The 72,089-nt window shown below is 43.5% G+C and overlaps 3 protein-coding genes across 4 annotated transcripts in view; 2 read left to right on the top strand and 1 right to left on the bottom strand.

Moving 5' to 3' along the window:
- Positions 1 to 41,724: 41,724 nt before the first annotated feature.
- LOC140927271 (uncharacterized) lies at positions 41,725 to 43,661 on the bottom strand. Its single transcript, XM_073376901.1, has one exon. The coding sequence runs from the start codon at positions 43,659 to 43,661 to the stop codon at positions 41,736 to 41,738; it is 1,926 nt and encodes a 641-aa protein (XP_073233002.1). The 3' UTR covers positions 41,725 to 41,735.
- Positions 43,662 to 43,730: 69 nt separating this feature from the next.
- Positions 43,731 to 68,177, top strand: LOC140947626 (tyrosine-protein phosphatase non-receptor type 11-like). 2 transcript variants are annotated; one of them, XM_073396785.1, is made up of 17 exons: positions 43,731 to 43,825; positions 43,906 to 44,028; positions 47,478 to 47,672; positions 48,725 to 48,847; positions 51,485 to 51,647; positions 52,289 to 52,399; positions 53,432 to 53,528; positions 54,771 to 54,850; positions 55,344 to 55,487; positions 56,840 to 56,971; positions 58,829 to 58,980; positions 59,340 to 59,407; positions 59,937 to 60,013; positions 61,200 to 61,274; positions 62,841 to 62,947; positions 64,989 to 65,028; positions 65,556 to 68,177. In XM_073396785.1, the coding sequence occupies exons 1-17, from the start codon at positions 43,812 to 43,814 to the stop codon at positions 65,607 to 65,609; spliced, it is 1,755 nt and encodes a 584-aa protein (XP_073252886.1). In that variant the 5' UTR covers positions 43,731 to 43,811; the 3' UTR covers positions 65,610 to 68,177. The 2 variants fall into 2 exon arrangements, with proteins under 2 accessions (XP_073252886.1, XP_073252878.1); XM_073396777.1 differs by lacking the exons at positions 64,989 to 65,028; positions 65,556 to 68,177 and adding an exon at positions 63,351 to 63,456.
- Positions 68,178 to 69,145: 968 nt separating this feature from the next.
- LOC140936744 (uncharacterized protein C1orf50 homolog) overlaps positions 69,146 to 72,089 on the top strand; it is an 8,724-nt gene continuing 5,780 nt past the window's right edge. The window contains exon 1 of the mRNA XM_073386228.1: positions 69,146 to 69,270. Coding sequence (XP_073242329.1) covers positions 69,249 to 69,270 — 22 coding nt within the window. The 5' untranslated portion in view covers positions 69,146 to 69,248. The remainder of the gene's footprint in view (positions 69,271 to 72,089) is intronic.

Here is a 72,089-nt window from a genome sequence, read left to right as displayed (position 1 = left end):
CAGATCTCCAGATCCAGCGATCTAACAATCCAGCGATTTAACAATCCAGCGATCTATAGATCCAGCGATCTACAGCTCCAGCGATCTACCGATCCAGGGATCAACCGATCCAGCGATCTACAGATCCAGCGATCCATAGATGTAGCGATCTATAAGTCCAGCGATCTACAGATCCAGCGATCTACCGATCCAGCGATCTAACGATCCAGCGATCTATAGATCCAGCGATCTACAGCTCCAGCGATCTACTGATCCAGCGATATAAAGATCCAGGGATCTATAGATCCAGCGATCTACAGCTCCAGCGATGTACCGATCCAGAGATCTATCGATCCAACGATCTATAGATCCAGTGATCTACAGCTCAAGCGATCTACCGATTCAGCGATCTAGAGATCTACAGATCCAGCGATCTGACAATCCAGCGATCTATAGATCCAGCGATCTACAGCTTCAGCGATCTACCGATCTTGCGATCTACTGATCCAGCGATCTACAGATTCAGCGATCTATAGATCCAGCGATCTATAGATCCAGCGATCTATAGATCTAGCATTCTACAGATCCAGCAATCTACCCATCCAGCTATCTACAGATCCAGCGATCTATAGATCCAGCAATCTATAGATTCAGCGATGTACAGATCCAGCGATCTACCGATCCAGCGATCTATACGTCCAGCGATCTGCAGATCCGGCGATCTACCGATCCAGCGATCTACAGATCCAGAGATCTATCGATCCAGCGATCTATAGATCATGCAATCTACAGCTCCAGCGATCTACCGATCTAGCGATCTACAGATCTCCAGATCCAGCGACCTAACAATCCAGCGATCTATAGATCCAGCGATCTACAGCTCCAGCGATCTACTAATCCAGCGATCTATAGATCCAGCGATCTATAGATCCAGCGATCTATAGATGCAACGATCTATAGATCTAGGGATCTACAGATTTAGCAATCTACCGCTCCAGCGATCTATACATCCAGCGATCTATAGATTTAGCGATCTACAGATCCAGCGATCTACAAATCCAACGATCTACCGATCCAGCGTCCCTACCACCCTGCGATCTATAGATCCACCGATCTACAGCTCCAGCGATCTACCGATCCAGCGATCTAACGATCAAGCGATCTATACATCCAGCGATCTACAGCTCCAGCGATCTACCGATCCAGCGATGTACAGATCCAGCGATCTACCGATCCATCGATTTAACGATCCAGCGATCTACAGATCTAGCGATCTACCGATCCAGCGATCTTCCGATCCAGCGATCTAACGATCCAGCGATCTACAGCTCTAGCGATCTACAGCTGCAGCGATCTACCGATCCAGCGATCTACCGATGCAGCGATCTACAGATTCAACGATCTATAGATCCAGCGAGCTATACATCCAGCGATCTACTGGTCCGCCGATCTACCGATCCAGCGATCTGCCGATCCACTGATCTACAGATCAAGCGATCTGCCGAACCAGTGATCTACAGATCAAGCGATCTACCGATCCAGCGATCTACTGATCCAGCGATCTACAGATCCAGCTATCTACGGATCCAGCGATCTATAGATCCAGCGATCTACCGATCTACAGATCCAGCGATCTACAAATCCAGCGATCTACTGATCCAGCGATCTTACGATCCAGCGATTTACAGCTCCAGCGATCTACCGATCCAGCGATCAACAGATCCAGCGATCTACTGATCCACCGATCTACAGATCCAGCGATCTACCGATAAATTGATCAACAGATCCAGCGATCTACTGATCCAGCAATTTACAGATCCAGCGATGTAACGATCCAGCGATCTAAAAATCCAGCGATCTATAGATCCAGCGATCTACATCTCCAGTGATCTACCGATCCAGCGATCTACAGATCAAGCGATCTACCGATCCAGCGATCTACGAATCCAGCGACCTATAGATCCAACGATCTATAGATCTAGCGATCTACAGATCCAGGAATCTACCGATCCAGCTATCTACAGATCTAGCTATTTATAGATCGAGCGAACTACCGATCTACAGATCCAGCGATCTACAAATCCAGCGATGTACCGATCCAGCGCTCTTACGATCCAGCGATCTACAGCTCCAGCGATCTAACGATCCAACGATCTATAGATCCAGCGATCTACAGCTCCAGTGATCTACTGATCCAGCGATCTAGAGATCCAGCGAGGTAACGATCCAGCGATCTTCCGATCCATCGATCTAAAGATCCAGCGATCTATAGATCCAGTGATATACATCTCCAGCGATCTACCGATCCAGAGATCTACAGATCCAGTGATCTACCGATCCAGCGATCTACAAATCCAGCAATCTAACGATCCAGCGATCTACAGATCCAAAGATCTATCGATCCAGCGATCTATAGATCATGCAATGTACAGCTCCAGCGATCTACCGATCCAGCGATCTACAGATCTACAGATCCAGCGATCTAACAATACAGCGATCTATAGATCCAGCGATCTACAGCTCCAGCGATCTACCGATCCATCGATCTACCGATCCAGCCATCTACAGATCCATCGATCTATAAATCCAGCGATCTATAGATCTAGCAATCTACCGATCGAGCAATCTACCGATCCAGCGATCTACAGATCCAGCGATCTAACGATCCAGCGATCTACAGATCCAGAGATCTATCGATCCAGCGATCTATAGATCCAGCGATCTACAGCTCAAGCGATCTACCGATCCAGCGATCTTACGATTAAGCGATCTATACATCCAGCGATCTACAGCTCCAGCGATCTCCCGATCCAGCGATGTACAGATCCAGCGATCTACCGATCCAGCGATTTAACGATCCAGCGATCTACATATCTAGCGATCTACCGATCCAGCGATCTTCCAATCCAGCGATCTAACGATCCAGCGATCTACAGCTCTAGCGATCTACAGCTCCAGCGATGTACCGATCCAGCGATCTACCGATGCAGCATTCTACAGATCCAGCAATGTACCTTTCCAGCTATCTACAGATCCAGCGATCTATAGATCCAGCAATCTATATATTCACCGATCTACAGCTCCAGCGATCTACCGATCCAGCGATCTACAGATCCAGGGATCTACCGATCCAGCGATTTAACGATCCAGCGATCTACAGATCTAGCGATCTACCGATCCAGCGATCTTCCGATCCAGCGATCTAACGATCCAGCGATCTACAGCTCTAGCGATCAACAGATCCAGCGATCTACTGATCCAGCGATCTAGAGATACAGCGATGTAACGATCCAGCGATCTATAGATCCAGCGATCTACCGATCTACAGATCCAGCGATCTACAAATCCAGCGATCTACTGATCCAGCCATCTAGAGATCCAGCGATGTAACCATCCAGCGATCTACAGATCCAGCGATCTACCGATCCAGCGATCTACCGAACCAGCGATCTACCGATCCAGCGATCTATAGATCCAGCGATCTATAGCTCCAGCGATCTACCGATCCAGCGATCTACAAATCCAGCGATCTACCGATCCAGCGATCTATAGATCCAGCGATCTATAGATCCAGCGATCTACAGCTCCAGCGATCTACCGATTCAGCGATCAACAGATCCAGCGATCTATAGATCCAGCAATCTACCGATCCAGCGATCTTCCGAACCAGCGATCTACCGATCCAGCGATCTACAGAACCAGCGATCAACAGATCCAGTGATCTACTGATCCAGCGATCTAGAGATACAGCGATGTAACGATCCAGCGATCTATACATCCAGCGATCTACCGATCTACAGATCCAGCGATCTACAAATCCAGCGATCTACTGATCCAGCGATCTACCGATCCAGCGATCTTCCGAAGCAGCGATCTACCGAACCAGCGATCTACCGATCCAGCGATCTATAGATCCAGCGATCTATAGATCTAGCGATCTACAGATCCACCAATCTACCGATCCAGCGATCTACAGATCCAGCGATCTACCGATCCAGCGATCTACCGAACAAGCGATCTACCGATCCAGCGATCTATAAATCCAGCGATCTATAGATCTAGCGATCTACAGATCCAGCGATATATCGATCCAGCGATCTATAGATCCAGCGATCTATAGCTCCAGCGATCTACCGATCCAGCGATCTACAGATCCAGCGATCTAAGGATCCAGCAATCTATAGATCCATTGATCTACAGCTCCAGCGAACTACCGATTCAGCGATCTACAGATCCAGCGATCTATAGATCCAGCGATCTATAGATCAAGCGATCTACCGATCAAGCGATCTACCGAACCAGCGATCTACAGATTCAGCGATCTATAGATCCAGCGATCTATAGATCTAGCAATCTACAGATCCAGCAATCTACCGATCCAGCTATCTAAAGATCCAGCGATCTATAGATCCAGCGATCTACAACTCCTGCGATCTACCAATCCAGCGATCTTACGATCCAGCGATCTACAGCTCCAGCGATCTAACGATCCAACGATCTATTGATCCAGCGATCTACAGCTCCAGCGATCTACCGATCCAGCGATCAACAGATCCAGCGATCTACTGATCCACCGATCTACGGATCCAGCGATCTACCGATCCATTGATTAGCAGATCCAGCGATCTACTGATCCAGCGATTTACAGATCCAGCGATGTAACGATCCAGCGATCTACCGATCCAGCAATCTAAAGATCCAGCGATCTATAGATCCAGCGATCTACAGCTGCAGCGATCTACCGATCCAGCGATCTACAGATCCATAGATCTATCGATCCAGCAATCTATAGATCGAGCGATCTACAACTCAAGCGATCTACCGATCCAGCGATCTACAGATCTACAGATCCAGCGATCTGACAATCCAGCGATCTACAGCTTCAGCGATCTACCGATCTACCCATCTACCGATCCAGCGATCTACAGAGGCAGCGATGTAACAATCCAGCGATCTACAGATCCAGCGATTTACAGATACAGCGATCTATACATCCAGCGATCTACGAATCCACCAATCTACCGATCCAGCTATCTACGGATCCAGCTATCTATAGATAAAACGATCTACCGATCTACAGATCCAGCGATGTACAAATCCAGCGATCTACTGATCCAGGGATCTTACGATCCAGCGATCTACAGCTCTAGCGATCTAACGATCCAACGATCCATAGATCCAGCGATCTACAGCTCCAGCGATCTACCGATCCAGCGATCAACAGATCCAGCGATCTACTGATCTACCGATCTACAGATCCAGCGATCTACCGATAAATTGATCAACAGATCCAGCGAACTACTGATCCAGCAATTTACAGATCCAGCGATGTAACGATCCAGCGATCTAAAAATCCAGCGATCTATAGATCCAGCGATCTACATCTCCAGTGATCTACCGATCCAGCGATCTACAGATCAAGCGATCTACCGATCCAGCGATCTACGAATCCAGCGACCTATAGATCCAACGATCTATAGATCTAGCGATCTACAGATCCAGGAATCTACCGATCCAGCTATCTACAGATCTAGCGATTTATAGATCGAGCGAACTACCGATCTACAGATCCAGCGATCTACAAATCCAGCGATGTACCGATCCAGCGCTCTTACGATCCAGCGATCTACAGCTCCAGCGATCTAACGATCCAACGATCTATAGATCCAGCGATCTACAGCTCCAGCGATCTACTGATCCAGCGATCTAGAGATCCAGCGATGTAACGATCCAGCGATCTTCCAATCCATCGATCTAAAGATCCAGCGATCTATAGATCCAGTGATATACAGCTCCAGCGATCTACCGATCCAGAGATCTACAGATCCAGCGATCTACCGATCCAGCGATCTACAGATCCAGCAATCTAACGATCCAGCGATCTACAGATCCAAAGATCTATCGATCCAGCGATCTATAGATCATGCAATGTACAGCTCCAGCGATCTACCGATCCAGCGATCTACAGATCTACAGATCCAGCGATCTAACAATACAGCGATCTATAGATCCAGCGATCTACAGCTCCAGCGATCTACCGATCCATCGATCTACCGATCCAGCCATCTACAGATCCATCGATCTATAAATCCAGCGATCTATAGATCTAGCAATCTACAGATCCAGCAATCTACCGATCCAGCGATCTACAGATCCAGCGATCTATAGATCCAGCGATCTACAGCTCCAGCGATCTACCGATCCAGCGATCTACAGATCCATGGATCTATAAATCCAGCGATCTATAGATCTAGCAATCTACAGATCCAGCAATCTACCGATCCAGCTATCTACAGATCCAGCGATCTATACATCCAGCGATCTACAGATCCGGCGATCTACCGATCCAGCAATCTACCGATCCAGCGATCTACAGATCCAGCGATCTATAGATCCAGCGATCTACAGCTCCAGTAATCTACCGATCCAGCGATCTACAGATCCAGCAATCTACCGATCCAGCTATCTACAGATCTAGCGATTTATAGATCGAGCGATCTACCGATCTACAGATCCAGCGATGTACCGATCCAGCGCTCTTACGATCCAGCGATCTAAAGCTCCAGCGATCTAACGATCCAACAATCTATAGATCCAGCGATCTACAGCTCCAGCGAGCTACCAATCCAGCGATCAACAGATCCAGCGATCTACTGATCCACCGATCTACAGATCCAGCGATCTACCGATAAATTAATCAACAGATCCAGCGATCTTCTGATCCAGCAATTTACAGATCCAGCGATCTACAGATCAAGCGATCTACCGATCCAGCGATCTACTGATCCAGCGATCTAGAGATCCAGCGATGTAACGATCCAGCGATCTACAGATCCAGCGATCTACCGATCCAGCGATCTACAGATCCAGCGATCTACCGATCCAGCGATCTACTGATCCAGCGATTTACAGTTCAATCGATGTAACGATCCAGCGATCTAACGATCCAGCGATCTAAAGATCCTGGGATCTGTAGATCCAGCGATCTATAGCTCCAGCGATCTACCGATCAAGCGATCTACAGATCCAGCGATCTACCGATCCAGCGATCTACAGATCCATCGATCTAACGATCCAGCGATCTACAGAACCAGAGATCTATCGATCCAGCGATCTATAGATTAAACGATCTACAGCTCAAGCGATCTACCGATCCAGCGATCTAGAGATCTACAGATCCAGCGATCTGACAATCCAGCGATCTATAGATCCAGCGATCTACAGCTTCAGCGATCTACTGATCTAGCGATCTACTGATCCAGCGATCTACAGATCCAGCGATCTATAGATCCAGCGATCTATAGATCTAGCGATCTACAGATCCAGCGATCTACAAATCCAGCGATCTTACGACCCAGCGATCTATACATCCAGCGATCTATAGCTCCAGCGATCTACCGATCCAGCGATCTAACGATCAAGCGATCTGTAGATCCAGCGATCTACCGATCCAGCGATCTACCGATCGAGCGATTTAACGATCCAGCGATCTACAGATCCAGCGATCTACCGATCCAGCGATCTACCGATCCAGCGATCTAACGATCCAGCGATCTACAGCTCTACCGATCTACAGATCCAGCGATTTACAGATCCAGCGATCTAACGATCCCGCGATCTACAGATCCAGCGATCTACAGATCTACAGATCCAACGATCAAACAATCCAGCGATCTATAGATCCAACGATCTGCAGCTCCAGCGATCTAGCGATCGAGCGATCTACAAATCAAGCGATCTATAGTTCTAGCAATCTACATATCAAGCAATCTACCGATCGAGCAATCTACCGATCCAGCTATCTAAAATTCAAGCGATCTATAGATCCCGCGATCTACCGATCCAGCAATCTACCGATCCAGCGATCTATAGATCTAGCGATGTACACATCCAGCAATCTACCGATCCATCTATCTAGAGATCCAGCGATCTATAGATCCAGCAAACTACCGATCTACAGATCCAGCGATCTAGAAATCCAGCGATCTACAGATCCAGCGATATTACGATCCAGCGATCTACAGGTCCAGCGATCTACAGATCCAGCGATCTACCGATCCAGCGATCTACAGATCCAGCGATCTACAGATCCAGCGATCTACCGATCCAGCGATCTACTGATCCAGCGATTTACAGTTCCATCGATGTAACGATCCAGCGATCTACCGATCCAGCGATCTAGAGATCCTGGGATCTGTAGATCCAGCGATCTACAGCTCCAGCGATCTACCGATCCAGCGATCTACAGATCCAGCGATCTACCGATCCAGCGATCTACAGATCCATCGATCTAACGATCCAGCGATCTACAGAACCAGAGATCTATCGATCCAGCGATCTATAGATTAAACGATCTACAGCTCAAGCGATCTACCGATCCAGCGATCTAGAGATCTACAGATCCAGCGATCTGACAATCCAGCGATCTATAGATCCAGCGATCTACAGCTTCAGCGATCTACTGATCTAGCGATCTACTGATCCAGCGATCTACAGATCCAGCGATCTATAGATCCAGCGATCTACAAATCCAGCGATCTTACGACCCAGCGATCTATACATCCAGCGATCTACAGCTCCAGCGAACTACCGATCCAGCGATCTAACGATCAAGCGATCTGTAGATCCAGCGATCTACCGATCCAGCGATCTACCGATCGAGCGATCTATAGATCGAGCGATTTAACGATCCAGCGATCTACAGATGCAGCGATCTACCGATCCAGCGATCTACCGATCCAGCGATCTAACGATCCAGCGATCTACAGCTCTACCGATCTACAGATCCAGCGATTTACAGATCCAGCGATCTAACGATCCAGCGATCTACAGATCCAGCGATCTACAGATCTACAGATCCAATGATCAAACAATCCTGCGATCTATAGATCCAACGATCTGCAGCTCCAGCGATCTAGCGATCGAGCGATCTACAAATCCAGCGATCTATAGTTCTAGCAATCTACATATCAAGCAATCTACCGATCGAGCAATCTACCGATCCAGCTATCTACAATTCAAGCGATCTATAGATCCCGCGATCTACCGATCCAGCAATCTACCGTTCCAGCGATCTATAGATCTAGCGATGTACACATCCAGCAATCTACCGATCCATCTATCTAGAGATCCAGCGATCTACCGATCTACAGATCCAACGATCTAGAAATCCAGCGATCTACCGATCCAGCGATATTACGATCCAGCAATCTACAGATCCAGCGATCTACAGATCCAGCGATCTACCGATCCAGCGATCTACCGATCCAGCGATCTACCGATCCAGCGATCTACCGATCCAGCGATCAACAGATCCAGCGGTCTACTGATCCAGCGATCTACAGATCCAGCGATGTAACGATCCAGCCATCTACAGATTCAGCGATTTACAGATCCAGCGATCTATACATCCAGCGATCTACCGATCCAGCGATCTACGAATCCAGCAATCTATAGATCCAGCGATCTATAGATCTACCGATCTACATATCCACCAATCTACCGATCCAGCGATCTACAGATCCAGCGATCTACAGACCCAGCGATCTAGCAATCCAGCGATCTACAGATCCAGCGATCTACCGATCCAGCGATCTACCGATCCAGCGAGCAACAGATCCAGCGATCTACTGATCCAGCGATCTACAGACCCAGCGATGTAACGATCCAGCGATCTACAGATCCAGCGATTTACAGATCCAGCGATCTATACGTCCAGCGATCTACCGATCCAGCGATCTACTGATCCAGCGATCTAGAGATCCAGCGATCTAACGATCCAGCGATCTACAGATCTAGATATCTATCGATCCAGCGATCTATAGATCCAACGATCTACAGCTCAAGCGATCTACCGATTCAGCGATCTAGAGATCTACAGATCCAGCGATCTGACAATCCAGCGATCTATAGATCCAGCGATCTACAGCTTCAGCGATCCACCGATCTTGCGATCTACTGATCCAGCGATCTACAGATTCAGCGATCTATAGATCCAGCGATCTATAGATCTAGCATTCTACAGATCCAGCAATCTACCGATCCAGCTATCTACAGATCCAGTGATCTATAGATCCAGCAATCTATAGATTCAGCGATGTACAGATCCAGCGATCTACCGATCCAGCGATCTATACGTCCAGCGATCTACAGATCCGGCGATCTACCGATCCAGCGATCTACAGATCCAGAGATCTATCGATCCAGCGATCTATACGTCCAGCGATCTACAGATCCGCCGATCTACCGATCCAGCGATCTACAGATCCAGAGATCTATCTATCCAGCGATCTATAGATCTTGCAATCTACAGCTCCAGCGATCTACAGATCTCCAGATCCAGCGATCTAACAATCCAGCGATTTAACAATCCAGCGATCTATAGATCCAGCGATCTACAGCTCCAGCGATCTACCGATCCAGGGATCAACCGATCCAGCGATCTACAGATCCAGCGATCCATAGATGTAGCGATCTATAAGTCCAGCGATCTACAGATCCAGCGATCTACCGATCCAGCGATCTACAGATCAAGCGATCTAACGATCCAGCGATCTATAGATCCAGCGATCTACCGATCCAGCGATCTAAAGATCCAGGGATCTATAGATCCAGCGATCTACAGCTCCAGCGATGTACCGATCCAGAGATCTATCGATCCAGCGATCCATAGATCCAGTGATCTACAGCTCAAGCGATCTACCGATTCAGCGATCTAGAGATCTACAGATCCAGCGATCTGACAATCCAGCGATCTATAGATCCAGCGATCTACAGCTTCAGCGATCTACCGATCTTGCGATCTACTGATCCAGCGATCTACAGATTCAGCGATCTACAGATCCAGCGATCTATAGATCCAGCAATCTATATATTCACCGATCTACAGCTCCAGCGATCTACCGATCCAGCGATCTACAGATCCAGGGACCTACCGATCCAGCGATTTAACGATCCAGCGATCTACAGATCTAGCGATCTACCGATCCAGCGATCTTCCGATCCAGCGATCTAACGATCCAGCGATCTACAGCTCTAGCGATCAACAGATCCAGCGATCTACTGATCCAGCGATCTAGAGATACAGCGATGTAACGATCCAGCGATCTATAGATCCAGCGATCTACCGATCTACAGATCCAGCGATCTACAAATCCAGCGATCTACTGATCCAGCCATCTAGAGATCCAGCGATGTAACCATCCAGCGATCTACAGATCCAGCGATCTACCGATCCTGCGATCTACCGAACCAGCGATCTACCGATCCAGCGATCTATAGATCCAGCGATCTATAGCTCCAGCGATCTACCGATCCAGCGATCTACAAATCCAGCGATCTACCGATCCAGCGATCTATAGATCCAGCGATCTATAGATCCAGCGATCTACAGCTCCAGCGATCTACCGATTCAGCGATCAACAGATCCAGCGATCTATAGATCCAGCAATCTACCGATCCAGCGATCTTCCGAACCAGCGATCTACCGATCCAGCGATCTACAGAACCAGCGATCAACAGATCCAGTGATCTACTGATCCAGCGATCTAGAGATACAGCGATGTAACGATCCAGCGATCTATACATCCAGCGATCTACCGATCTACAGATCCAGCGATCTACAAATCCAGCGATCTACTGATCCAGCGATCTACCGATCCAGCGATCTTCCGAAGCAGCGATCTACCGAACCAGCGATCTACCGATCCAGCGATCTATAGATCCAGCGATCTATAGATCTAGCGATCTACAGATCCACCAATCTACCGATCCAGCGATCTACAGATCCAGCGATCTACCGATCCAGCGATCTACCGAACAAGCGATCTACCGATCCAGCGATCTATAAATCCAGCGATCTATAGATCTAGCGATCTACAGATCCAGCGATATATCGATCCAGCGATCTATAGCTCCAGCGATCTACCGATCCAGCGATCTACAGATCCAGCGATCTAAGGATCCAGATATCTATAGATCCATTGATCTACAGCTCCAGCGAACTACCGATTCAGCGATCTACAGATCCAGCGATCTATAGATCCAGCGATCTATAGATCAAGCGATCTACCGATCAAGCGATCTACCGAACCAGCGATCTACAGATTCAGCGATCTATAGATCCAGCGATCTATAGATCTAGCAATCTACAGATCCAGCAATCTACCGATCCAGCTATCTAAAGATCCAGCGATCTATAGATCCAGCGATCTATAGATCTAGCAATCTACAGATCCAGCAATCTACCGATCCAGCTATCTAAAGATCCAGCGATCTATAGATCCAGCGATCTACAACTCCTGCGATCTACCAATCCAGCGATCTTACGATCCAGCGATCTACAGCTCCAGCGATCTAACGATCCAACGATCTATTGATCCAGCGATCTACAGCTCCAGCGATCTACCGATCCAGCGATCAACAGATCCAGCGATCTACTGATCCACCGATCTACGGATCCAGCGATCTACCGATCCATTGATTAGCAGATCCAGCGATCTACTGATCCAGCGATTTACAGATCCAGCGATGTAACGATCCAGCGATCTACCGATCCAGCAATCTAAAGATCCAGCGATCTATAGATCCAGCGATCTACAGCTGCAGCGATCTACCGATCCAGCGATCTACAGATCCATAGATCTATCGATCCAGCAATCTATAGATCGAGCGATCTACAACTCAAGCGATCTACCGATCCAGCGATCTACAGATCTACAGATCCAGCGATCTGACAATCCAGCGATCTACAGCTTCAGCGATCTACCGATCTACCCATCTACCGATCCAGCGATCTACAGAGCCAGCGATGTAACAATCCAGCGATCTACAGATCCAGCGATTTACAGATACAGCGATCTATACATCCAGCGATCTACCGATCCAGCGATCTACGAATCCACCAATCTACCGATCCAGCTATCTACGGATCCAGCTATCTATAGATAAAACGATCTACCGATCTACAGATCCAGCGATCTACAAATCCAGCGATCTACTGATCCAGGGATCTTATGATCCAGCGATCTACAGCTCTAGCGATCTAACGATCCAACGATCCATAGATCCAGCGATCTACAGCTCCAGCGATCTACCGATCCAGCGATCAACAGATCCAGCGATCTACTGATCTACCGATCTACAGATCCAGCGATCTACCGATAAATTGATCAACAGATCCAGCGAACTACTGATCCAGCAATTTACAGATCCAGCGATGTAACGATCCAGCGATCTAAAAATCCAGCGATCTATAGATCCAGCGATCTACATCTCCAGTGATCTACCGATCCAGCGATCTACAGATCAAGCGATCTACCGATCCAGCGATCTACGAATCCAGCGACCTATAGATCCAACGATCTATAGATCTAGCGATCTACAGATCGAGGAATCTACCGATCCAGCTATCTACAGATCTAGCGATTTATAGATCGAGCGAACTACAGATCTACAGATCCAGCGATCTACAAATCCAGCGATGTACCGATCCAGCGCTCTTACGATCCAGCGATCTACAGCTCCAGCGATCTAACGATCCAACGATCTATAGATCCAGCGATCTACAGCTCCAGCGATCTACTGATCCAGCGATCTAGAGATCCAGCGATGTAACGATCCAGCGATCTTCCAATCCATCGATCTAAAGATCCAGCGATCTATAGATCCAGTGATATACAGCTCCAGCGATCTACCGATCCAGAGATCTACAGATCCAGCGATCTACCGATCCAGCGATCTACAGATCCAGCAATCTAACGATCCAGCGATCTACAGATCCAAAGATCTATCGATCCAGCGATCTATAGATCATGCAATGTACAGCTCCAGCGATCTACCGATCCAGCGATCTACAGATCTACAGATCCAGCGATCTAACAATACAGCGATCTATAGATCCAGCGATCTACAGCTCCAGCGATCTACCGATCCATCGATCTACCGATCCAGCCATCTACAGATCCATCGATCTATAAATCCAGCGATCTATAGATCTAGCAATCTACAGATCCAGCAATCTACCGATCCAGCGATCTACAGATCCAGCGATCTATAGATCCAGCGATCTACAGCTCCAGCGATCTACCGATCCAGCGATCTACAGATCCATGGATCTATAAATCCAGCGATCTATAGATCTAGCAATCTACAGATCCAGCAATCTACCGATCCAGCTATCTACAGATCCAGCGATCTATACATCCAGCGATCTACAGATCCGGCGATCTACCGATCCAGCAATCTACCGATCCAGCGATCTACAGATCCAGCGATCTATAGATCCAGCGATCTACAGCTCCAGTAATCTACCGATCCAGCGATCTACAGATCCAGCAATCTACCGATCCAGCTATCTACAGATCTATCGATTTATAGATCGAGCGATCTACCGATCTACAGATCCAGCGATGTACCGATCCAGCGCTCTTACGATCCAGCGATCTAAAGCTCCAGCGATCTAACGATCCAACAATCTATAGATCCAGCGATCTACAGCTCCAGCGAGCTACCAATCCAGCGATCAACAGATCCAGCGATCTACTGATCCACCGATCTACAGATCCAGCGATCTACCGATAAATTAATCAACAGATCCAGCGATCTTCTGATCCAGCAATTTACAGATCCAGCGATCTACAGATCAAGCGATCTACCGATCCAGCGATCTACTGATCCAGCGATCTAGAGATCCAGCGATGTAACGATCCAGCGATCTACAGATCCAGCGATCTACCGATCCAGCGATCTACAGATCCAGCGATCTACCGATCCAGCGATCTACAGATCTACAGATCCAGCGATCTAACAATCCAGCGATCTATAGATCCAGCGAACTACAGCTCCAGCGATCTACCGATCTAGCGATCTACCGATCCAGCGATCTACAGATCTACAGGTCCAGCGATCTAACAATCCAGCGATCTACCAATAAAGCGATCTACAGATCCAGCGATCTATAGATCCAGCGATCTATAGATCTAGCAATCTATAGATCCAGCAATCTACCGATCCAGCTATCTACAGATTCAGCGATCTATACATCCAGCGATCTACATATCCGGCGATCTACCGATCCAGCGATCTACCCATCCAGCGATGTACAGATCCAGCGATCTACAGCTCCAGCGATCTACCGATCCAGCGATGTACAGATCCAGCGATCTACCGATCCAGCGATTTAACGATCCAGCGATCTACAGATCTAGCGATCTACCGATCCAGCGATCTTCCGATCCAGCAATCTAACGGTCCAGCGATCTACAGCTCTAGCGATCTACAGCTCCAGCGATCTACCGATCCAGCGATCTATAGATCCAGCGATCTACCGATCCAGCGATCTACCGATCCAGCGATCTACAGATCAAGCGATCTAACGATCCAGCGATCTATAGATCCAGCGATCTACCGATCCAGCGATCTACTGATCCAGCGATTTACAGTTCCATCGATGTAACGATCCAGCGATCTACCGATCCAGCGATCTAAAGATCCTGGGATCTGTAGATCCAGCGATCTATAGCTCCAGCGATCTACCGATCAAGCGATCTACAGATCCAGCGATCTACCGATCCAGCGATCTACAGATCCATCGATCTAACGATCCAGCGATCTACAGAACCAGAGATCTATCGATCCAGCGATCTATAGATTAAACGATCTACAGCTCAAGCGATCTACCGATCCAGCGATCTAGAGATCTACAGATCCAGCGATCTGACAATCCAGCGATCTATAGATCCAGCGATCTACAGCTTCAGCGATCTACTGATCTAGCGATCTACTGATCCAGCGATCTACAGATCCAGCGATCTATAGATCCAGCGATCTATAGATCTAGCGATCTACAGATCCAGCGATCTACAAATCCAGCGATCTTACGACCCAGCGATCTATAGCTCCAGCGATCTACCGATCCAGCGATCTAACGATCAAGCGATCTGTAGATCCAGCGATCTACCGATCCAGCGATCTACCGATCGAGCGATTTAACGATCCAGCGATCTACAGATCCAGCGATCTACCGATCCAGCGATCTACCGATCCAGCGATCTAACGATCCAGCGATCTACAGCTCTACCGATCTACAGATCGAGCGATTTACAGATCCAGCGATCTAACGATCCCGCGATCTACAGATCCAGCGATCTACAGATCTACAGATCCAACGATCAAACAATCCAGCGATCTATAGATCCAACGATCTGCAGCTCCAGCGATCTAGCGATCGAGCGATCTACAAATCAAGCGATCTATAGTTCTAGCAATCTACATATCAAGCAATCTACCGATCGAGCAATCTACCGATCCAGCTATCTACAATTCAAGCGATCTATAGATCCCGCGATCTACCGATCCAGCAATCTACCGATCCAGCGATCTATAGATCTAGCGATGTACACATCCAGCAATCTACCGATCCATCTATCTAGAGATCCAGCGATCTATAGATCCAGCGAACTACCGATCTACAGATCCAGCGATCTAGAAATCCAGCGATCTACCGATCCAGCGATATTACGATCCAGCGATCTACAGATCCAGCGATCTACAGATCCAGCGATCTACCGATCCAGCGATCTACAGATCCAGCGATCTACCGATCCAGCGATCTACCGATCCAGCGATCTACTGATCCAGCGATTTACAGTTCCATCGATGTAACGATCCAGCGATCTACCGATCCAGCGATCTAGAGATCCTGGGATCTGTAGATCCAGCGATCTACAGCTCCAGCGATCTACCGATCCAGCGATCTACAGATCCAGCGATCTACCGATCCAGCGATCTACAGATCCATCGATCTAACGATCCAGCGATCTACAGAACCAGAGATCTATCGATCCAGCGATCTATAGATTAAACGATCTACAGCTCAAGCGATCTACCGATCCAGCGATCTAGAGATCTACAGATCCAGCGATCTGACAATCCAGCGATCTATAGATCCAGGGATCTACAGCTTCAGCGATCTACTGATCTAGCGATCTACTGATGCAGCGATCTACAGATCCAGCGATCTATAGATCCAGCGATCTATAGATCTAGCGATCTACCGATCCAGCGATCTACCGATCCAGCGATCTACTGATCCAGCGATTTACAGTTCCATCGATGTAACGATCCAGCGATCTACCGATCCAGCGATCTAGAGATCCTGGGATCTGTACATCCAGCGATCTACAGCTCCAGCGATCTACCGATCCAGCGATCTACAGATCCAGCGATCTACCGATCCAGCGATCTACAGATCCATCGATCTAACGATCCAGCGATCTACAGAACCAGAGATCTATCGATCCAGCGATCTATAGATTAAACGATCTACAGCTCAAGCGATCTACCGATCCAGCGATCTAGAGATCTACAGATCCAGCGATCTGACAATCCAGCGATCTATAGATCCAGGGATCTACAGCTTCAGCGATCTACTGATCTAGCGATCTACTGATCCAGCGATCTACAGATCCAGCGATCTATAGATCCAGCGATCTATAGATCTAGCGATCTACAGATCCAGCGATCTACAAATCCAGCGATCTTAAGACCCAGCGATCTATACATCCAGGGATCTACAGCTCCAGCGAACTGCCGATCCAGCGATCTAACGATCAAGCGATCTGTACATCCAGCGATCTACCGATCCAGCGATCTACAGATCGAGCGATTTAACGATCCAGCGATCTATAGATCCAGGGATCTACAGCTTCAGCGATCTACTGATCTAGCGATCTACTGATCCAGCGATCTACAGATCCAGCGATCTATAGATCCAGCGATCTATAGATCTAGCGATCTACCGATCCAGCGATCTACCGATCCAGCGATCTACTGATCCAGCGATTTACAGTTCCATCGATGTAACGATCCAGCGATCTACCCATCCAGCGATCTAGAGATCCTGGGATCTGTACATCCAGCGATCTACAGCTCCAGCGATCTACCGATCCAGCGATCTACAGATCCAGCGATCTACCGATCCAGCGATCTACAGATCCATCGATCTAACGATCCAGCGATCTACAGAACCAGAGATCTATCGATCCAGCGATCTATAGATTAAACGATCTACAGCTCAAGCGATCTACCGATCCAGCGATCTAGAGATCTACAGATCCAGCGATCTGACAATCCAGCGATCTATAGATCCAGGGATCTACAGCTTCAGCGATCTACTGATCTAGCGATCTACTGATCCAGCGATCTACAGATCCAGCGATCTATAGATCCAGCGATCTATAGATCTAGCGATCTACAGATCCAGCGATCTACAAATCCAGCGATCTTACGACCCAGCGATCTATACATCCAGCGATCTACAGCTCCAGCGAACTGCCGATCCAGCGATCTAACGATCAAGCGATCTGTAGATCCAGCGATCTACCGATCCAGCGATCTATAGATCGAGCGATTTAACGATCCAGCGATCTACAGATGCAGCGATCTACCGATCCAGCGATCTACCGATCCAGCGATCTAACGATCCAGCGATCTACAGCTCTACCGATCTACAGATCCAGCGATTTACAGATCCAGCGATCTAACGATCCAGCGATCTACAGATCCAGCGATCTACAGATCTACAGATCCAATGATCAAACAATCCTGCGATCTATAGATCCAACGATCTGCAGCTCCAGCGATCTAGCGATCGAGCGATCTACAAATCCAGCGATCTATAGTTCTAGCAATCTACATATCAAGCAATCTACCGATCCAGCTATCTACAATTCAAGCGATCTATAGATCTCGCGATCTACCGATCCAGCAATCTACCGTTCCAGCGATCTATAGATCTAGCGATGTACACATCCAGCAATCTACCGATCCATCTATCTAGAGATCCAGCGATCTACCGATCTACAGATCCAGCGATCTAGAAATCCAGCGATCTACCGATCCAGCGATATTACGATCCAGCAATCTACAGATCCAGCGATCTACAGATCCAGCGATCTACCGATCCAGCGATCTACCGATCCAGCGATCTACCGATCCAGCGATCTACCGATCCAGCGATCAACAGATCCAGCGGTCTACTGATCCAGCGATCTACAGATCCAGCGATGTAACGATCCAGCGATCTACAGATTCAGCGATTTACAGATCCAGCGATCTAGACATCCAGCGATCTACCGATCCAACGATCTACGAATCCAGCAATCTATAGATCCAGCGATCTATAGATCTACCGATCTACATATCCACCAATCTACCGATCCAGCGATCTACAGATCCAGCGATCTACAGACCCAGCGATCTAGCAATCCAGCGATCTACAGATCCAGCGATCTACCGATCCAGCGATCTACCGATCCAGCGAGCAACAGATCCAGCGATCTACTGATCCAGCGATCTACAGACCCAGCGATGTAACGATCCAGCGATCTACAGATCCAGCGATTTACAGATCCAGCGATCTATACGTCCAGCGATCTACCGATCCAGCGATCTACTGATCCAGCGATCTAGAGATCCAGCGATCTAACGATCCAGCGATCTACAGATCTAGATATCTATCGATCCAGCGATCTATAGATCCAACGATCTACAGCTCAAGCGATCTACCGATCCAGCGATCTAGAGATCTACAGATCCAGCGATCTGACAATCCAGCGATCTATAGATCCAGCGAACTACAGCTTCAGCGATCTACCGATCTAGCGATCTACTGATCCAGCGATCTACAGATCCAGCGATCTATAGATCCAGCGATCTATAGATCTAGCGATCTACAGATCCAGCGATCTACAAATCCAGCGATCTTACGACCCAGCGATCTATACATCCAGCGATCTACAGCTCCAGCGATCTACCGATCCAGCGATCTAACGATCAAGCGATCTGTAGATCCAGCGATTTACAGCTCCAGCGATCTACCGATCCAGCGATCTACAGATCGAGCGATTTAACGATCCAGCGATCTACAGATCCACCGATCTTCCGATCCAGCGATCTACCGATCCAGCGATCTAACGATCCAGCGATCTAACGATCCAGCGATCTACAGCTCTAGCGATCTACAGATCCAGCGATCTACAGATCCAGCGATCTACAGATCTACAGATCCAATGATCAAACAATCCTGCGATCTATAGATCCAACGATCTGCAGCTCCAGCGATCTAGCGATCGAGCGATCTACAAATCCAGCGATCTATAGTTCTAGCAATCTACATATCAAGCAATCTACCGATCGAGCAATCTACCGATCCAGCTATCTACAATTCAAGCGATCTATAGATCCCGCGATCTACCGATCCAGCAATCTACCGTTCCAGCGATCTATAGATCTAGCGATGTACACATCCAGCAATCTACCGATCCATCTATCTAGAGATCCAGCGATCTACCGATCTACAGATCCAGCGATCTAGAAATCCAGCGATCTACCGATCCAGCGATATTACGATCCAGCAATCTACAGATCCAGCGATCTACAGATCCAGCGATCTACCGATCCAGCGATCTACCGATCCAGCGATCTACCGATCCAGCGATCTACCGATCCAGCGATCAACAGATCCAGCGGTCTACTGATCCAGCGATCTACAGATCCAGCGATGTAACGATCCAGCGATCTACAGATTCAGCGATTTACAGATCCAGCGATCTAGACATCCAGCGATCTACCGATCCAGCGATCTACGAATCCAGCAATCTATAGATCCAGCGATCTATAGATCTACCGATCTACATATCCACCAATCTACCGATCCAGCGATCTACAGATCCAGCGATCTACAGACCCAGCGATCTAGCAATCCAGCGATCTACAGATCCAGCGATCTACCGATCCAGCGATCTACCGATCCAGCGAGCAACAGATCCAGCGATCTACTGATCCAGCGATCTACAGACCCAGCGATGTAACGATCCAGCGATCTACAGATCCAGCGATTTACAGATCCAGCGATCTATACGTCCAGCGATCTACCGATCCAGCGATCTACTGATCCAGCGATCTAGAGATCCAGCGTTCTAACGATCCAGCGATCTACAGATCTAGATATCTATCGATCCAGCGATCTATAGATCCAACGATCTACAGCTCAAGCGATCTACCGATCCAGCGATCTAGAGATCTACAGATCCAGCGATCTGACAATCCAGCGATCTATAGATCCAGCGAACTACAGCTTCAGCGATCTACCGATCTAGCGATCTACTGATCCAGCGATCTACAGATCCAGCGATCTATAGATCCAGCGATCTATAGATCTAGCGATCTACAGATCCAGCGATCTACAAATCCAGCGATCTTACGACCCAGCGATCTATACATCCAGCGATCTACAGCTCCAGCGATCTACCGATCCAGCGATCTAACGATCAAGCGATCTGTAGATCCAGCGATTTACAGCTCCAGCGATCTACCGATCCAGCGATCTACCGATCGAGCGATCTACAGATCGAGCGATTTAACGATCCAGCGATCTACAGATCCACCGATCTTCCGATCCAGCGATCTACCGATCCAGCGATCTAACGATCCAGCGATCTAACGATCCAGCGATCTACAGCTCTAGCGATCTACAGATCCAGCGATCTACAGATCCAGCGATCTACAAATCTACGGATCCAACGATCAAACAATCCAGCGATCTATAGATCCAACGATCTGCAGCTCCAGCGATCTACCGATCGAGCGATCTACAAATCCAGCGATCTATAGATCCAGCGATCTATAGATCTGGCAATCTACATATCAAGCAATATACCGATCCAGCAATCTACCGATCGAGCTATCTACAGATCAAGCGATCTATAGATCGAGCTATCTATAGATCCAGCGATCTACCGATCCAGCAATCTACCGATCCATCTATCTAGAGATCCAGCGATCTATAGATCCAGCGCTCTACCGATCTACAGATCCAGCGATCTAGAAATCCAGCGATCTACAGATCCAGCGATCTACAGATCCAGCGATCTACCGATCGAGCGATCTACAGATCCAGCGATCTACTGATCCAGCGATCTACAGACCCAGCGATGTAACGATCCAGCGACCTACAGATCCAGCGATTTAAAGATCCAGCGATCTATACGTCCAGCGATCTACCGATCCAGCGATCTACTGATCCAGCGATCTAGAGATCCAGCGATCTAACGATCCAGCGATCTACAGATCTAGGTACCTATCGATCCAGCGATCTATAGATCCAACGATCTACAGCTCAAGCGATCTACCGATCCAGCGATCTAGAGATCTACAGATCCAGCGATCTGACCATCCAGCGATCTATAGATCCAGCGATCTACCGATCCAGCAATCTACCGATCCATCTATCTAGAGATCCAGCGATCTATAGATCCAGCGATCTACCGATCTACAGATCCAGCGATCTAGAAATCCAGCGATCTACCGATCCAGCGATATTACGATCCAGCGATCTACAGATCCAGCGATCTACAGATCCAGCGATCTACAGATCCAGCGATCTACAGATCCAGCGATCTACCGATCCAGCGATCTACCGATCCAGCGATCAACAGATCCAGCGATTTATACATCCAGCGATCTACCGATCCAGCGATCTACGAATCCAGCAATCTATAGATCCAGCGATCTATAGATCTACCGATCTAGAGATCCACCAATCTACCGATCCAGCTAGCTACAGATCCAGCGATATATAGATCCAGCGATCTACCGATCTACAGATCCAGCGATCTACAAATACACCGATCTACTGATCCAGCGATCTTACGATCCAGCGATCTACAGCTCTAGCGATCTAACGATCCAACGATCCATAGATCCAGCGATCTACAGCTCCAGCGATCTACCGATCCAGCGATCAAAAGATCCAGCGATCTACTGATCCACCGATCTACAGATCCAGCGATATACCGATAAATTGATAAACAGATCCAGCGATCTACTGATCCAGCAATTTACAGATCCAGCGATCTACAGATCAAGGGATATACCGATCCAGTGATCTACGAATCCAGCGATCTATACATCCAGCGATCTATAGATCTAGGGATCTACAGATCCGGCAATCTACCGATCCAGCGATCTATACATCCAGCGATCTATAGATCTAGCGATCTACAGATCCAGCGATCTACAAATCCAGCGATCTACCGATCCAGCAACCCTACGACCCCGCGATCTATAGATCCACCGATCTACAGCTCCAGCGATCTACCGATCGAGCGATCTAACGATCAAGCGATCTATACATCCAGCGATCTACAGCTCCAGGGATCTACCGATCCAGCGATGTACAGATCCAGCGATCTACCGATCCAGCGATATAACGATCCAGCGATCTACAGATCTAGCGATCTACCGATCAAACGATCTTCCGATCCAGTGATCTAACGATCCAGCGATCTACAGCTCTAGCGATCTACAGCTCCAGCGATCTACCGATCCAGCGATCTACAGATCCAGGGATCTACCGATACCAGCGATCTACAGATCCAGCGATCTACAGATCTACAGATCCAGCGATCTAACAATCCAGCGATCTATAGATCCAGCGATCTACAGCTCCAGCGATCTACAAATCCAGCGATCTATAGATCCAGCGATCTATAGATCCAGCGATCTACCGATCCAGCGATCTACCGATCCAGCGATCTATCGATCCATTGATCTACAGATCCAGCAATCTACCGATCCACCTATCTACAGATCCAGCGATCTACCGATCTACAGATCCAGCGATCTAAAAATCCAGCGATCTACCGATCCAGCGATCTACAGATCCAGCGATCTATATATCAAGCGATCTAGAGATCCAGCGATCTACAGATCCAGCGATCTACTGATCCAGCGATCTACAGATCCATCGATCTACCGATCCATCGATCTACCGATCCAGCGATCTACAGATCCAGCGATCTAACGATCCAACGATATATAGGTCCAGCGATCTATAGCTCCAGCGATCTACCGATCCAGCGATCTACAGATCGAGCGATATAACGATCCAGCGATCTATAGATCCAGCGGTCTACAGGTCCAGCGATCTACTGATCCAGCGATCAACCGATCCAGCGATCTACCGATCCAGCGATCTATACGTCAAGCGATCTACAGATGCGGCGATCTACCTATCCAGCGATCTACAGATCCAGAGATCTATCGATCCAGCGATCTATAGATCATGCAATCTACAACTCCAGCGATCTACCGATCCAGCGATCTACAGATCCAGGGATCTACCGATACCAGCGATCTACAGATCCAGCGATCTACAGATCTACAGATCCAGCGATCTAACAATCCAGCGATCTATAGATCCAGCGATCTACAGCTCCAGCGATCTACAAATCCAGCGATCTATAGATCCAGCGATCTATAGATCCAGCGATCTACCGATCCAGCGATCTACCGATCCAGCGATCTATCGATCCATTGATCTACAGATCCAGCAATCTACCGATCCACCTATCTACAGATCCAGCGATCTACCGATCTACAGATCCAGCGATCTAAAAATCCAGCGATCTACCGATCCAGCGATCTACAGATCCAGCGATCTATATATCAAGCGATCTAGAGATCCAGCGATCTACAGATCCAGCGATCTACTGATCCAGCGATCTACAGATCCATCGATCTACCGATCCATCGATCTACCGATCCAGCGATCTACAGATCCAGCGATCTAACGATCCAACGATATATAGGTCCAGCGATCTATAGCTCCAGCGATCTACCGATCCAGCGATCTACAGATCGAGCGATATAACGATCCAGCGATCTATAGATCCAGCGGTCTACAGGTCCAGCGATCTACTGATCCAGCGATCAACCGATCCAGCGATCTACCGATCCAGCGATCTATACGTCCAGCGATCTACAGATGCGGCGATCTACCTATCCAGCGATCTACAGATCCAGAGATCTATCGATCCAGCGATCTATAGATCATGCAATCTACAACTCCAGCGATCTACCGATCCAGCGATCTACAGATCTCCAGATCCAGCGATCTACAGCTCCAGCGATCTACCGATCCAGCGATCAACCGATCCAGCGATCTACAGATCCAGCGATCTATAGATGTAGCGATCTATAGATGTAGCGATCTATACGTCCAGCGATCTACAGATCCGGCGATCTACCGATCCAGCGATCTACAGATCAAGCGATCTAACGATCCAGCGATCTATAGATCCAGCGATCTACAGCTCCAGCGATCTACCGATCCAGCGATCTAAAGATCCAGGGATCTATAGATCCAGCGATCTACAGCTCTAGCGATGTACCGATCCAGAGATCTATCGATCCAGCGATCTATAGATCCAGTGATCTACAGCTCAAGCGATCTACCGATTCAGCGATCTAGAGATCTACAGATCCAGCGATCTGACAATCCAGCGATCTATAGATCCAGCGATCTACAGCTTCAGCGATCTACCGATCTTGCGATCTACTGATCCAGCGATCTATAGATTCAGCGATCTATAGATCCAGCGATCTATAGATCTAGCATTCTACAGATCCAGCAATCTACCGATCCAGCTATCTACAGATCCAGCGATCTATAGATCCAGCAATCTATAGATTCAGCGATGTACAGATCCAGCGATCTACCGATCCAGCGATCTATACGTCCAGCGATCTACAGATCCGGCGATCTACCGATCCAGCGATCTACAGATCGAGAGATCTATCTATCCAGCGATCTATAGATCATGCAATCTACAGCTCCAGCGATCTACAGATCTCCAGATCCAGCGATCTAACAATCCAGCGATCTAACAATCCAGCGATCTATAGATCCAGCGATCTACAGCTCCAGCGATCTACCGATCCAGCGATCAACCGATCCAGCGATCAACCGAGCCAGCGATCTACAGATCCAGCGATCTATAGATGTAGCGATCTATATGTCCAGCGATCTACAGATCCGGCGATCTACCGATCCAGCCATCAACCGATCCAGCCATCTACAGATCCAGCGATCTATAGATGTAGCGATCTATAGATGTAGCGATCTATACGTCCAGCGATCTACAGATCCGGCGATCTACCGATCCAGCGATCTACAGATCAAGCGATCTAACTATCCAGCGATCTATAGATCCAGCGATCTACAGCTCCAGCGATCTACCGATCCAGCGATCTAAAGATCCAGGGATCTATAGATCCAGCGATCTACAGCTCTAGCGATGTACCGATCCAGAGATCTATCGATCCAGCGATCTATAGATCCAGTGATCTACAGCTCTAGCGATCTACCGATTCAGCGATCTAGAGATCTACAGATGCAACGATCTGACAATCCAGCGATCTATAGATCCAGCGATCTACAGCTTCAGCGTTCTACCGATCTTGCGATCTACTGATCCAGCGATCTATAGATTCAGCGATCTATAGATCCAGCGATCTATAGATCTAGCATTCTACAGATCCAGCAATCTACCGATCCAGCTATCTACAGATCCAGCGATCTATAGATCCAGCAATCTATAGATTCAGCGATGTACAGATCCAGCGATCTACCGATCGAGCGATCTATACGTCCAGCGATCTGCAGATCCGGCGATCTACCGATCCAGCGATCTACAGATCCAGAGATCTATCGATCCAGCGATCTATACGTCCAGCGATCTACAGATTCGGCGATCTACCGATCCAGCGATCTACAGATCCAGAGATCTATCTATCCAGCGATCTATAGATCATGCAATCTACAGCTCCAGCGATCTACAGATCTCCAGATCCAGTGATCTAACAATCCAGCGATCTAACAATCCAGCGATCTATAGATCCAGCGATCTACAGCTCCAGCGATCTACCGATCCAGGGATCAACCGATCCAGCGATCTACAGATCCAGCGATCTATAGATGTAGCGATCTATACGTCCAGCGATCTACAGATCCAGCGATCTACCGATCCAGCGATCTACAGATCAAGCGATCTAACGATCCAGCGATCTATAGATCCAGCGATCTACAGCTCCAGTGATCTACCGATCCAGCGATCTAAAGATCCAGGGATCTATAGATCCAGCGATCTACAGCTCCAGCGATGTACCGATCCAGAGATCTATCGATCCAGCGATCTATAGATCCAGTGATCTACAGCTCAAGCGATCTACCGATTCAGCGATCTAGAGATCTACAGATCCAGCGATCTGACAATCCAGCGATCTATAGATCCAGCGATCTACAGCTTCAGCGATCTACCGATCTTGCGATCTACTGATCCAGCGATCTACAGATTCAGCGATCTATAGATCCAGCGACCTATAGATCCAACGATCTATAGATCTAGCGATCTACCGATCCAGCGATCTACAGATCCGGCGATATACCGATCCAGCGATCTACAGATCCAGAGATCTATCGATCCAGCGATCTATAGATCATGCAATCTACAGCTCCAGCGATCTACCGATCTAGCGATCTACAGATCTCCAGATCCAGCGACCTAACAATCCAGCGATCTATAGATCCAGCGATCTACAGCTCCAGCGATCTACTAATCCAGCGATCTATAGATCCAGCGATCTATAGATGCAACGATCTATAGATCTAGGGATCTACAGATCCAGCAATCTACCGCTCCAGCGATCTATACATCCAGCGATCTATAGATCTAGCGATCTACAGATCCAGCGATCTACAAATCCAACGATCTACCGATCCAGCGTCCCTACCACCCTGCGATCTATAGATCCACCGATCTACAGCTCCAGCGATCTACCGATCCAGCGATCTAACGATCAAGCGATCTATACATCCAGCGATCTACAGCTCCAGCGATCTACCGATCCAGCGATGTACAGATCCAGCGATCTACCGATCCATCGATTTAACGATCCAGCGATCTACAGATCTAGCGATCTACCGATCGAGCGATCTTCCGATCCAGCGATCTAACGATCCAGCGATCTACAGCTCTAGCGATCTACAGCTCCAGCGATCTACCGATCCAGCGATCTACCGATGCAGCGATCTACAGATTCAACGATCTATAGATCCAGCGAGCTATACATCCAGCGATCTACAGATCCGCCGATCTACCGATCCAGCGATCTGCCGATCCAGCGATCTACAGATCAAGCGATCTGCCGAACCAGTGATCTACAGATCAAGCGATCTACCGATCCAGCGATCTACTGATCCAGCGATCTACAGATCCAGCTATCTACGGATCCAGCGATCTATAGATCCAGCGATCTACCGATCTACAGATCCAGCGATCTACAAATCCACCGATCTACTGATCCAGCGATCTTACGATCCAGCGATCTACAGCTCTAGCGATCTAACGATCCAACGATCCATAGATCCAGCGATCTACAGCTCTAGCGATCTACCGATCCAGCGATCAACAGATCCAGCGATCTACTGATCCACCGATCTACAGATCCAGCGATCTACCGATAAATTGATCAACAGATCCACCGATCTACTGATCCAGCAATTTACAGATCCAGCGATGTAACGATCCAGCGATCTAAAAATCCAGCGATCTATAGATCCAGCGATCTACATCTCCAGTGATCTACCGATCCAGCGATCTAACGATCAAGCGATCTATACATCCAGCGATCTACAGCTCCAGCGATCTACCGATCCAGCGATGTACAGATCCAGCGATCTACCGATCTATCGATTTAACGATCCAGCGATCTACAGATCTAGCGATCTACCGATCGAGCGATCTTCCGATCCAGCGATCTAAGGATCCAGCGATCTACAGCTCTAGCGATCTACAGCTCCAGCGATCTACCGATCCAGCGATCTACCGATGCAGCGATCTACAGATTCAACGATCTATAGATCCAGCGAGCTATACATCCAGCGATCTACAGATCCGCCGATCTACCGATCCAGCGATCTGCCGATCCAGCGATCTACAGATCAAGCGATCTGGCGAACCAGTGATCTACAGATCAAGCGATCTACCGATCCAGCGATCTACTGATCCAGCGATCTACAGATCCAGCTATCTACGGATCCAGCGATCTATAGATCCAGCGATCTACCGATCTACAGATCCAGCGATCTACAAATCCACCGATCTACTGATCCAGCGATCTTACGATCCAGCGATCTACAGCTCTAGCGATCTAACGATCCAACGATCCATAGATCCAGCGATCTACAGCTCTAGCGATCTACCGATCCAGCGATCAACAGATCCAGCGATCTACTGATCCACCGATCTACAGATCCAGCGATCTACCGATAAATTGATCAACATATTCAGCGATCTACTGATCCAGCAATTTACAGATCCAGCGATGTAACGATCCAGCGATCTAAAAATCCAGCGATCTATAGATCCAGCGATCTACATCTCCAGTGATCTACCGATCCAGCGATCTACAGATTAAGCGATCTACCGATCCAGCGATCTACGAATCCAGCGACCTATAGATCCAACGATCTATAGATCTAGCGATCTACAGATCCAGGAATCTACCGATCCAGCTATCTACAGATCTAGCTATTTATAGATCGAGCGAACTACCGATCTACAGATCCAGCGATCTACAAATCCAGCGATGTACCGATCCAGCGCTCTTACGATCCACCGATCTACAGCTCCAGCGATCTAACGATCCAACGATCTATAGATCCAGCGATCTACAGCTCCAGCGATCTACTGATCCAGCGATCTAGAAATCCAGCGAGGTAACGATCCAGCGATCTTCCGATCCATCGATCTAAAGATCCAGCGATCTATAGATCCAGTGATATACATCTCCAGCGATCTACCGATCCAGAGATCTACAGATCCAGTGTTCTACCGATCCAGCGATCTACAAATCCAGCAATCTAACGATCCAGCGATGTACAGATCCAAAGATCTATCGATCCAGCGATCTATAGATCATGCAATCTACAGCTCCAGCGATCTACAGATCTCCAGATCCAGCGATCTAACAATCCAGCGATCTAACAATCCAGCGATCTATAGATCCAGCGATCTACAGCTCCAGCGATCTACCGATCCAGCGATCAACCGATCCAGCGATCAACCGATCCAGCGATCTACAGATCCAGCGATCTATAGATGTAGCGATCTATACGTCCAGCGATCTACAGATCCGGCGATCTACCGATCCAGCGATCAACCGATCCAGCCATCTACAGATCCAGCGGTCTATAGATGTAGCGATCTATAGATGTAGCGATCTATACGTCCAGCGATCTACAGATCCAGCGATCTACCGATCCAGCGATCTACAGATCAAGCGATCTAACGATCCAGCGATCTATAGATCCAGCGATCTACAGCTCCAGCGATCTACCGATCCAGCGATCTAAAGATCCAGGGATCTATAGATCCAGCGATCTACAGCTCCAGCGATGTACCGATCCAGAGATCTATCGATCCAGCGATCTATAGATCCAGTGATCTACAGCTCAAGCGATCTACCGATTCAGCGATCTAGAGATCTACAGATCCAGCGATCTGACAATCCAGCGATCTATAGATCCAGCGATCTACAGCTTCAGCGATCTACCGATCTTGCGATCTACTGATCCAGCGATCTACAGATTCAGCGATCTATAGATCCAGCGACCTATAGATCCAACGATCTATAGATCTAGCGATCTACAGATCCAGGAATCTACCGATCCAGCTATCTACAGATCTAGCTATTTATAGATCGAGCGAACTACCGATCTACAGATCCAGCGATCTACAAATCCAGCGATGTACCGATCCAGCGCTCTTACGATCCAGCGATCTACAGCTCCAGCGATCTAACGATCCAACGATCTATAGATCCAGCGATCTACAGCTCCGGCGATCTACTGATCCAGCGATCTAGAGATCCAGCGAGGTAACGATCCAGCGATCTTCCGATCCATCGATCTAAAGATCCAGCGATTTATAGATCCAGTGATATACATCTCCAGCGATCTACCGATCCAGAGATCTACAGATCCAGTGATCTACCGATCCAGCGATCTACAAATCCAGCAATCTAACGATCCAGCGATCTACAGATCCAAAGATCTATCGATCCAGCGATCTATAGATCATGCAATGTACAGCTCCAGCGATCTACCGATCCAGCGATCTACAGATCTACAGATCCAGCGATCTAACAATACAGCGATCTATAGATCCAGCGATCTACAGCTCCAGCGATCTACCGATCCATCGATCTACCGATCCAGCCATCTACAGATCCATCGATCTATAAATCCAGCGATCTATAGATCTAGCAATCTACAGATCCAGCAATCTACCGATCCAGCGATCTACAGATCCAGCGATCTAACGATCCAGCGATCTACAGATCCAGAGATCTATCGATCCAGCGATCTATAGATCCAGCGATCTACAGCTCAAGCGATCTACCGATTCAGGGATCTAGAGATCTACAGATCCAGCGATCTGACAATCCAGCGATCTATAGATCCAGCGATCTATAGCTTCAGCGATCTACCGATCTAGCGATCTACTGATCCAGCGATCTATAGATCCAGCAATCTACCGATCCAGCTATATACAGATCCAGTGATCTATAGATCCAGCAATCTATAGATCTACCGATCTACAGCTCCGGCGATCTACCGATCCAGCGATCTTACGATTAAGCGATCTATACATCCAGCGATCTACAGCTCCAGCGATCTCCCGATCCAGCGATGTACAGATCCAGCGATCTACCGATCCAGCGATTTAACGATCCAGCGATCTACATATCTAGCGATCTACCGATCCAGCGATCTTCCAATCCAGCGATCTAACGATCCAGCGATCTACAGCTCTAGCGATCTACAGATCCAGGGATCTACCGATCCAGCGATTTAACGATCCAGCGATCTACAGATCTAGCGATCTACCGATCCAGCGATCTTCCGATCCAGCGATCTAACGATCCAGCGATCTACAGCTCTAGCGATCAACAGATCCAGCGATCTACTGATCCAGCGATCTAGAGATACAGCGATGTAACGATCCAGCGATCTATAGATCCCGCGATCTACCGATCTACAGATCCAGCGATCTACAAATCCAGCGATCTACTGATCCAGCGATCTAGAGATCCAGCGATGTAACCATCCAGCGATCTACAGATCCAGCGATCTACCGATCCAGCGATCTACCGAACCAGCGATCTACCGATCCAGCGATCTATAGATCCAGCGATCTATAGCTCCAGCGATCTACCGATCCAGCGATCTACAAATCCAGCTATCTACCGATCTAGCGATCTATAGATCCAGCGATCTATAGATCCAGCGATCTACAGCTCCAGCGATCTACCGATTCAGCGATCAACAGATCCAGCGATCTATAGATCCAGCAATCTACCGATCCAGCGATCTTCCGAACCAGCGATCTACCGATCCAGCGATCTACAGAACCAGCGATCAACAGATCCAGCGATCTAGAGATACAGCGATGTAACGATCCAGCGATCTATACATCCAGCGATCTACCGATCTACAGATCCAGCGATCTACAAATCCAGCGATCTACTGATCCAGCGATCTATCGATCCAGCGATCTACCGAACCAGCGATCTACCGAACCAGCGATCTACCGATCCAGCGATCTATAGATCCAGCGATCTATAGATCTAGCGATCTACAGATCCACCAATCTACCGATCCAGCGATCTACAGATCCAGCGATCTACCGATCCAGCGATCTACCGAACAAGCGATCTACCGATCCAGCGATCTATAAATGCAGCGATCTATAGATCTAGCGATCTACAGATCCAGCGATATATCGATCCAGCGATCTATAGATCCAGCGATCTATAGCTCCAGCGATCTACCGATCCAGCGATCTACAGATCTAGCGATCTAAGGATCCAGCAATCTATAGATCCATTGATCTACAGCTCCAGCGAACTACCGATTCAGCGATCTACAGATCCAGCGATCTATAGATCCAGCGATCTATAGATCAAGCGATCTACCGATCAAGCGATCTACCGAACCAGCGATCTACAGATTCAGCGATCTATAGATCCAGCGATCTATAGATCTAGCAATCTACAGATCCAGCAATCTACCGATCCAGCTATCTACAGATCCAGCGATCTATAGATCCAGCGATCTACAACTCCTGCGATCTACCGGTCCAGCGATCTTACGATCCAGCGATCTACAGCTCCAGCGATCTAACGATCCAACGATCTATTGATCCAGCGATCTACAGCTCCAGCGATCTACCGATCCAGCGATCAACAGATCCAGCGATCTACTGATCCACCGATCTACGGATCCAGCGATCTACCGATCCATTGATTAGCAGATCCAGCGATCTACTGATCCAGCGATTTACAGATCCAGCGATGTAACGATCCAGCGATCTACCGATCCAGCAATCTAAAGATCCAGCGATCTATAGATCCAGCGATCTACAGCTGCAGCGATCTACTGATCCAGCGATCTACAGATCCATAGATCTATCGATCCAGCAATCTATAGATCGAGCGATCTACAACTCAAGCGATCTACCGATCCAGCGATCTACAGATCTACAGATCCAGCGATCTGACAATCCAGCGATCTACAGCTTCAGCGATCTACCGATCTACCCATCTACCGATCCAGCGATCTACAGAGCCAGCGATCTATAGATCCAGCGATCTATAGATCTAGCATTCCACAGATCCAGCAATCTACCGATCAAGCTATCTACACATCCAGCGATCTATAGATCCAGGAATCTATAGATTCAGCGATCTACAGATCCAGCGATCTACCGATCCAGCGATCTACGGATCCGTTGATCTACCGATCCAGCGATCTACCGACCCAGCGATGTCAAGATCCAGCGATCTATAGATGCAACGATCTATAGATCTAGGGATCTACAGATCCAGCAATCTACCGATCCAGCGATCTATAGATCCAGCGATCTATAGATCTAGCGATCTACAGATCCAGCGATCTACAAATCCAGCGATCTACCGATCCAGCGATTCTCAGATCCAGCGATCTACAAATCCAGCGATATATAGATCCAGCGATGTACCGATCCAGCGATCTACCGATCCAGCGATCTACCGATCCAGCGATCTATAGATCGAGCGATCTATAGATCTAGCGATGTACAGATCCAGCAATCTACCGTTCCAGCTATCTACAGATCAAGCGATCTATAGATCCAGCGATCTATAGATCCAGCGATCTACCGATCTACAGATCCAGCGATCTACAAATCCAGCGATCTACCGATCCAGCGATCTTACGATGCAGCGATCTACAGCTCCAGCGATCTAACGATCCAACGGTCTATAGATCCAGCGATCTACAGCTCCAGCGATCTAACGATCCAACGATCTATTGATCCAGCGATCTACAGCTCCAGCGATCTACCGATCCAGCGATCAACAGATCCAGCGATCTACTGATCCACCGATCTACAGATCCAGCGATCTACCGATCCATTGATTAACAGATCCAGCGATCTACTGATCCAGCGATCTACTGATCCAGCGATTTACAGATCCAGCGATGTAACGATCCAGCGATCTAAAGATCCAGCGATCTATAGATCCAGCGATCTACAGCTGCAGGGATCTACCGATCCAGCGATCTACAGATCCAGCGATCTACCGATCCAGCGATCTACAGATCCAGCGATCTAACGATTCAGCGATCTACAGATCCATAGATCTATCGATCCAGCAATCTATAGATCGAGCGATCTACAGCTCAAGCGATCTACCGATCCAGCGATCTACAGATCTACAGATCCAGCGATCTGACAATCCAGCGATCTACAGCTTCAGCGATCTACCGATCTACCCATATACTGATCCAGCGATCTACAGAGCCAGCGATCTATAGATCCAGCGATCTATAGATCTAGCATTGTACAGATCCAGCAATCTACCGATCAAGCTATCTACAGATCCAGCGATTTATAGATCCAGCAATCTATAGATTCAGCGATCTACAGATCCAGCGATCTACCGATCCAGCGATCTACAGATCCATTGATCTACCGATCCAGCGATCTACCGACCCAGCGATCTCAAGATGCAGCGATCTATAGATGCAACGATCTATTGATCTAGGGATCTACAGATCCAGCAATCTACCGATCCAGCGATCTATAGATCCAGCGATCTATAGATCCAGCGATCTACAAATCCAGCGATCTACCGATCCAGCGATTCTCAGATCCAGCGATCTACAAATCCAGCGATATATAGATCCAGCGATGTACCGATCCAGCGATCTACCGATTCAGCGATCTACCGATCCAGCGATCTATAGATCGAGCGATCTATAGATCTAGCGATGTACAGATCCAACAATCTACCGTTCCAGCTATCTACAGATCAAGCGATCTATAGATCCAGCGATCTATAGATCCAGCGATCTACCGATCTACAGATCCAGCGATCTACAAATCCAGCGATCTACCGATCCAGCGATCTTACGATGCAGCGATCTACAGCTCCAGCGATCTAACGATCCAACGGTCTATAGATCCAGCGATCTACAGCTCCAGCGATCTTCCGATCCAGCAAATTGGGTTAAAAAGGGTTACAAGAGGTTACAGGGGGTCACAGTGGGTGACAACGGGTTGCAGGGGGCTACAGGGGGTTACAAAGGGTTACAGAGGGTTACAAGGGATTAGAAGAGGTTACAGGGGGTTACAAAGAGTTACCGAAGGCTACGAGGGGTTACAAGGAGTTAGTAAAAGCTACGAAAGATAAAAGGACGTTACAAGGGGTTACCGGCGGTTACAAGGGGATTGAAGGGGTTACACGGGTTTACAGGGGGTAACAAGGGGTAACAGAAGGCTACGAGGGGTTACAGGGGGTTAAAAGGGGTTACAAGGGGTTACAGAAGGTTACAAGGGATTACAGGGGATTACAGGGGGTTACAAGGGGTTATAGGGGGTTACAACCGGTTACTATTGGTTACAGGGGGTTACAGGGGGTTACAGGGGGTTACAATGAGTTAAAGGGGGTTACAAGGGTTTAAAGGGTTACAAGGGGATTGAAGGCGTTACAGGGGTTCACAGGGGGTTACAAGGGGTTACAGAAGGCAACGAGGGATTACAGGGGGTTACAAGGGGTTACAAGGGGTTACAGAAGGTTACAAGGGGTTACAGGGGGTTACAAGGGGTTAATCCATTTCAATCCCTTGTAACCCCCTTTAACTCGTTGTAATCCCCTGTAACCACCTGTAACCCCCTGTAACCCCTTGTAACCCCCTGTAGCCCCTTGTAACCGCTTGTAACCCTCTGTAACCCTGTGTAACTTAATGTAAACCCTTGTAATCCCTGTAACCTCCTGTAACCCCCTGTAACCCCTTTTAACTTTCTGTGACCCCTTTTAAACCCCTGTAACCCCCTGTAACCCCCTGTAACCCCTTGTAACCTCTTGTAACCCTTTGTAACCCCCTGTAACCCCTTTTAACCTCCTGTAACCCCGTGTAACCCTATGTAACCCTCTGTAACCCCCTCTCACCCTTTGTAAACCCCTGTAAGCTCTTGGAACCCCTTGAACCTCCTGTAATCCCTTGTAACCCACTTTAGCCCCTTGTAACCGCTTGTAACCCTCTGTAAGCCCGTGTAACCCCCTGTAACCCGTTGTAACCCCCTGTAACGCCCTGTAACCCCTTGAAACCCACTTTAACCCGTTGTAACCCCCTGTAACCCCTTTTAACCTTCTGTAACTCCTTGTATCCCCTTGTACCCCTCCTGTAACCTGTCGTAGCCTTCTGTAACCCCCTGTAACCCCTTGTAACTCCCTGTAATCCCTCGTAGTCTTCAGTAACTCCCTGTAACCCCCTGTTACCCTTTGTAACCTCTTTTAACTGGCTGTGACCTTTTGTAACCCGTTTTAACCGGCTGTAATTCCCTGTAACCCCTTGTAACCCCCTGTAACCCCTTGTTACCTCTTGTAATCCCTGGAACTCTTTGTAACCCCTTGCAACCTTCTGTAAGCCCTTGTAACCCCCTGTAATCCCCTGTAACTCCTTGTTACCTCTTGTAACCCCTTCTAACCCCCTGTAACCCCCTGTAACCCGTTGTAACCCTTGTAACCTCCTGTAACCCCTTGTTACCTTCTCTAACCTCTTGTAACCCCTTGTTACCCCCTGTAACCCCTCGTAGCCTTCTGTAACCCCTTGTAACCCCCTGTAAACCCCTGTAACGCCTTGGAACCCCTTGTAACCCCCTGTAATCCCTCATAGCCTTCGGTAACCCCTTGTAACCCCCTGTTACCCTTTTTAACCTCTTTTAATTCGCTGTGACCCCTTGTAACCCGTTTTAATCCCCTGTAACCCCTTGTAACCTTCTGTAACCCCTTGTAACCCCCTGTAACCCGTTGTAACCTCTTGTAACGCCTTGTAACGCCCTGTAACCCCTTGTAACCCCCTGTAACCTCGTGTAACGCCTTGTAACCCTCTTTAACCCCCTGTCATCCTTTGTAACCGACTGTAACGTCTTGAAACAAGCCGTAAATGTTCTCGTACCCAATGTGGACTGGTCAGGCACTTAAAGGGAGCCCTTGACTCGACGTCAATAGGCCCATTTATACGAGGAAAAACAAGACGCGTCTTAAATAAGACGCGAACTGTACCATTTATACGAGCATGTCTTATCTAATAAGACGCGTCTTAGCTAAGCCGCGTCTCATTTTAGACGAAATGTGCCGTTTATACGGAAAGTTCGCGTCTTATTTTTCCTCGTATAAATGGCCCTATTGTCTGAAGGAACGTCCGGAATTTAGGGAGACACATTCATTAGAAATGGCCTTGACAAATTTACCCTGGGAGCAGAGTCTCCTTCGATCTTCCTAGATAAGTCTTAGCTAGGAAAGATCGAAGCGACTCTCCTAGCAGGGTATGACAAATTGCAAGGAGTTAAGAATTATTCTATATTTTTATTATATTTTTCTTGATACTTTAGTCTTATTGCATTGATAGCTAATCACAAGATATTAGTTACATCACGCGTTGTATGAAACAGGGTGAATAAAAAGGCCAAGCAAGGATTTGAACCCGTGACCTCGCGATTGGCGATGCGGTGCCGTTGCTAGAAACTTCTTAGTTACAAGTTTATCGAAGGAAATGTCGTACGTGTTCACGTTCACCGGCGCTCATTTTCACCTTGCATTGATGGCTACTAGCATTTCTCATTTTGTCACCGCCGCTACAAATTTTCAAGTCATTCTTTGAAAGTATAGAGCCGAAAATACCGGATGCTCTCGCAGGCTAGGGGTATGGTTGTAGTCAGTAAACAGCTAAAAATATGCCACTTAGTCAGTGAACAGCTAAAAAAAACATTAGTTTGTTTGTAAGAAGCAAAAAAACGTTTAGTCAGTTAGTTGGCATGGTTATGGGTCCTGTAGACGTTAAAATCATTTGTAGGGTGGTGTTTCCAAATTAAACAATCCCCTACACTCCCAAGCACTCTTCCACTTTTCCAGTACTGGTTTGCAATATTATCAAATCAGTCTGAAGAGAATTATTTCTTACAAATCCAGCCTAACTGACGCCCTGATTTGTCTTCCATGGTTTGTTACCCAATGACATCAGACCATGTTCCTGGTCGCAATCGTTGTCCCGTTATATTTAAAAGTTCTTAATGATTACATGGGTGCAGGGTATTTGCCTTATAATTGTTCTGATCTCTTGTTGTTCATATCTAGTCAGTGTTGTTGGTCGTGGATTTGGCAACGGAAGAATGGGGATGAGCGCATTTTGTAAAGCCTATATTTAATTCATTCATGGCCATTCAAACCTGTCTGGTGTTTCCGAAAGGTGGGTGTTGTTACAGGGTAACGTTTATGGAAAATAACGCAATTTTAAAAGAGGTCAATTAACGTCTCTTTACATTTCTTTCAACTCCGTTCTCTAATGCACCAAAAAAAAGGGCCTCCTTTTTTTTTCGTAACTGCACAGAAATTGACTGGGCCGGGGAAGGTGAAAATGTGGAAGCGAAGAGCGTGACTGAGAAAAAAACACAGCTTTTCTTCTGAGTAGACTAGAGATCCCGCCCACCGGAATAACAACAACAACAACAACCAACTAACCAACCAATTTATTTTGCCAACTTAAATCTTACAAGAACAGAATAACAAAAAGAACTAAACGAGCTGAGTAGTTACAATAATTAAATTACCTCGTATGGGGTTGCAACACACGAAAGATAGAGAGGGAAAATATTATAAATTTAGGAGGAAGTAAAGGGTTCGTGCGGCTAAAACCGGGGTTTCACAATCACACAGTAAAAGCAAATTACCAATTGAAACTCCCACTAAGTATCTCCTGTTAAGTGAGACAAAAGAACACTAGAAAGTAGCTTTCTTTCTCTCCTGCTTTGGAACTGTTTTGTCCGTTCCTTTTCTGTCTAAAATGCCTTTTCCTTTCATTATTATGCATTATTTAAATACTAATAAATGCATTTTCTCGCCAAAAAGTCATTTCTTTTTTCCCCGTTTTTCCATTTATTAGTATATTTTATTTAAATACTAATAAATGAATTTTCTCGCTTAAAAGTCATTTCTTTTCCCCCCGTTTTTCCATTTATTAGTATACATTATGTAATTTAATAAATTTGTTTCTTTAACTTTCACTGTTAAAGTTGTTTTTGCTAAAAATATTTTTACTAGTACTAGTAAAGTTTTTTGAATACTTTGCAAACATCTGATGACCCCAACAGCCAGCAGCTGCGACAAGGAACGTTCAACGTCCCTGATCGTCGGGTGATTTAAAGGGGGCTCACCACAAAACGGCTTTGCACTCTTGCTTCTTGTCAATTCATTGCGCAGTGCGGCAGAGCTTTTCGATACTGCACGGGCTGTAAGAATGTACCCTTTCCACTGGGTCAAGAAATACTTAGGCCTCTGAACGAGCTAAGTCTGTAGTAAGTGCTCATCCCAGTGAGCGGTATGTATTCAAGCGGAGGTCGCACATTCTTGCTCCCAGTTTTCTAAAACATTTGTTTAGATTTTCTAAATTTCGGGTTATTTCAACGTTTTCTAAAGAAGAATTGCGCTGCAAATGAGTTGTTTTCTGATTTTTCTGAAAAAGCATTTATCGATCTTTCCTTAAGTGAAAGGCGTTAAAATGGCTACTGGAACTGTTAGCGTTAAAACCTCAACTGTGCTTTTAAAAAACCTTCAGAATTAACAAAACACATACCCATTATGATGAGCATTATCTCAGCATTTTCGTGACGTTTTTGTTCTTTCTGGGCGGGGACAAGCATTTTTAGAGGGATAAGTGGACCGTTTAGGTGAAGCATTTTAGTGGGGAAACTAAAGCATGATGGGCAAAAACATAGTTGAAATATAGTAATTTCGACCATAACCAACCAGTTCAATTTTTCTGTCTCTCCCTTATCCTCACCCTCCCCCCCTCAAAAGTGCGTTTTGAGAAAAATACGAAAGTGAAAAGGGAAAGGAAGCACCGTCCCTTTTCGTCTATCCCCAATCCCCTTCTCTCTTCCCTTTTTTCTTCTCTCTCACTGTTTATTTTTCAACTAATGTCGAGATGAAATTGTCCTTGAGAGATCTGCTGCTAGAAAGTAAGCCCTGGGCAAGATTCTTGGGGGATCATGAAAAATTTTTTCTAAAGAAGAAACGAAAGATGCATATGCATGTAAATTCTACAAGTGCAAAATAATAAAATAGGCAAAAAATCAAAAGCCAAAAAATCCATACTGCTTTCGACGAAATCCCTAGACTAAACACTAACTTACCCCCCCCCCCCCCACCCTCAAAAAAATTCCTTGCTCATACTCAATAACCAGAATGCATTAAATTGTCAAACAGCAACAAAAGAAGTTTGATTATACTTAATCAGGTAGAACTATGCAGCTGGCATACTCAAGCTCTACTACACCAATCTTCAGATTGAATTGAATACCTCCATAAAATTTCTGCTTCAATCAAGGCACCCCAGTAAATACCTTCCAAATTCTCTTATCCAACAAAATCCTGGAATAGAAGTTTCAGACACCCCAAAATCCTTGACCATTCCCTCCCCCCCATGGGCCAGCTGTTAAGTGGGTTTTCAAAGAACCTTCATACTCAGTCATTTTAAAATGTGAATTCTGGTCCAACTCTGGATGGAATTTTCAACCAATGCGCTGGATACCAGTCTCCTGTTGCCAAAGTTAACTATGAAGTTGTGGGCTCACTATCTTAGCAATCTACCGTAAAATATAGGAGTAAAAGCTTGTGACAGTTTATGAGAATGCACTTCTTTAGGAAATCCAAATGCAAACTGATTTTGCATTAATTTAGTGAACTCCAGAAATGGATTTTGAAGTGTAAGAATCAACAGACTAAACAGTTTCATCAGATCAAATCTAAATATTCAGGATTTGTACATCCAAAAAAGTACACCTGCCGAGTGGTTTTCACGTGAAAATATGACATCAGTTGCTTCCCGCTCGCTCACACCAATATTTTGCGCACACTACAGAATCCATCTTTGGATTTTTGATTTAATCTCAATTCTTAAAGAATCGGAGATCAAAATTATAATCTTGTATTCTCCCAAACAAATGCATCCTTGTCCCTTTTACTAAGTCCTAAATAATAGTGACCAATATCAACTTTTCCTATATTCATATGTCATTGAGAAAAAAGGTTATACAAATTTCTAATTAACAAAAATAAATAATCACCTTTTATCAAATTCTTCCATCAATTCTTTAACGAAATGTTTGGAGTTCAGTCAGGAGAATTTGTATGTTGATACTGGGGCTTAAAGGGTTGCAATGATGCCACCATCAACATAAAAGAAAAAGATAGGCTGTTTATTCATAATACAAATCAGGCAAAAGAAAACTTTAAAATACAAATCTAGTTTAGCTGTTTATAAACCTTTTTAAAGCAGTCAACCCTGCTTTCTTGAGAAATGTTTCATTCACTTCCAAAATGTAAACAAAAGTGTTTTGGTGCATAGAGACATGTTGCCCGTATGTCTTGATAACAGCAAGTAACATCTTGGAAAACTTAAGTGACTTTGTCAAATGCTGTGACTGTTGCTCCAACACACAAACAAAGCTTCCAAATAAATCCTCATTAAATTCTGGTTTTAAATCAATTAACACCTGAACAACAGAAACAGTGCTCTCTGTCCACATAAAAGGCAAACCTTCAACATCTGACTTGACTGAGAAAATCAACTGCATCAAATAAACTGTGGTGTCTTCAGTGAGACATTCTTTGATTACTTTATTGACGAGGTCCACTTGTGGAGTGTCCAAATTTGATTGCTGGACCAGTGTTAAAATAACACCATCACAAAATGGTCTTGAATGTTTTTTAGCAAACTGATTGACTGCAGCAAATAGGACTCTTGAAGCAGTTTGCTTTAGCTGTTGAATTTTAGGTAAGAGACAGTGAACAGCAAAAATAACTGCATTACTAAAGCTTGGTTCACTTGACAAAGAAACAAACTGTTGACACAGAGAAATTGCCAAAGATTCTTCCAGGTTTTTCAGATTTAACTGAGCACAGATATGTCTTAGCTCCTCAGGGCTACTTGCTGAAAATACCTCAAGTTCATCATGAAAATTGAATTCATTAGTCTCTAAGTTCTGAAGTAAGTTTTTCAGAGCAGTGACTTTTAGCTGAAGAGCATCAGGTAGCTTTGACTCAGCTGAGACATTATTTTTCTCAATCAAAAGCTCTGGAACATTCTCAGTGCTCATCGTAATAGACTGTTCTCTATCAGTTTCAGTCTTGGTGACTGAATGTCCTGGAATATTCTCAAAGCTGAAATTAAAGTTTTCTTCAATACTGTGTTCTAGGACATCTTCATTTTCAATGATCAGACATTCTGGTGGAGGGGGCACTGTCAAATCTTTCATGTCAATTGTTTCAGGTTCAACTTTTACTTTGTGACTATTAAAAACTTGAATAATTTCAATATCACTTTCACCGGACAGAGCAGAAGGTTCTGGGTGAAGTTTTTGCAATGTCTTGTGAGATGGAACATCTACACATATATTTCCATCACAAATGTCTGTCAAATCAATCATGTCAATTTCATCTCCAGCACAACTTTCGATTCTTTGGGGAGATACGGTGTCTTGTTCCTTTGAAATGTTCTTATCAATACTAACATCAGCATCTTTCACTTCATTTTTGATAAAATTATTTAACCATGGAATGTGTATCGAAGACTCCGCTTTTTTGGTCTTATTTATGAGATCTTCAAATCTTGTCTTAGAGTCTATAGTAATAAGATTAGTAAAAAGACACTTGTTTTCTTTTTGGTGTGATTCTTCACCATCCTTCCAGTCTCTACGGTCAGTTTCTTTAAAATTTCTCAACTTTGATTCCAAAATCTTCAAATGAGTTAGCCTCCAGTCAGCCATTTCCGCCTCAAATTTGCGCAAGCTGTGAATTAACTTGTGCAGTGAGTTCGCCGGCACAGAACAGCCGTGATATGAAATGAATGCTAGCGTATTACGTTGGATATTCAAAGGAAGGAGAAGCAGTTTGGGTTTAAAGAACAATTGATCATTCAACACCACAGGGAAATCCTTGGCAAGATCATCTATGAAATCTTCCCAGCTTGGAGGAATGTCGGACAAGCTTTCAGTGGCAATCCGTTTCTGTAGCCAAATAGACGCAGCTTGAACAGGAAAGCACTCGGAGTTAAGAGCTGCAAAAACTCCACGCCATTCTTTTGTAAATGATCGAACAAGTGCGTCTAGAAGACAAACAGGAGGAAAATCAACGTGATTCTCTTTGCGTGATGAACTGCAAGCTTCGTCCGCCATCTTGTTTTTTTTTTTTTCAGCGAAAGAGGACTGAAACTAGCGTAGAGTCGAGGCTGTGTTCCAGCTTCCTGTGGGAGGAGAGCTACTTCCTGATGAAATCTACTTCGCTGCAGCGAAACTCTTTCTGTCGTATTTTTTATCCTGAAAAATATGTCTTCGCGAAGGTAATGAACCTATATTTTGTTAAACATAGGAGCTAATAAGTCATTCCTTTAACCCACATGTTTTTTGTTTTGGATTTTAGGTGGTTTCACTCGAATGTTTCTGGTTATGATGCAGAAAAGTTGTTGTTAGAGAGAGGTTTCGATGGCAGCTATCTTGTTCGACCAAGCAAGAGTAATCCTGGGGACTTTACGCTGTCAGTTAGGTAAGTGCAACAGGATGATAAGTAAGACAATCGTGGTCTAAGAAAAAAAAGGTTAAAAATTTACTTCTTCTTTTCGCCATCGCTTTTGGTGTTGCGTTTAAGCGGGTTAGATGAGTTGAGCTGGAAGAGAGTGGCGCTTGAATTGGTCACTGGTCACGATCGATATAGAATTTCCTTCCCTGAGGGTGATTTTTTTCTTAAAATATTGGATAACATTGAAGAGCTTTCCCATCCTTGCATTTGCCGATTTGCATGAGAGGTAAGCCAAATTTTAAGGTAGAAGGCTGATAGAAAATCAACTATTTACTGAAGTGACATTTATGTGCGTATGCTCATTTTGCATTTTATTGCCATCAAGAGGCAATTAAGACCAGATGTCGGTAGATCAATTTTAAAGCTAATCGACGATAATCAAAATGTAAATTTAGCACTGTTTCAATTTGATCAGTGCTGTAAGCGTTGTGAAAGTTTGATTTTGAACCGACTTTTCGATCGGGAACTTCCGAAAAATATTGTGTTCCTGGAAAGCTACTATGCACACAAAAAATATTATCCAAGTAATCTCTTACGCTAATCCTAACTTTTTTGTCCGTTTTATGTTATCTTCCTCAATATCTTCCCTTTAAAACACCTACGCATTGATGTCAGTTCTAAGAATCGTATGCTAACAACGTCAGTTCCAAGACATCTGTTTATTTTTTTCCTTTGATTACAATATTCCCGCAGGTGTAGTTTCTAATCGAACCATTTTCTGTTTTCAAGTGTGAGACCTCATCTTGAATTGATTATTGGCTTTTCCAGTCTGTTTCCAGGATTTCCATTTCTACTGAATGGCAATAAAACTGGAAATTGTATTACAATTGAAATTTGGTACATGTATTCAGACACAGAATAGGTCTGTTGTTTGTCATGATTATTCAAAAATATGTTGAGTTAGATGCCTTTGAATTTAGAGATGTACATGTAGCTTAGGAAAAGCCAAGGAAATTTTTTATTAGTCAAGCCAGCCTTTTAACTGAATGTCTCTGTCTTCCAGAGTAGTCTGAGCTGGTGGACTAAGCTCTTTTTGAGCCGGCGAAATTAGCCGGCAGCCAGCTCTCAGTGACATCCCTGTGAATTAACTTCTTGTTTTAATAATTTGTTGTTTTCTTAAAGTTGCATTTAATACCCAGACGTTACATAAGAATAAGACATCATTTTGGCTTTCCACCTCCAACAAGGATCCCACAGAAAAAGTTCTTGTGTAGTACCTATATAAAGCTTGGTTTTCTTATGATGTTAGCAATTGTGGTGATTATGATTGTGTTCAGTCTAGCCTTCAATATTGATCACTGCAATCCCTTAAATCATTGAAGAATAATTATTATTTCCTTTGTATGGCTGTGTTAGCCTGCGAACATATTCGCCTCTCATTGCTCCCTGTTACTGGGGAAGTTTGGTGATTAAGACCTCTGTGTTTTTGCTAAAAAAATTTCATATTGATGACCCAAATCAATGTTTACATAGTTGATTTGGCAGTCATCGGGTTTCAGATCAGGGCTAAAAGTAATTTCCAGAGAGTCTCCGCTCACGATGATAAGCCAAATTCATTTTACATCGGTCACGTATTGTTTCTGGCCGGTCAAATTTATAAGATAAATAACTCTTAAAACATTAAGGGCCCATGAACCAAAACTGGCGCTATATATATTTCCAGCCTGAGAAATTTTTGTCAAAAATCTTACCAAATACAAGGCGATAAAACATAATAGAAACTTATCCTGCCTTAATTGCGGTAAACTTCAACACCACAATGAGTGAACAACGTTCCAAAACTACCAGTTGTAAATTATGTTGTGGAAAACTGGGCTCTAGTCATGATCAAAAAGCTTTGCCATAGGCTCATTTCTCAAGCGTCTTGTTGTTAAAATAGCAAGTGATTATCTCTGTTAAAAAACATTAAACACTCTTGTCAAATCAATGCAAAATCGATCGATTTCTAGTGAAATTTGGCTAGAATATTCTGCCATTTTTTACCGATTTTTTTTTGGCGAAGTTAGCCCCAAAAGGTTCCATGAAATTCCCACAAAATTGGCCAATTTTTCCGTGAATCTGTCTCTGAAAATCCCACGAAACTTGACTTTTTTTCCGCGACCTAACAGAAGCCCTGAAAAAAGTCGTTGCTTAACTAATAAAAATAAAAAGGTTTTAAATTTTGAAACTAGAAGTGCGTGAACCCCAGTGTCTGTTTCAATGCATGCATTGTAAACAACTGTTCTAATTGCATTTCACCTAGGATTTCAGATTAAAGTTCTGTAATACACATCTACTCCTTACTTACTGATAACAACTGAAACAACTGAACAGCATGGAAATTTTAATTTATTTCATGTTCAATACGATTGAATGTGACCGGTTAACATGACCAGTAAGACGAAAAGTTGACAGGTCAACTCCCCAGTCTGTCTGGACATTGTCTGTTGATTGGCTGTTACTGTGAGCCTTATAGATGTAAATTTATTTGAGTTTTTATTTTTTAAAAAAGGTTTTACGGAGCAAATAATTATATTCCCAGGAAACAAGTATTTCTTGGTGGATTTGGCTCCTTGCGTATGATCTTAGTGAACTTTTTTCTTTTGTCAGTTGTTGGTAAACAGTAGCTGAAAGAGTATGATTATGGTTGCTACATCAACCAATCACAGTTTCTGAAGGGGGTTAACTTGTCTTTCAGTAGCTAAGCTTTTTATTAAGCAGTTTTCCTTGAGGGTGATGCCAGTTCATAGGTTAGTGACTGAAGAAGATAATTTATATGTTTTGGAGGGGGTTAAAAATCCTAACTGGCTGTAGTGGCAGAGGATTTAACCTCAGGAATGCCATCAAGAAAATTTAGCTAGTAGTTTAGTCAGGCATTGATTCTGGGTCCTCCAGATTGTACCTCCAATGCTCTTCATGCTTGTTTTCACTGTATCAGTGACAAGAATGTAGGACAATAGCTATAGTACTACAATCATGGACAAAAGTCCTACAGTAATGCGGTATTCATATTTTTCTGTCATTTCTGGGTCCCCTCTTAAAAAAAGTGCATCCGACCTTTTTGAAATTTTCTTGCAGTTCTCCTTCCCCCCACCCTATACAAAACTTGGAAAAAAGTCTTTTCGAATCATTTTGTGGGAGGATGTAGAAACTCTGAATGTCACACATCTATTTGGAATTTTAATATTTACACACTCACTGTTTTTGTATTGGAATCTTCAATACTCGTTTTGCTGCGCTCACTTGTACCATTTCTGCTGCATCTACTCATGCATAAATAGCTTGTATTTTCCATGAAATATTTCGTAGACATTACTTTATTTATACCAACGTAAAGGGGGATTTTTTATTTCTATGACCACATACATAGAGCTACTCTGTAACTTTGAGTGAAAATAAAGCTCATGTAATGTATGTATGTAATGATTCACTTGCAGACGAGGTGGAGAGGTGACACACATTAAAATTCAAAACACAGGAGATTTTTATGACCTGTATGGAGGAGAGAAATTTGCCACTCTGTCAGAGCTAATTCTCTTTTACACTGAAAATCTTGGGCAACTGAGGGAGAAGCAAGGTGAAGTTATTGAACTGAAATTCCCACTGAATTCTACAGATCCAACCTCTGAAAGGTTAGTTTAACATGTTCACTCACTGTTTCTGGTTTTACTGAACAGGACTTACTGTGAAACGTACAGTCATACGACTGTGTAAACCCAAAGTTGCCCCTTTTTTATCTTGATGTTACTTAAATAATGATTTAACTTCAAATTTATCATACACTTTTATACTTTTAATCATTTCTCAAGCTGTGTTCTGCCTGTAGCTGATCTATGCTACTCTATTGTATTTTTAACATTGTTTTTGTATTTATTTTTTCACCTCTTTTCACTTTTAACGTATATATTAATGGCCTTGTATCATAAAAGGGTGTGCTGTTTTCTTCAGTTGAAAATTGGCCAAGCAAAATTATAGTTGTTACAAGACATCTCTCCCACTAGGGCTCAGCTTGTAAGCTGTAGTTGTACTTGAAACCTGTTATTTGTTCAATAGTGTGTGCTTACAAGCCAGTTGTTGAACACTAATAACCCTTTAAGCAATCCTCTAAGTAGCCAAAGTCCAAATTAGACGAGTATTCCAAATTTCATTTTTGTAATACATGTACTGGAAAACAGCATGATAAATGATACCTTGTGAAGTTACTCCCAAAGAGGTTTCAATTGAATGTTAACACTTTAAGATTTCAACCACAAACTCAAAAGTTAGAATTTCATACTAAAGAAATAGCACCATGTTACAGAACTGCTGAAGAGGTTTCATTTCAATGGTAACACCATAGGATTTCATCCACAGACTCAACAATAATTGTTGAGTTTAGAACTACATACTAAATACAACTGTAAATAGCACCATGTGAAAGTACTGCTGAAGAGGTTTCATTTGAATTGTCACACCACAGAATTTCATCCACAGACTCAAAAAATAGAACTTCATACTAAATAAATAGTACCATGTTACAGAACTGCTGAAGAGGTTTCATTTGAATTGTTACACCATAGGATTTCATCCACAGACTTAAAAGTTAGAACTACATAGTAAATAAATAACACCATGTTACAGAACTGCTGAAGAGGTTTCATTTGAATGGTCACACCATAGGATTGTTGATATATTTTGTTGTCAGATGGTTTCATGGACACATGTCTGGAAAGGAGGCAGAGACAATGATGTTGGACAAAGGAAAGAATGGATCTTTCCTGGTTAGAGAAAGTCAGAGCAAACCTGGAGACTTTGTTCTTACGGTCAGGTGAGTTGTTGTAGTTATCTTATACAGGGACCGCGGAGCAAGGTGAAAAGTGGAAGGGCTGACAATTGAAAATAATTTTTTCATATTGAAAATCAAAAAAAGGAATAAAATCATAGCATTTGATTTGTTTCTGTCGCGTGACTTTGCATACTTTATCCAGTATTTGTTGCTCTTTATAGGTCGGCATTAGTGAAGATACCGAAATTCTTCATACGATTTTCATTCCGTCCAGCAAATGTGTTTGCAATCTCAATCACGTCCAAGCTTTCCGTTAATTTCTTATGACAATTAAGTACTGTCAAGTTGCTTAATCGCTGCTGTTTCATGTTCGATCTCAGCCATGTCTTTCAGGTTCAATGCAAGAAAAGACGCGATTACAATTTTAGTATAGAAAATACTACACTGAAGTGATCTGAAAAATTTCTAACTATGGCCGTTCACTGTTCAAGTAATGTAATTCTTCTTGCCATCGAATATTTCATTGATTCGAAAGGAGAAACTGACAAAAGATAAAACTTTTATCAACTCAAAACAACTACTCACCTTCGTTTGGCTTGAAAAAGCTAGTAAGTTTCTTCATTTCGTCTGATAAAACTGATAAAAAATTCTGCCGGAGCTGGAAGTACAAAACACGCTGCCGAACAAAGCGAAGGGGTGGCCAAGGCATGGCGTTTGATCAAGGGACAAGTCAGCCCCAGGGAACAATTACCGCGAAAAGCACAGGAGCCCCACAAAATACCTGGCGTTTGAAATTAAAGAAAATACAGAGAATATAGCAAAATATAGACGGAAAAAAACTTGTTTCAAGTCTTTTTTTTAATTTTAATTATTTTTCTTTTTAGCGCAAAAAGTGGGGGCGGGGACGCAAAAAAGTGGTGGGGCCGCGGCCCTACCAGCCCCTCCCCCTCCGCGGTCCCTGTTATACGTGGAGATTTTGGCACAGTCCATTTACTTTTACCAAATTAGAGGGGTAGTACCACCAAGATTTTATGGGTCCTGAAGAATCCAATGGAATTATTTGTAGGCTATCTGCAGGGATGTTTCTAAGATTTCAGTTTGGCTGCTACAGCCTAATAGACATCGATGTACTTAAAATACGCAGCAACTTGAATAAGTTTGGAAGGACTATGGCTAAGCCCTCAACTGCATTACTAGAAAGGTCTTTTTCCGTGTTGAGCCACTTGCACCGCCAACAGAAAAGCAGCTACGTGAAAACTCAGGGTGATGGAAGCAAAGCCTAATAGACATCGATGTCTCGCTTTTGGAGCCTGATACCGAGTAGCTTTTATGTAAGGAAAAGGCACTGCATCATGGTAACCTTGGTGGCATATGATTATTGATCATTCAGTACTACATGTTTTAGGCAGTTCGCCAAGCTGTTAATGTTAGTGTCCCAGTTTCAGATAATTTCCTCACACTGATTTGCAACCATCCCGCTGATTTCATTCTACCTTCTCACTTTTATGACCGTTTACATTGTCCTTCTCCCTCTACCGAGTTTGTATTAAACCCTCTCACAGTCAAACCATCACAACCTGCGATTTAAATTGATCGAGACCAACAGAGGCACTGAATCCCACATTGCAGGCTTGTATACCAGGGGCCTCATGATCGTCCTCATAGTACAGTGGAACCCGTTAATATGGTCACCAATGGGTTAAAATAATTTGGCCGTGTTAAGAATGTTAGCGGTGTGACCGAATGATTTGGGGCAGGCTCAGCTAATTTCATGACTTGAGGGCCGTAATGACAAATACACCGTACATCGTATTTGCACTTCTTGAACAACTGTTCTGTCAAATAAACAACCGCAAGAAGTAGATATTGCGTACTGTAATTGTAAAAACTACTTCAAACTTTCCTTCAGTGTATAAAACCCTTCTATAAATTGGCTAAAAACCACCACAAATGCATTCTTATTGTACTGTAATCTATAGAAGCAGTACAAGAATAGGCTCAGTTTACTAAGATGTCACAGGCAATTCAATTTTCTAGATTTTGTACGAGTAGCTGTATTAACGGAATGAATTTATAAAAGATTCTAGTGTTTGGCATTTTAAAATGTGGCCGTTGACTATATTAATGGGTTACTGCATTAACGGGGTTTTTTAATAAGAAAATGTATGGCTGTTTTGCCCAGTCAAAAAAAAACGGGACACATGCCATGAATTATTTTGTGTCTTTGGGGATTTTTATGCGTCACGGACGCAGGATGCAGAGGTAACAGAATCACTGCAGCCCCTCAGCTCTATATGACCGCCCCGATCAGTTAAAAATTTCTTTAAAGTGGTCTAGTCTTGCCAAATGTTAAACATGCTAAGCTTGTTGGGAACTGTTAAAAACTGTCTCTTATTAAAGATAAATAGGACTTACAGTAGTAAAAAGGTGTCTTATGTTTTCTTGTCCAATCGGTCAAGTGCTTTTATTAGTTTTACCAGTAATATTGTCCAAGCCAAAAACAACCCATCTCAGATGGATGGATGGGTGATGAACATCCTCCAAAATACTAGAAATATTTGCTTAATTCCTAAGTATCAACAATGTGAAATGTCTTTCTGTATCAACAAGTTGGCATCTGTTTTATACATGTATTCAGAGTACCAATTTTTGATATCCTACTGGTGTGTACTAAATTAGATTGGAGGACAAGATTACACATGTTATGATACGTCACCTAGTGGGAGATGGTAAATATGATGTTGGTGGAGGAGAGAAGTTTAATGATTTGACTGATCTGGTGGAGCATTATAGGACAAACCCCATGGTAGAAAAATCTGGCACTGTTGTTCAGCTCAAAACAGTAAGTTGCATAAGTACTTTTCTTATCATAATCATGTCAATTAAAAACATCAAGACAAATGCCTCCTTAATAATATTAGTATTGAATAATAATAATAATAATAATAATAATAATAATAATAATAATAATGATAGTAATAACAATAATAATAGCAATAGTGATAATGATGATGATGATGATAATAACTGTAATAATAAAAGTAATAATAATGCTTTCTAAAATTATGATATAGAGGATATTACACGGTGGCGCGAAGATATGAATTTTATTTTCGAGTGGCAAAACAATATTTTACGAATGAGCGCAGCGGGTGAGTAAAATATTGTTTTTGCCACGAGAAAATAAAATTCATATCTTCAAGCCGCTGTGTAATGTTCTTTTTATTATATAGACAAAATGACATTGATAAAATAATAGAGGGAAATTACCAAAATTACGTCATCGATAAACTCACGTGTGAGATTTTGGAAAATAAACCACTCGGGTCCCGGATGTAGTTTTTATGAATTTTACGAGTGGTATATTTTCCAGTAAAACACTTGTGTCTATATAATAAAATTTAATATTACATGTATGTAGCAGTACAAAACAATCAAATGCTAAATGTTGTAATTGATAAATTCATATTGATGTATTTTTAGCCATTCAATGCAACAAGAATCAATGCAGCAGCTATTGAGGATCGAGTTAAGGTGCTGCAAAAGCAGAATCAGAATGTATCTGGAAAGGCTGGCTTTTACGAAGAATTTGAGGTGAGAAAGACAAAGACAGCAGTACTGTCCATTGTTCTTAAGGACCCTTGTTGATAGGGTGAATCATAAGGTTCCTTATACATGTATTACTATTCTTCTCATACTTTGCTTTGCTTCTGTTTGTGACTGAAAATTTGTTTTCCACATCCACTGAAGAAGTGATCATTCTAATATTGTGTTACCATTGATGTGAGAGGTATGGTATATGGCACTGTGCAGCAGCATGTTTACACGCAGATACTGATGTGGCATGAAAAAGCTGAGGACCTTTAGATAGTCACTGTTTGAAATGAAATAACAGTTTGAATGGCATTGTGGGGTGTTTATTGACTAAATGAATCAAAGAAATAGTTAGTGCTGCCAAATATTACTTGAAAATCACAAACAAAACAATCTACTGTAACTTGTATTGTTTTTGTAAGGTACATGGCACAACAAAAGTGCTGTCTGATACATGTAGATTGGGGATAGTAGAACAGCTGCCTGGGCTAACGTGTTTTAATTAGTAGTTGTCTAACAGGCATGTAACATTTGCTGTGAAAAAGTAAATGCCAGTGAAAAAGTGGATTACTAAGCTTGCACAGCTGTTCTATTTTTTTAAATTTTATACTCATTTATTTAAATGAATAAATAAATAATAAATAACAATTTGGAGGTAGCACATCCACGTAGTGGTTCTTCATCTACCTGATTCCTGGTGGGTTTGGAATTTGGAAATGTTGGGTTTTGGGGAGAGGGGAAAACCAGAGTACCCGGAGAAAAACCTCTTGGAGCAAAGGAGAGAACCAACAACAAACTCAACCCACATATGGCATCACACAACATACTTTGTAAGAACATGGATATCCATGCCAGTTTAAGTGATTTGGCCATAGTATCTATGCTTTCTGCAAAAACATCAGGAACAGGTTGAATTTTCATATCACCTTGAGGCAGCAGATACCAGAAAAGGTGGAAACTATTATAATTTTGCATTTTTTTTATTTTTTGTAATTAAAGTCTTTCTAAATTCTCTCAATGTTGCCTGCATAGGTTCTTCAAAAACAAGAATGTAAACATCTTTACAGCAGAAAAGAAGGTGAAAGACCTGAGAACAAGCCCAAGAACAGATACAAGAACATTCTACCATGTAAGTTGTGTTCATTTGTTTGATGAGTTTCTTTGTTTACAAGCAGCATAACTTAAAAAGACAATCCCCAAGGATGTAAGTAATTTGAACAATTGGTCCATTGTAGATGGTGTAGTTTAAAGAAATTCAGGTTAAAGTGGTTTTGTCTTTGGCTGATTTTCAATTTCCCTAATAATTATAAAAATAAATAATGTCAATTTCTGTGGGCTCATTTACATGTATTATCTGCTGTCACTCTGGAAATTTACTCGACGCGCTTTCCCAGTATATGGAATTAACATAAGACTAAAATATTTTTCTTTGAAAAGGCTTACCCACCCTTATTCGCCAGGGTCATTTTCATTTTCTTCACTTTATTTATTTTCAAACTATAGTGTCTATATTGTCTAAGTTCAGCTCTGATGCCAGCACTTACCAACAATTTCTTAAGAGTTGTGCACTTCCTTACCCACAGGATGCCTACCCCGTGGATGTGATACTCCAATGACCCCTCCCCTCACCCCACCCTGGTCCATGTCATTTAGTTGGGGGTAGGAATGATCCAGCCCGATGTCAACCTTTTTTTTGGCGGGGGGTAGAGAGGGGGAATCATTATTATTTATTTTTTATTTTTTTGTAATCACCAGTGCTTTCTTTGTGTTGATATTAGACTTGCAGACACTCGTTTTCCTTAACATTTTTGTCCAATTTTTGCAGGGTGAATTTATTTTAAATAAATGTTTTTTGTGCATTTTCACAACATCTTCCAACCCAGATTACTTATGATTGTGAATAATGCCAACAATTTTTTTTATATCCTAATTCTTAGGTAGATTCGTATGAAAACTAAGTACTTGGAGACCAATGAAATTGTGTAAAGCTGAAACCATTCTCCCCTGAATTGAAATTTGAACTTTATCATAAACCTTTTAATCGTCTGAAGACTTTAAAACATAAACTTTCAGAAAAACACTGAAATACCATACTTAAGGAAAAATTTAAAATCAGATTTGAAAAACTGCTGCATAAGAGGTGTCTTTTGTACTGTTCAAACACCAGATTTCTTTCATAGCCATCCTAGTGCTTCGTTGAAGAGATTTCCGCCATTATTTTTATAAAACCGACCATTCCATGGGCAACATTAATATATTTCATTAATATTATTTGAATATGGACATAACTTTGCTATCAACAATATATTTGTGGCTCTCCCATTACACACTGTTCTGACTTCTGCTTCTGTTTTATCTCTACTTCACCCAGTTGATCACAGTCGAGTTGTTTTGCGTGGTGGTGACCCAAATGTTGTGGGATCAGATTACATCAATGCAAACTTTGTTGGGGTAAGTTATTGCTTGATTTTTAACAATTATTCATCTCTAAGGTATTTCGTCTGAAAATTGAATTCCTCAACATTTAATGAGTAATTCCTACTTATAAGAGTCCTTTTGTCGCCTTGATTTAATAGTGTACAGCTGTAGTTCACAATAAGTTGTGTTTCAGTTGTTTTGTTTCCTTTGAAAGGGAAAGCCATTTGGGAATTTGAACTGCATGGAAAACAAATTTTTGGCCAAAATTCTTGGTACACAACCATTTTTTATGTGATGGCCCAATGGTTGCCAGGTATTTGGTTTGAGCACATTCGCATTGTTTAACCCTGATTGCTTGGCTAGAAGCAACTAGTAGTGTTTCTGTTTGTACACTATTTTAAAAGCTTGTCTATTACAGTGTTACTACCACATAATGTCAATGGTACCCATACACAAATGATGAACTATCATCTCATCCAGGACGTTTTTGGACCTTTCATCATAAACTGCTTATTGTTCATTGCAGCCTAGTGACTGTGACGAATCATCCAAGAGATACATTGCAGCTCAGGGCTGCCTTCCAACCACTGTAGAAGATTTCTGGAAAATGGCCTTTCAAGAGAACAGTCGGATCATTGTCATGACAACAAAGGAAGTGGAGAGAGGAAGGGTAAGTACATTATAGCGAAAGTGTTGACCTTTAAACCCTGTTATTTACATTGTACTCATTATCTGACTTCTCTGTCTTCTCATTGGCTAAGAGCCTACAGCTAATTTTGGAAATCTGCGCAACTTACAGATTAGTAATTAGCTTTCTGCTAGCAGATAACTGACTAATCTGTAGGTTGTACAAGCAATGGGTGATTTCCAGTAACAATTATTATAAAAAAGGTCATGGAAAAAGTCATCAAATTTGAAGAGCTCCAAAGAGTGCAAATCCTATACAGGTGATATAGGAAATCAGCATTACCCACATATCTGTAGATTGTGAGCACAGTGTACATGTATGATTTCCTAGGGCAATGTTGAGCAGTGTTCTGTGCAATCGTGTGGTTGTTGTTATTATTATGTAATTTTCTTCAAAAAATGTGAAATAAAACAGTTTACATATAGATTTGGCTTTTTTGTTATCAAGAATTATCAAGCCCTTGGTAAGTGTTGTCTGCCTAGACCTTGGGCTCAGCTTATAACACATTTCTCAACCTTGATTATTTTGAATATCACAAAAAAACTTCATTCATTAATATTCATCCAATAGTATTAATTTTGTCACACTGTCCTTCATATACATTTCCCAGTATACAAATAAAGACACCTGTACAGTATACTTGTCATACAAAAGGCCTTAACCAAGTATTAAAACAGAAATAATAAGCTTAGGGAGACACACCTAATATGCTTATGGCTCATGATCCATAATTTTTCAACCATGGTTAGTTATTACAAAGAGTGATTTTGACAAAAGACTGTTTTTAGCCTGGGAGCTTAATAAACCATGGTTTTGATGACAGTGAGACTGTCACTAAAAACGTTATCATGAATACTCCATCTTTCTTACAATGTAAGTATCAAGTGTTAGTGAAGTGGTTTGAACCTTATATTAACCCCTTAAGCCCTAAGAGTGATCAGCATCAAATTTCTCCTGGTAATATCAATGCTTTGTAAAACAGAGTGGTCATGAGAGGGCATGATCACACAAGATGAATTTGCTTGTTATTTTATCAACTTCTTCCCACTACTTCTATAGGAAATGAATAGGGGTAACAAATGAGAATTCAAATTTTGATCTTAGGGTGCAAAGGCTAGGGTTAAACTTATTTACCAATTGTGCTCTGTGTACCCCAATTTTTTTTTAACTCATTGTTTCAAGCATTTTTTATTTCAATATTTTTTTTATTAAATCAACACTTAATACAGCACATTACTTGTATATATATATATATACAATAATTTAATTATTAAATTATTGTAGTTGTACAAAAATTATTTTAGGATTGTTATTGATGCTGTGTTATTTTACAGAACAAGTGCACACGTTACTGGCCTGATCCTGACACCACTAAAGATGTTGGTCCATATCATGTACGATACATGAAGGACACAGAGTACACTGAATACACACTAAGAGAGTTTGAGCTGACATCAATGGATGATGTAAGTTGCACTTCTTTTATCCAAAATATGGCTTTTCATGCCATAAACATTTATTATTTATTAATCATCATTATTCATGTTGTGCTGTGAATGCTTGAATCAGCACCTGGGGCAGTGAATACAAGTATTTTTCTAAATCCAGAGTGGGTTTGGGGGGGGGGGGGGGTGACTTGTTTCATCTTTCAACTTTTGGGCTTAACCCTTAAGTCCCAATATCCACAAACAAATTCTCCAAACTGATCTCCATACATTTCCTTGAAGAATTAGTTTAGAGAATTTGGTAAAAGATCAAATATTTTTCTCTCTGATCATTTTGTAAATTCTCGTAGACTTTGCTCATGATAGTCTATGGATATCGTCAGGAGAAAATTGATTTTGAGCTTTATTGGAACTTAGAGGGTTAAAATAACATTGTCATTATTTCCAGTAATGTAATACTGGAAACAGTAAACTAGAAAGTACCTGTCAGAACAAACTCAAATCTATTTATGGTCACTCTCGAAGTCCTGGTTTTGCTAAGTTTTTAGCATTGTAAACCTTCTATCCTACTTCTATACCATATATATCTTAGCTTCTTGGGAAAGTGTGTGGCACTTAAACTTTACTTCAAGTGAGCCCTTTGTCAATATTTTTAGCCTGAAGTGGGTCTCTTATAATGTATTTGAATCTTGCTCATCAAAGTCAACAAAATTATCATATAGTATTGAATCTTACCATTGTCCAAGCAACCCACTCAAACATGTTTTAGTTGAAGATGCAGATGCTGAAACATGACCGTTTTTCGTTTCCAATAATGCTATTTTCTGTCTTTTCTTTATAAAGCACTTATTCTGTATTTTTTAAAATTTACTTTTAAAGTCTTTAAAGCCTTTAATAGGAACTTTACTAGTGGCAACCACGTTATCCTCTTTAAACTTCACTGACTCCCGATTTCTTACCGTGTTGTGTTCAAGTTACTTTTGCTGATTTTTAAAGCTCTAAAAATGGTCTTGGGCTCCGGTATGTGGTCGAATTACTTCAACACCAGAAGCATTCTAGGACAATTCATTCAAATTCTTGAGAACTACTTTGGCAGCAAAAATCCAATACTAAATCTTATGATGATAGGGCATTTTCCACATGTGCTCCAAGACTGTGGACCGTATTCTCCTAGACATTCATAAATCAAACAGTTTTTGTCAATTAAAAATGATTTCAAGACCTACCTTTTTTAGGAAATTAATTAATAATGGTTTAATTTATTACCAGATTTTAATGTTTTATATCTTCTTATTCTTATGTTTATTTTTATGTATTAATTGTTATTATTTTTAATATTGTTGTAAAGCGGCACAAACAACTACTGGATGTGAGCAATATACCGGTAGAAGTGTTTTGTTATTATTATTACTATTGTTATGTCATTTCTGGTGTGCGTGTATGGTCAAATTGCCTGTAGCAGGGTTTGTACAAAGTGTTGAATCCTTGAAAAAGTCTTGAAATTTGCCCAGCGTTTTCCAGGCCTGGAAAAAGTCTGGAAAATGGAGATAACGTCTGGAAAAATGGTAAAGAGTCTTGAATTTTTTTTTGAAAGCTACAACGAGTGCTTTACTCTGAATTTTTTTTTTCGTTTTGGTCAAATCTTAATCGATCTCGCTCGTATGTTTGAAAAAAAAGCTTTGTTCCCGCGATTTTTAAGGTCTTTATTGATCACCAATTTGATAACCGTGAGTGTGGAAAAAGAGAATATTGTTTTGAAAAAAGTCTTGAATTTTGAATCCACTACTCCTTCTACCCTGCTGTAGCCATATCCTGATTGTGTATATGAAATTTCATAAATTCACTTTGTAGTATGGTTCTTGTTATGTCATATTACAGCCTATACCTCGAACAATATACCAGTTCCATTACACCGGCTGGCCAGATCACGGTGTTCCAAAAGACCCAAGCCCTGTATTACATATTCTTCATGAAGTGAACTCAAGACAACAGTCCATTCCAATGGCTGGGCCAATTATTGTTCATTGCAGGTACATGGAAATTATTTTAGTACTGTTTAAAAAGCGAGCAGGATTGTATTATCAGGTTTAAAAACTAGAGGCAAAGCCGAGAATTTTTACACCTGATAATACATGACTGCGAGTTTTTTAATAGCTTCAAATGTCTAACATATACTCATTCTTGGGCTAATATTTAGATTTGGGGTTATTTTGGTCTAAAAAATTGGACATAAAGCTTTGTTTATTTTGTTTTCAGTTACAGCTTAGGTAGCCTGTGTACAGACCCTCCCTCTTCTCAGTAAAAATCGATTTTTACTGAGGGGAGGGGGGAGGTCTGTACACAGGCTACAGCTTAGGAACTGAGCTGAAACTGTCTTTTATTCTTTCAGTGCTGGAATAGGAAGGACTGGAACATTCATTGTTATAGATAACCTGGTCAACATGATCAAGGAGCAAGGTACCGTGCTTTATAGTACAATCATGAGTAACCTCCTGCTTATTTTTTCGTGTTTCTCAGACGATTGATGGCAAGTGCGAGACGTGCGTCAGCGCAACACACGCGCGATGGGGAGAATGCGCGCAACGTGTCTCGCGCTTTACGCCCTCTTCGCACTCGCTTTTGCTCGCCTGAAAAACGCTAAAACATTCAGACCTGTTCTTCAGGCTAACATTCTGTCAAGTGAGAAATGGTGAATAAGGCAAAAAATAATGAAAAAATGTACTTTATTTGAGTGTCAATGTATTTAACACGAAAGTACAAATTGGTGACACTATATTACCCTCTCCTACTGGAGACGGGATCGCCATTTTACGTGGTCACCCGAGCCATGCGAAGGTCTAGCCGCTTGCACTGCAAAGGGAGTACCTTCATTTCTCAGTTACTGTAAGATCCTGCGTATTGGTCCGGCCCCGCGAATCAAACCCGTGACCTCCCGCTCCGCAGTCAAGCGCTCTTCCTACTGAGCTAATTCTGTTTTTCCTTGCAGGTCTTGATTGTGAGATTGATATTTCGAAGTCTATTCAGAATGTAAGAGCCCAGCGATCTGGTATGGTCCAAACTGAGGTGGGTTTAAGTTCTTTTCTAGCGTCATTAACCCTTAAAAGCCTAAGATCGAAATTTGAATTCTCATTTGTTGCCCCTATTCATTTCATACAAAAATAGTGGGGAGAAGTTGATAAAATGTCAAACAAATTCATCTTGTGTGTTCAAGTCCGTAATTCTCATGACCACTCTGTTTTACAAAGCATTAATATTACAAGGAGAAATTTGATGCTGGTCACTCTTTTGGCTTAAAAGGTTAATTCGTAAAGAAAATGCGAATGAAATGAATGTTAAATAAGTGTTTGGAAATCACAAGAAAAGCTCCTCATTTTTGCGCCGTTAATTTCTCCTTCTTAATTTATCTTTTAAGAGAATTGGTATCTAGACTGCGAGTGATCTCTCTTTTTCCTCAGATTTAGTGAAGGGAATGCACGCGCGCGCGAGCACCGAGAAACAAAACCTGGAGATGCGACGTGCCTCTCCCGTCTCGCGCCTTCAGTCACGCGTGTGATCACTTTCATGTCTTGCGCGTTTCGCTCGAAGAGTTAAGAGAAAAGACAGACCGCTTGTAGTCTAAGTGATATCGAACATTTGATTTCACCACAAAATCAAACACCTTGAAGTTAGTAAAAAATAACCGCTGCGTGTTGTACGTCTTCTGTGTTCTAATTACCTGGTTAGCTCAGTGGGGAGGGCGCCGGCCTGCTAAGTAAGAGGTCGAGGGTTCAAACCCCGGCCAAACCAACACTCAGGGGCTTTAAATAACTGAGATGAAAGTCCTGCCTTTGAAATGACGTCTGCAAACGGTTAGACTTTCTAGTCTTTTTTGGAAAGGACGAAAAACCGTAGGCCCCGCTTCACAGGACTTTCACTCATCTGGTTCTTGTGGGACGTAAAAGAACCCACACCACTGTTCGAAAAGAGTAGGAGACGTAGACCCCGGTGGTGCGGCCAAATTTTCCTGGGGTAGGTGGGTGGATGTGTGATCTGCAAGGAGAGATCTTAATATAGGGATAACCTCATGATCCTCCTTACGGTGTCGTAATGGCTACCTGTAAACAGTGTATCTGTGTACACCCTTAACGGGCACCTTGCTAAAACGGACACTTAGAGTTGGTCCCTGCCCTTCTTTACTCCTGTTACGGGCATCTTGTCTAATTCCCTCCAGACGTGCAAGAGTTTATTTTGTTTTATTTCCTCATTATAGGCTCAGTATGAGTTTATCTACAAAGCCATCCAACATTACATCAGCACAGAAACAGCAAGATTGAACAGCGACAATGTAAGTACAGTAAAACCAGCATTAAGCAGACACCAGAGGGAGGCAGCGTGACTGAGTGCTCAGCGCGTCGGACTCACAATCAGGCGGTCCCGAATTCGAGTACCGTTCTGATCACTTGCCTGATTTATTCTCTGTCGTCCAGAGTTCAAGTCCTCGACCATGCTTTTAGTTAGGCAACTTTGTGCCTCCTGCCTCCTGGTTGGGGTTTTTAATCCTGTTATGTGTGGTTTGGATTATTTGTTTCTAGTTATTTGAGTTGAGTGACTATAACTGGGCAGGCTAAGTGCACCTGCCATGGTAAACAATCGTTCAGCCTTAACCTTTGAGTCGAATTGTATTATGGAACTGTTTGGGGGGACGAATTTTGTCCCAGATTCCCGGGCAATCTCGTAATTGCCAATTCCCCACTTTGAGGTTGCGCGGGAGACCGAGTCGAGATAGTTGTCTCAAAGTGCATTGTGGGACTGTTTTGGGGGACGCAGTTTCAACATGGCGGCAAATTTGTCCTCCAAAACAGTCCTACAAGGCACTCTGAGAACCACCTCGACCCGATCTCCCATGGAATCTCATAGTAGCGAATAGAGAGTTTAAGCTTCATGTATACGGCAAACGGCAAACGTCAGATTCAAATTGAGAATTTCTCAAAACAGAAAATGAACTGGTAAAAACAGCTCAAAACAAAAAATGAATGAAAAATTGCATGAAACTACTACTTTAGGTGTAGAAATAATGAACAGTAAACAACAAGTAAAGAGGAAACTTGGTCACGTTGTACAAATTCGCGTTTGCCGTTTGACGTAAATGTGATGTTTAACCTCCCTAGTATTAGAAGTGTCCTTAAAACCGTCTCTTAGTGCACTTCAACGTACAGAACGAACCGGTTCAAAACTGCCAACAGCACAACTAAGAGAGAAAGCAGTTTGTCGTAATCAGTCGAGAATCAAATACCGTAAAATTCCGAAAATAAGCCCCTCCAAATATAAGCTTTCCAAACCGGTAACTCAAAAAACTCTCTGTTAAATATACGCCCCCCGGTGGTTGTAGTTGGAAAATTGCCCCCAAATACAAAGTAAAACGGTAGATTTACTTCCAACTATAAGGCTAGCCCAATCGATTTTGAAACGCAAATTTCCCTCCGTAGATAGGCCCTCCGAATATAAGCCCCTCCAAAAAAAGCCCCTCAAAAGAGTTTTTGAAAAATATAAGCCCCGGGGCTTAGTTTCGGAATTTTACGGTAATTCCTTAACAGATAAGGGGTAGGTAAGACCAACCCAAATAACTGTAACTAAGTCCATATCGTATATCGTGTAAAAAATTGACAGCAGTGTTTATGTAGTTATGAAAATGAAGTTGACAGTTCATTGAGCGGTATAGGTATGTCTGCCCCAAGAAGGTATGGTTTCTGATCCTTTGTTAGCTAAAATTGGGCCGGAATTGATTTTGGTCCCGGTCTTGAAATAGGAAAAGTTTTTATTCGCCTTCGTGAGGGCAGTAATTGAGGTGTTGCATTCTTTTTATGTTACTTTCTGTATGAGCGCTAATTGTAGTTCATTTGTTGTTTGGTAGCCTCAACTAGCAGTGTATGGAAATTTGGCGAATGTGAGGAAAGGAGGCGATAGTGAAGTTCCTCCGCCGATCCCTGCTTACAAACCTCCCGACAAACAACCTGCAAGGTCGGTTATTTTAGTGTCAAGTAACCCCCCCCCCCCCCCTTCGCTCCCTTCCCCCTCTTTCATAGAAACGTAACTAGAGAGCTTACCGTTAATGTTATTGGGCGTTTATTTAATTTAGGGGGCCAAAAGGGGGCGTTAAATTGATAGAGGCGTTTATTGTCAGTTTGTTCTCTTAACTGTAACAAACTATACAAAAGTAATATGCTTTCGGCGATATATGACCACAGTACGTAAACAGTGGACTATCGAGTCCATTCATTGATACGTGTAGCCGTTTGGAGATCCAAATCGTGTTTTTAAAAGCTCAATTTTATGTCAGAATCTTTACTTTGATCTTGACAAGGAACAAAAATGCGATGACTGCATAGATTGAATGATTGTGCTGCGTTTCACTATTTGCTAGTACACGTATTCCAGAGCAACTGTCATGCGGGGCGTCTATTAGACAGGGGGCAACGTTTATTGGAGAGGGACGTCTAAGGCAAATTCGTTAGTAAGACAAGAGGTTTTTATTTGAGGGAGGGCGTCTGTTAGATCATTAACGGTCAGTAAAATGGCAAGAGATACGGCAAGGATAAAAGCACCAGTAAACTGCATTTGCGTTCTTTATGAGCATTTATTCATGGAAGCGAATTTCTAGGAGTTCAGTTCTTTTAGACCACAACCAACCAAGGTTACAAAGAGAACAAAGTTTACGTTTGCAACAAAAGGTTGTGTTTATGAACCATTTCGTCGTAGTTGCACAGTGACGGCTGGGCGAAGAAGTGGACTTAACCTGGGCTCCTCCGCAGGCAACTTCTATTCTAACAGTTACACTGACTGTGAGGAGTCTAGGAACGACGAAAGGAGGAAAAAAATATCCCTGTTCTCCCACTCGCTCTCTGAAACAGTACAGTAAAGCCTTCGGGGAGACTGTACTTAACCAAAAATTGGGATGCCTGTGCTAAGTCGTTGTTTTGTTCATTCCCGTATGTCTCCTGATAAAGAGAACAGTCCCTGACACAGAAGCACATAACCTTGTTATATGCTTCTGTTGACATTAATCTATGGCTGCCATTAGCTTTAGAAAGTTGTAGCGATGCTCGCAAATTAACTCGCGTGCATAAATCCCAGTTGTCGTCGGTAAGAATCGAATTGTAGAATACAGTCAACTCCCTCTAAGACGGACACCTTTGGGACCGGCAATAAGTGTCCGTCTTATAAAGAGTCAAATAAAGGACTGAAGTAAAGAAAGACAGGGACCAACTCTGGGTGTCCGTTTTACAGAGGTGTCGTCCGTCTTATAGAGGTGTCCGTCAAGAGAGAGTCGATTGTATCAAAATAATTGGACAGTTACCACAGAGTACGGAGCTTGTCAAATGAATAAAACAAACAGAATAATTAACATCTTACAAATTAAGGTTTGGGTTTTGGGTGCCTTTTTCATTTGTCAGGGTTTGCTGGTTGTTCCGAGGTGTTCCGTGATTTTCCAACAGTCCGGGGTGTTTGGCTTTTTGCCTGTTAGAATACGTAATACAGACGTGGTCGTATGACAGGGCTCCTCTGTACAGACTGGTTGTGTTTTAGTTTGATACTGGCCTTTAAGATAAAGACTACGAGCAGTCTCTCTTTTTTTCTCTCTCTTTTCTTAGTCCGTCGAGCGTAGCCCGTGCCAGGCTCTCAGATAGTATAATGGGAACGTATTAAAAATAAGAAAATAAGACGCGCACGACCTGTCTCTCCCCAGCGCCCTCGCGTTTTTCGTATTTCTTATTACTGAACGACTTTCCACCACCAGCTCGGAGCCTGGAACAGGCTAGTCGAGAGAAACGTGCGAGACACGAAAACGACCACGCGCGTGACTGAAGACGCGGGACGGGAGAGGCTCTTTTTTCTTCTCGGGCTCCTTGCTCGCGTCTCGCGGCCTTGGCGAAAAAAAAAAAAAAAAGAGAGAGAGAGAGAGAGAGAGAGAGAGAGACTGCTCGTAGTGTAATTAATGCTCCAACGGCTAATTAGTTTAGTCAAGAGAAAATGTTTATGCTCTCTTTGTTTTCATTTCCAGGCTACCGGACGAAGATTCTCCCCGACGTCCTCCTCCTCGAGTAAGTGAAATACCCACTTGCTTTAAAAATTTATTTGTTCTATAATCGAACCATTCCACAAAATCACCTGTAATGATGTATGGAGGTGGGTGGGCAGGCCATTATATTGGCCATATTAAGGTTGTGTCAAGTTGTTCTATGGGATTGTTTATAGGGACGCTATCCTTACGCTGACCTTTCGCCAGCGTGACTGTGATAAATAGCACAATTTGGGTGTGCAACCACTTAAGCCGCTTTGGTCACGTGACAAGGCGTGCGAAAAAATCACCCGTGTGAACGGTCTTTTAGCAGTGGCGGATCCAGACCTTCAGATAGGTGGGAGGGGGGGTGGGGGTCTGTCATCCAGACCCTGAGATAAGGGCCTCAGTTTGGTCTAAAAATAAGGGGGGCCTGGGCCCCTCCCCTGGATCTGCCGCTGTTTAGTAATCATTCTTCATTTTACTTTGTACTGATCACCCGTGTGGACGGTCCTTCACTAATCATTGTTCATTGTACCTTGAACTGATCTGACTCTGTTTTCTCCTCAGCTGGGCGACGGGCCACCTCCTCCACTGGCACCCAGAAATGTGGCAAAAATATAATTGTAGTGAACCACAGAGAACACATACCACAGATTTATAATTTATAAAGCAGTTTAACATAACGCGATCGTGAGTTTAACATCCCGGTTCTTGTGAACTTTTTCCCATCATTTTTTTCCCCCTAACCGTCGTCACGTGATAAACGTGTGGTTTTCATTCAGTTCGTCACTTTAGAAACGAGAAGAAAACTTTGCCCAATTAAACCTTCGCAAACACTTCCGGGACTGTTACTAGGGACAGGCTAGACTTAACCACAAGTCCAGCTCAAAATTTTTCTCGAGCGCGAAGCGCAAGCGAGAAATTCTTTATGTTTTCGGCGGCAAATCGAGCGACGGAGGGAGCGGGAGCTGGGGCTTATTACCGGAACTGGAAACGAGAAGCAAAGGGCTTTGAGGAAGTCTAGGGACGGAAAAAAATTTGGCTTATGGCTGATTGTCGCGTCCCCAGTAACCATCCCAGAAACAATTGCGGGATGAATTCGCGCCTCCAGCTCCACTATCGCTAAAGAATGTTCATGAAGCGTAGTAATCAGGGGCAACATTCGCCACCTACAAACTAAAGGAAAACTGGGGCGAGTTAGCTTTCGCAAAGACTTCTGGGATGGTTACTAGGGGCGCGCCGATCAGTTTTTTTTCTCTGTCCCTAGTAACAGTCTCAGAATTCTTTGCAAGAGTTAACTCGGCTCAGTTTCCCTCTCGTTTAGTCTAAAGTGGCGAATTGAGCGTTTTATCTCACGACTGACCACTAGTATCACGGGATCTTTTACAGCGATCCTATCATTAACTACTAGTAGTCCATCATTTTCTGTGGTGAAACTAGATCAAGTGATAAAGCGAGGGCTCGTGACTTTGCCCTCCTCGTGTCACGTTTCTCGCAGGTGGCGGTTATCTCGCACTTGCGTATTTCTTTCGCTCTCCCGTCGTTTAGGAAAATGAGGGACTTGACACACGTAGTCTTATCCTTAAATGTTCTTGTACCAATGTGTATTAGAGTTTGCTAACACTAGTTTCCATTTTGACATTCTTGGCGTGAAAGAACATCAGAAAGTTTAGGAGATGCATTTTAGGAGATTTAAGAATTTAAGTACCACCTTGATTGCATGGTTTCTGTGGATAAATTCCCTAAAATTCACTTCGATTGCATTGATAGATTATTAAAAGTTGTAGATTTTAGAGTGACATTATTCGTTGAATGGATTGGAAAAGGCCAAATTGCTATATAATCTCGATAAAAAGCCAGTGATATAAATACATGTTAATGCAAATTGTACAGTTGAAGATGGCGTTATTACTGTGAGTGTATTCATTGATAGTTACAAATAGTCCAAGAGTTTTCAAGCTAATCATAACTCCTGGAGTGCGTTTCTCGAAACCCGTGCTAACTCTTCTGGTCCGAATGATTTTCATGGATTAAAAGTGAGAAGAATGATAGGACAGGTCCAAGCTCATGAATCAGCATACTTCGAGGGTCCCCAATACTTTTTTCGAGATCCGGCATTTCCCTTATTTGAAGCTCGGGATTCGGGATTTTCCTTATTTAACGCTCGGGATTCGGGATTTTCCTTGTTTGAAACGCGGGATTTGAGATTATACGAATGCGCGGGAGGTGGGATGCCAAAAATAACCCTCAGGATTACGGGAGTGCCCGAAATTTTGGGTCGGGATCACGGGATTGAAGAACGCTATTGAGGACCCTCTAATTTGCGTGCCTTTGATTACGCATTTTATCCCACAATAACGTAAATATTTGTGGTCAAATTTGAAGACATGAAATGATTTCCCGGCCAGGGCTCAGTTGTTCGAAGGCTGATTAGGGTTAACTCGGGGTTAAATTTTAATCCCGATTTCTTTTTCTTTTATTCAAAAGCATTTTCTCGGATAGTTTTTTCTATTCTTCTTGGAGCATTCAATCGTGAAATTTTACACGAAAAGACTGACTTGTAACCTGTCGTATCTGATTTCAAATTTCACACAAACCTTGGGTTAACTTGACCCAGCATTGAACAACCTGGCCCAGGACTCTCGCGGTTATTTTTTTAGCACATTGCTGCATGTCACGTCGATCAGCAGCGTGCTTTTGATCTCATGTTTAACGACACGTTAGCGGTGAAAAATTCCTCACTGATTTTTTCTGGAATAAATTGTCAGCCATAGGTAGTTTCATTTAGATAGAGAATAGTTTGTCATTGAATGTAGAATGAATGGAATGTACCGTAGAATGATGTGGAACCATGCTAAAATAACCAGTGATATTATTTTCTGGTATATTGAAGGCATGCACATTACTGTACTTATTACATGTAAAATAGATTTTTCGCGTATAAGAATGTATGATTATGTAGACAAAGTGATTCGGGGCTTACTTGGGGTAATTATCTCCGCACAAGCTTTTCTTGGGTTAGGGTACAGTTTATACTAGTTTTTCTTCCAATGTTAGTTTTCTTACGGTACTTGTGTGGTCACTTGCAGCTTGTGCGAGTTACAACTTCGAGGTCGAACCCCGAATCTTACCCTTTTGATAGCTATTTTGTAATCTACGTAATACATTAAAAAATGAATATGATGTTTAGATGTCGTCTCTGTGCCTCAATTTTTCGCTGCTTTCTACTTCTAGCTGCAAACAGTCCAAAGCTTTATGAAACTACTGTTACTGGTTTTATATGGCCGAGGTTAATTTCCCAGAAGAGTATGTATTCCCTTGCGTCGCCATTTTCCTGGCATTTTTTCTCTTCCTGTCTCGTACGCACACCTTAGGCGCTCTCCCCCAAACAAGAAGCATTAACTCATGACATTGCGTCAAGAGTTCAAGAATATATAACTATTCTACAAACATACAGTTTCCATTACCTTCATGGCAAATTTAGCCTGTTGCAGCCTCCGAGATAGTTGGGTCCGCGAATTGAGAAGGCGCGAACACAGAAATAAAACGGGAGGAAGCTGGCGAGAGGAAGAGCGCCCCCTTTTCCCAGACTCCGTGCCTTACATTTTCGGGTCATCTCTACTGTTTGAGAGCCTGGAACAGGCTAGGTAAATTTTCAGGTTTAAGATTTTTTTTAAGGATTAGACATTTCGAGGCTTTTTTGGGTTTTTATTTTGGCCCCCTTCGATCATCTCCGTCACTAACTGACCGCGGAGTCAGTAGTCCACCACCCTCGGATAAAAGCTTCCAAAAAGTAAAAAGTCTTCTGGTCATTTTAATGTAAGGACTTTTTAAAAATCTTATGAAAGGGGTCACCGCAAAATGTTGTGAGGCGAGGCCTTCGTATTAATGATGTCGTGGGTAGAAAAGACTTGTTAAAATATTTCTCATGTGCTTTGGCTGAGCAACACGAATGCGAAAATTCTGCCTTGTGTTAATCAACGCATTAATTTAATTTTAATTTTAGCAGACAACAAATAACAAATAACCCCGAAATAAAAAGCTTATTAGGGAGCTTAAGAAAGGTAACTGCATTTGACTTCCCTTCTGTGACCACTGCTCGTCTGCTCCACTACCCCACCTTCCGTAGGGTATGCGTTTCCCGAGTCAGCGGTTGATCGCAGAAAATTACGCAAGGGATCGCTGAGGACTTGGAAGTACTTTTCCGAGTGTGATCATTTTATTTTCTGTTGTTGAAGTTACAAGCGAGTTTTTTTAATCATGGATGATCCTGCACTTCTTGGTAAGTTGTTTGATGCATGAAGTTTTCTCTTAAACCTCCTTTTTTGTACGAAAAGACTCTATGGGTTAAGGTGGATTTAACCTAAGTCAGGCTTCGTTCACCGCTCTGTTGAATATCGACACCATTTTGCTGATCCGAGGTTGGTTGTAATTGATAGTAAAGTTGTTCATGCGAAGAATCCATTGGTTTTTGTTTTCTAATAGAGGTAACTGAATGCAAACCAAAACGTCTTAGCTGCCATTTTTTTTACAGCCGATTCTACAGACCAAGCTAACTTAATAAAATTTTCATATGTATGACGTAACAAGCTAGTTTTGTCGTCGGTTGTTGCAACGAACGCGTACAAACGTTCGAAAATTCTACACTTATTACGCCAGTTTGCAAAGAATCTGTAAGAAATATTCCTACTCGACAACGTTATAGATTTTGCGATATGATGCAATCAGTAATATGCACTGCACCCTTCTTACCTGGAAGGCAAGTACAATTTTTCAGCTGTTTGAAAGTGCTCAGAGCAGTACTTTAGTAATTGTGTAAAAATTTAGTTTACTAAGGTGATCCCATATTAAGTAGACGCTGTCAATAATGCAAGAATTTTCCCCTACTTTTTTGTAGGGAGGGGAGGGGGGTCAGGAATTCTTGCCATCTCACTTAGCTTCAGGACTCTCTTAACTTTTCATTGCACTGTGTGGAAGCTCTTGTACCCAGACACCCTTAGGACACAACAAAACATTACGGAATTCTGCCTATTGATCCGCGTCGCCTGTAAAATTGCGGGTCCTATGACTATTTGCGCACTCACAAAGGATGCCGGTGCGTGTCGCATCCTTTGACTCCAGACTGAAGAGTTAGCATATTGTTTCGACGATACAAAGGTAATTTAACTTACCATATTTATTCCGCTATAAGCCGATGTTGGCTATAGCTGAGACCCTAAACTTTGAACTTGTAGAATCAGCATAACCAAGAATGAAAGATAAATCCAAAACACCGGGCTATAAGCCGAGACCCATTCGTTACAAGACTTTTAACTACTGTAAAACTTAACAATTTCCAAAAAAAATGTGACCTTCTCTAGGAAAACGTACAATCGTTGTTTGGGTTTTTCTCTGCTATCAATCTTTCCTGATGTCTTCATTGCATTATGCTTGAAATGATCACAATAATCATCTTTCAATCAAACCAAACCACATCAGTTTGTGTTACATTGGTCCTTGCTTAGTAACCAGGCAAATTTTTCGAAGCACATGTTTGACCAAACATGGCAGATTATTTACACATTCCTTGACATCTTTTATTTGTTTTACGCCTTCTCTTGTTGTAAAAGGCTTACCAATCTGAGATTTTAGTTGTGAGACCTGTTTTTGTCAGATAGTTTAATTGACCATTTGGGACTGAATTTCTGTGCTTAGCTTAATTAACATTCAGATTTGTAGAAAAGTGATTTATTAAATCTTTTGCTGCTGTGTGCTCAGCTTATAAGTGAACACGTCTCCATTTAATAGAGTTTCAACGCACTGAAAACAAATTTTTGTCAAAAACTCTTGACTTTAAGCCTAGACCCCCTCTGGGGTTCAAAGCTCACTGAACTTTAGCTTTAATTTGTGTAAAAATCGCTTGGCTTATAGCCAAATACGGTAAGCAAATCTATAAATCGTAGCTTATGCTCTACTCTCCATTTTATTAGGAAAGGCAATCGATCAACTTGTAAATTATTTTGACATTATAAAATATTTTAACAATTTGAGCCTGTATAATGTATAGAATGCCAAAAAAACAAGCGGGAGGCCGAACAGTTTCGAATTAACCCATTCGCTCCTGGAGATTTTGCCGAAAAACGCATTTTGAGGCTAGTCGAGTGGTTTTCTAGTCACTGTCGTGCTATAAAGGGCTAAAACTTACCACAAACCGGTTTACAGGTCGTACACTTGGCGGCCTTCTGATCCAGATGCAAAACATCAGCTTGCGAAGTTCGGGCATGCGCAGAAAGCAAAATTTCGAGATAGTTTTTGGGTTTAAAAGTGACACAGCAGTCTTGACTTTTACTTTTTGCTTTTTCTCCTCCCTTTTTTTTTCGCTTTTCTTGCCTCATTTTTTTTTTCTCTTGCTGGGCATTTAGTAGGCTTCATTTTGGTGGGAAGAGTTTTTAGGAAAGCTTTTAGGATCTTAGGATTAGGTGAAAGGAAAGGTAGGTGGGCAATGGAACAAGATTTTCATGGAGATTTTCAGGTCAATGTTACATGGTTTTTTGCCTCTTTCTCCGGTATCCTCGACTGAATTGTGCTCATTCTGGTATGGTTTGAAAGATCTCTTCACTCTACACGAGTTAGCGAAGAAATTTGTCCTTGACTGTTAAAACTGATGACGTCACAAAGGGTAGAAAGGACCTGGATCCGCACGGGCGGTTACGCGCAGTTCAGGGGCGAATGGGTTAAGGTTGAAGTTGTTTTTATCAGTATGTGAAACACCTACCTTTTGGCTTACTTTGCATCAAACTAAAATGTCCTGGCTTTCTTTACGACTTCGATTTGTTTCGTTTCATTTTGTATTATTTTTGTGAAAGCTAAATTCTTTCATGTTAATTATGCTTTCAAAAGGAAAAACTTTGAGAAAACGTTGCGTTTACAGCCATGCCGATACTTGTTTATTTAACTTCACTTACACTTATGTATATGCAAATGACCCTTAATTCAGTGGATTTCGCTGGAGACAAATAATTATATTGCCTTTGATTTCTCAGATGCTTCCCATTTTGGGGTACCCTGGTTATTTTGACTATCAAGAGTTTGTAAGCTTCGCTTCAAACTTTTCATTCCAAA

Source organism: Porites lutea, chromosome 1, assembly GCF_958299795.1.
Source record: "Porites lutea chromosome 1, jaPorLute2.1, whole genome shotgun sequence".
NCBI classification, from domain to species: domain Eukaryota; kingdom Metazoa; phylum Cnidaria; class Anthozoa; order Scleractinia; family Poritidae; genus Porites; species Porites lutea.
Note: the sequence above shows the minus strand (reverse complement) of the source record. Positions and strands in the feature narration are given on the sequence as shown.

Coding starts and splice junctions, on each gene's coding strand:
- LOC140947626 (XM_073396785.1), top strand. Junction 55,488..56,839: donor AGGAAGTGGAGAGAGGAAGG/GTAAGTACATTA, acceptor GTTATTTTACAG/AACAAGTGCACACGTTACTG. Junction 59,408..59,936: donor CAACATGATCAAGGAGCAAG/GTACCGTGCTTT, acceptor TTTTCCTTGCAG/GTCTTGATTGTGAGATTGAT.
- LOC140927271 (XM_073376901.1), bottom strand. CDS start 43,661: ATGGCGGACGAAGCTTGCAGTTCATCACGCAAAGAGAATCACGTTGAT.